This window comes from Carya illinoinensis, chromosome 8, assembly GCF_018687715.1.
Source record: "Carya illinoinensis cultivar Pawnee chromosome 8, C.illinoinensisPawnee_v1, whole genome shotgun sequence".
In the NCBI taxonomy this organism is placed as follows: Eukaryota; Viridiplantae; Streptophyta; class Magnoliopsida; order Fagales; family Juglandaceae; genus Carya; species Carya illinoinensis.
The window spans coordinates 34,266,702-34,338,790 of NC_056759.1; the positions used below are offsets into that span (position 1 = coordinate 34,266,702).

The 72,089-nt window shown below is 35.0% G+C and overlaps 2 protein-coding genes and 2 long non-coding RNA genes across 10 annotated transcripts; 3 read left to right on the forward strand and 1 right to left on the reverse strand.

Annotated features, from left to right (window-relative positions):
* The first annotated feature begins 3,238 nt into the window (after positions 1-3,238).
* LOC122317955 lies at positions 3,239-18,067 on the forward strand. 7 transcript variants are annotated; one of them, XR_006244687.1, is made up of 16 exons: positions 3,239-3,460; positions 4,034-4,412; positions 5,045-5,112; positions 5,626-5,700; positions 6,040-6,097; positions 13,957-14,148; positions 16,212-16,338; positions 16,414-16,486; positions 16,571-16,663; positions 16,740-16,829; positions 16,908-16,997; positions 17,077-17,166; positions 17,246-17,335; positions 17,461-17,559; positions 17,653-17,711; positions 17,798-18,067. It is a non-coding gene; the product is annotated as an uncharacterized LOC122317955 (long non-coding RNA). The 7 variants fall into 7 exon arrangements; XR_006244689.1 differs by having other exon boundaries at positions 14,111-14,148; XR_006244690.1 differs by lacking the exon at positions 13,957-14,148 and having other exon boundaries at positions 16,172-16,338.
* A 538-nt stretch (positions 18,068-18,605) lies between these two features.
* On the reverse strand, positions 18,606-21,963 carry LOC122274194. The gene is made up of 3 exons (XR_006228240.1): positions 20,917-21,963; positions 20,231-20,354; positions 18,606-19,143 (listed from the first exon to the last, which is right to left on the reverse strand). It is a non-coding gene; the product is annotated as an uncharacterized LOC122274194 (long non-coding RNA).
* A 14,010-nt stretch (positions 21,964-35,973) lies between these two features.
* On the forward strand, positions 35,974-38,636 carry LOC122274748 (bidirectional sugar transporter SWEET16-like). The gene is made up of 6 exons (XM_043083767.1): positions 35,974-36,106; positions 36,204-36,240; positions 36,614-36,824; positions 37,256-37,417; positions 37,693-37,812; positions 38,137-38,636. Exons 1-6 carry the CDS (start codon positions 36,073-36,075, stop codon positions 38,488-38,490), a joined length of 918 nt encoding a protein of 305 aa, XP_042939701.1. The 5' UTR covers positions 35,974-36,072; the 3' UTR covers positions 38,491-38,636.
* Positions 38,637-65,625: 26,989 nt separating this feature from the next.
* Positions 65,626-66,477, forward strand: LOC122317854 (uncharacterized protein At5g01610-like). Its single transcript, XM_043134896.1, has one exon. It carries the CDS (start codon positions 65,696-65,698, stop codon positions 66,224-66,226), a length of 531 nt encoding a protein of 176 aa, XP_042990830.1. The 5' UTR covers positions 65,626-65,695; the 3' UTR covers positions 66,227-66,477.
* Positions 66,478-72,089: the final 5,612 nt, after the last annotated feature.

A 72,089-nucleotide genomic window follows, 5' to 3' on the forward strand; every position in this document is an offset into this window, starting at 1 on the left:
TTTCGTTTGATTTTTTTTCCTTCTCATCTCCAATAGTCAAGAGATCAACCATAAACTACATTCCATAAATGGGGCTCACTTTAAATGAAACAATGTGTTTCATGGGTGTGCGCAAGAAGTCCCTGTTCGCGGATTGCAAGAAGAATTATTCTTGATATAATGGATATAGCCCATGTACACAATATGGTATACGTCGCCGAAATTATTGACCATGCAAATAAGTTGCGGCGAATACAGAAATCGTTGGAAATGGACATTGCCGGCGAAAATTCACCTATTGAGGCCATGGCTGAGTAAATCCATGACGACTGAAAGTAAACATAAAAAGCGAACAACTCATTTGATTCAAAACATTATAGGAGATAGTCCTTGTGTCTGCGCTAGTTTACCTTATAAGTTGGCCCTGTTCTGAAATCTTAATACCCTGATATTGCAGAGCCGTGGTGCGATGGTTGTAATGTGATACTGGTTCTGCTAAGTAGATGGTTATCATTGACCTCAAAAGTATTTAGCTTTCTTTTCTAACTTTTTTCTTTTTCCTGGATAAAGAGCAGAACATCATTATTTTTGATACTGCAGATATATACCGTAAAAGGAGGGGTTATAGGAGAAAAACAATTATTTGAGTCACAGACAATACAGTAAAATGAGAGGTTGCATGCATTCTTTTTTTTTTGGGGGGGGGTTCTCTGACCTCTTTTGTTCTTTTCATACTTACAACTTAAAAATGGTTCAGAATTCAGTGAGATGCTATATAATATATATATATATATATATATATTACAATATATCAGTTTTACTTGTAATGTCACCAGCAAACTTTCATGCAAGCTGCCATTTCGTTTAGGCTCCACAAATATTCCATACAGCTCTTACCAAGTTAGCATTCTTGTCTAAGAATCTTCAAAAACCCACAAATTAATCAATAAAATATATATGTCAAAGACTGTCCTAACATTAGAGTGAGCATCATGGCTGACAATCCAAAGTATGCAATGATAGCCAAGAGAACATCGTAAAACCAAAAGGAAGACATCTTAATATGAAAAAAAAAAAAAAAACCAAGACAAAATAATTGTACCTTGAGAAAAGGGTTCCACAGTCACATATATATTCTCTTGTCCCACAGGTTTTAGAATGAGCCTTTCAATCTGATTGAACTGCATAGATCTTTGACCATTTCTCACATTTCCACTTCTTCATTCCCATTTTTCCTGCAATGGTGTTTCTTAATTCCTGTAAGATCACCCAGAGCCCCTGATGGATGATGGTGACCACAAGAAGGCTCAGGGCAAACATAAATGCCAAAGTCATATATGCATGCATTTAGACTTTTTGATATTGCAGGCCCCTAAAAGATTACAGAAGGATCTCTATTTTGCCTTGTTCTACTCAGTAATGTCAAATGAAACTTTTAGCCGATGGACAACCTCATGAAAAAGCTTCTTTTTTTTCACTAAACCTTACCTCATGGAGTTTCTTTGATTAATTTACATAGTCTGATTAATTGGTTTCACAAATTTTAATAATCATGTCGATGTTCACAACATTTCCTTGCAAAAGTTGTCCAGGACCCCTGATTTACAGATGCCCAATTTTAGCCTAAAAATACATACCCTATTTCAGGTTACAACCTAATTTCTGAAGCCTAGCTTTCAAGCACTGTATCTCACCCATGGACCCAAACATTAAACATTTCTTCTCCGCAGAAATAAACTTACTACATTGATGAAGGATGCTGAATGCATTTTAGATTTTTTGAGGTAACCCTTTGCAAATAACACTTGCAGAAAGTTAATTCTAGTACATGCATGAAAAGGTATGTGAATAAAGCTATTCTAAGAGAATTGCATGCCAAATTGGCTGCTTATGAAACCAGAATATAGCTAGGCTCAATCAGCTCCTAATTAAATTGTGGGAAGTCAAGGGCTGATCCCTTAAGTTATCAATATAACAATCCAGAATTTGTGAGCAGATGGAAGTTGGAAATTCCTGTTATTCATGGCAAGTGCAAGCATCCGAAAGAACTAATATCACTTTATGTAATATAAATAAGCTAAAGAAACACAGAATACACACCTCTGGAATTTTGTGTAGAGCAATGGCCCAGGCCAAGTTGACGCCAGCACGAAGACCCTACCAAGAAGCATGGCCATGTTCATAAAAACTAGATTCTGTGAAACTTTGCAGTGTTAATTCTATGAAATTAAGGAGCACACCTCAAAGTCTTTTTAGCATACTCGCAGATCGGGTTATATATGCATCCAATCAATTCAAACTATTTTACGAACCACAAATGACCATAGTCTCTATAGTTTCCCGAATCCAACTGAAGTATCAAAAGATTGAAAATCAGGAACAAATGGAAAGATCACAGAAGATTTGATTAGTTTCATTTTTTAGTTGGAGGCTTATTGGCTTAAAGAAAGGTGGGGGTGTCTAAAGATGTAAAGCAAGGATGTCAAAAAATAAAATAAAATCTTACCGCAACCAACTTGATGGTTGTTCTTAAATCAACCACCTGCCTGCTTGGTCATGCAGAATAAAACACGACACAATACTTTCATGTACAGCCGCGTCAAAATAAGTAATTCCATTTGTAATCGACTTAGTTATTTTTCCTTCAATTTGTTAACATGAGGGATGAAATAGTCCTTTTAGTTGCAAAATATTAGTAACAAATATCCGTTTTTCTTGCAGTAGACCTCTGCATCTATGCTGCCGTGCATGTACAATAGCATAGAGGGAAAATGGGATTCATATACTTCAACATGCAAATGCATAAGCACAATGATGAGTGATTGAACATTCCTTCCCAAAAATAATTTACATGGAACTTCTGATAAGTAAAAATCCACACAAAACAAAGTAAAAAATAAATGTTATAAAACAAAAATACTTGGACTGATTTTTTTTATAAGTAAAAATCCAATACTAATTCTTCTCAGTCTTCACATCAGTATTGTAGCATGTAATTATACTACAATGCATTATGGAACACATCAACACAACCATTATTGTACCTTTCCTCTTAAGGAACCTAGAATAAATATAGGAAGAAAGAGTTAACAGGTACTTGAATCAATGAGGCAGAAAATTATGCTTGAAACAAGAAACCTACACTGAGACGCACAACCATAATAACCCCCTATTTATGGACAAGGAAAATGCCAGCGTACCGAGAGTTTGGACCGAACGTGTAATTCTTTAACTGGCACATATAAAATATTTAAAATAGAAAATTCAGATTCTTTTTCCCTCCCTCTCTGCTGAAACTACAGGTAATTCTTGTCTTCGCACGCGTCCCTCCCGCTCGGCTGAAAATGCACAACTGAACTTGTGAAGAGCTCCACTTCCATTTTTGGAAAAAACTAGTCGGCAGAGTTCCATTTCCGGCGTGGACATAAACTAGTCAGCAGAGTTCCATTTCCGGCGTGGACATAAAGTTTCTAGGAATATGGTATGCTTCTCTCTTACTCTGTATTTGTTTCTCTCTCTAAGTCTCACTTCTCTATTTGGTCTGAAGTGTCTGGAAATTTTTTTTTTTCATTTCCGTGACCGCTGGTTTCGTTTGTGAATCTGTCGGATGTTACCATCACGAGGTTGGTTGATTTGAACATTTCCTTTTTCATTTCATTGGTTTTGCTTTATTTATTTATTTATTTTATTTTGGTGGGGGGTTAGGGGGTTCGATTAGGGATTCCTGTTTTGTGTTCTTGGTTGGTTTTATTCTTGGAAGGTGGAAAAGGGGTTTTCGATTGTTAAGTCACTGCATTTCTTTGTTGAATTTATTTTTGATATTAAGCTATATCTTTATAAGTAAAGTCACTGCAATTCTTTGTTGAATTGATTATTTATTTTATTGAGTTTTGCTTCCAATGGTAGTGCAGATTCAGACAATCCCATATTCGGAATGATAACTTTGTTCCTTGATTGTTGCTTCTGCTGTGCAATACCATAGCCCAGATTCTGTGAATAGAGTTTTGCAAAAATAAGGTGCTAATATGAAGTCTTTCTCGTTGAAATATTCCAGGAAGAGGAAGTCGCGTACGGAACGAGATGGATGTTTATCCGGGCTGATACCCTCGCCAAGTGGAAAGAACAGACCTTCCAGCTTGATTCTTGCAACGATAAACCCGCAAAGCTCTGGCCATTGGGTCGAAGAAGGGATGTATGAAAGGAAAGGGAGGGCCTGAGAACTCGAGATGTGATTACAGAGGGGGGAAGGCTGGAAACGAAGATCTTCGCCGGAAAAAGATCTCCACCGCGCAAGGGGGAAAAAACCATATATGAGAGGGGAAGCAAGAGCAGCCAAAGCCGTACAATATGCGAAGCAAGGGGTCTTTGCTGCTCTCGTAATCCCTCGTCCACTTTCTCCCACTCCCATCTCTCTCTATCGCTCTCGTTCTCAGGTAAGCCAAGCTCTCTACTTTTCGATTTGTTTGTTTGATTTATTTCACTTTGAACTTAAGATCCGCTTGGTTGCGGAGAAATTGCTCAGGGAAAAAAAGTAAAGCTTTGAACTTTGAATTTGGAATCCATAAGTGGCCGTGTTTGATTTTCCTTCTGTGAGATTCAGAGGTCTTTCTTTCTCTTTTCACGGGATTTCTTTGCGACCATATTGGGTTTTGACCAGCAGACACTCTCTTTTAGTTGTCCAGCTTCTTGCTTATTATTTATCTCTCGTTGTTTAAAGGCAGAATTCTTTTAGTTTATGTGGGTATTGCTATATTACTTGGATTTTAGGACGTCAGTTCCATGTATTCTAGATTAATTTCAATATTTACTTCCAAAAAATTTGGGTTTTTGAAGGCACTTGAACACTGGTTTTAAGTGTGTTTTGCACTTGGCGCTGTTATTGAATTCCACAAAGTACATTTGTATACGTGGTCGCTGAGTCAAATAATTATATATATATACACAATACACACACATATATATTTATATATATATATTTCATTTTGAAATAGAAGAATGTTGGGTGTGATGGTGCACCTAAATTATAATAAATGGTTTAGTAACGTTGTTTGAGTTTTTGTTACAGGCTGGTTCACAATGACAGAACCTTCTAAGGTCATTCACGTTCGCAATGTGGGGCATGAGATATCTGAAGTATGTTCTCAGTCTATTCTTCTGGTTATCTTCTTTGATATTAGAAATAAGTTGATAATTTTACTTATCAAAAAAAAAATATTAGAAATAAGTTGAATTTCTCAAGTTAATTCTGAGAAAGTGTTAGGATCTACTTTCGATCTTTGGATTTGAAAGGATTTTAAAATTTTGTTTTTTGCATGATATGCTTGTGATCCGATGGTTTTTGTGGTTTTTATGATCTGATGGTTTTTTGGGTTTTTGTGATATTGCTTGCAATTAGTAGAAATTGGAAATTAAATTTAGAAACTGGGTCGAAGATTGCATTAGCAGTTAAATTATCGGCCAAAAATCCCTCCATTGCTGGGGGGATGCAGGACCCCACCTTTGGGAAAAAAGAATAGCCACGATGCTTATTTCTGTGTGTACCAGAATTGTGGATTTGTAAGAGAATTTTTGCAGATCGGGTGCTTGATGATTTTTTTTTTTTTTTCCTGTGGGACATATATTTTCCATCCTTATTCACTTGTGCAGATTGTCAAAGAACATGGTGTTATCATGAGATTTATTCAAGTTTCTTGCTTAGGGGCATCTCCATCATCTACATCTGTAAGTGACTGAGTTATCAAACATGAAAAGTTTGTACTGAGCATCTTGACGTGTCATGATGTACAAGTAACCCTTCTTTTATGCTATTTGCCAATCAGCCATGATTAAGGTTACCATGTGTTTTATATGCTAACTTTCTTAATTACTTGATGAGCATAAATATTTTTTTCATGCCCTTGCAAGAGTTTTCATATAATTAAATTCTACATCTCCTTCATAAACAGAATGTACGTTAGACTTTAGCAGTAATTTTTCTTAACTCTTTTGCTTAAAATAAGAAAATGAAAAATTATGTGAAAAGTGCTTCCTTTGTATTGCTGAAGAGTTGCATTATTGCAGCACTGAGGAACATCCACTGTACCATGATTTGAATGCTTACAGAGTTCTCTTTCATGAGGTATGTAATTATTTTTTTTTGCTTTTATTGCATGTACTAATGCTATTTAGCTATTCAATATTGTTTGGCATTTCTAATGATGATCAATGGAGGCTGGATAATTGAGAAACTAAAGACATAAAGCTTTAATTGAATAAGAAATCAAGGAAAATTGGTTGAAAACTTGAAGAACCCGAGAGAGAAAATAACGAGCTGGTAAAGTTTAAACCTTATGTGAATACTGAATATGATAATTTGGGGTGGCTTTCACAGTTTTATGGTGAACAAAAGAAAAAACAGATAATAAGAAGTGATCTATTGTTGTGGTTTTGTGGAGCCATGATTGTAATTTCTAAAACTTTGTGATTGTGTTGTGTAGATGTATAAATGATATGGACAGATTTTATGTATTGAATATTTAGGTTTCAATAAACTATAAAGAATTGATATAGTGATTGGAAACTTGTCATCAAGAGGGTGTGTTTTTGGGGGATTGTGATTTTGGAATGAGTATGTATTACCAAGAGGCTTATAGATTGAATAGAATGTTCATAACTGTTTATACCTATCAAAAATATCTTGGATGTGCTATGCATGAACAATGGCTGTGTGATGGATTTGGGTTGAGCTCAAGTGATATATGGATTGGGTATGAGTATGTGTATCGATTTCAAGAGCATTTTCAGATTTTGTGATATGTGAATTTGGTTTATGATTATACGTTTGTGTTATTTATTGTGTTGAACTCAAGTGTGAGATGGATAAAATGTCTACAATTGTATTGGATTGGATTACATGGGCAGCAAGCATGTTGATATGCCTTACAATTTGAGTTATGTATATCGGAGTGTGAAGTGGAATGATGTGAATTGGTACTAAATATTGAAGTGATATGTTGGTTGGGATTGTTCTTGGTGTGTATGAAGCTTGAAAGAGCATTTGTAGGTTGATATTAACAAATGGTTAGACTATGTTGAAAGTGGTTTTATTGCATTTCATGGTTGTGTTGATTGTTGTGTATTGAATTTTAATGGATGGTGGACTTAAATTTATGTGTACAATTGGACATGTTATGTGTATACCTTGTTCAAGTGGTGGAAGCAGTAGGGAATGAAAGCAAAGGAGGGGAGAGGATGTGGTCCATCCCCTCAAGGTTTCTTTCTTTTTTCCCAACTAGAAAAACGTGCCTTGCACGTTGCACTATAACTAGTATATATATATTTATATATATTGCCCAGTTGTCATATTGACTAATAATAGAGCACCCAAAATAGTCAAAACATATGACCCCCTTATGTATCAGGGGAACCGTTACACAGAGTCTATCGAAGAGAGTCAGTGAATGACAGGAAATCCCAAAAGAAAGTCTGAAGCATCCTGTCGGTCTAAATCTGATGCTCCCTAAGAGCTCTCATCTCTCCCCTCATTTCATTGAGCTGACTCTTGTAGTGTTCAGCATCTTTCTTATGCCTTTCAACCTCGGTCAGGTAATGTTTCTCTCTATCTCGATCACGTTATCGTGTTGGCTCGAGAATGACCATCTCTTCTAGTCCTCGGGCATATCCTAGTCTATGGCCAAGGACCTCCCTAAAGACAGCCGTTGCTGCCTCATCGGTATATCACTTCGGTTCTAGGCCATCCAGCTTACATTTCATCTCCTTCTGCTAGGCCTGCAACCCGGTCTTCCAATACCGGGTTATCGTCCGACCTGACCCGACCCGATCACACACATGATAAGCTGGCAACCAGGTCCGATCCGACCCATTAAAACAAAGGCGGGTTGAACCCGTATGACCCGATGAAAAAATGAAAAGAAAAAAAAAACATGCAGTCTTTCTTCTTTAGCGTAGAGGGACTGTGTACCAACCCATACCCTTCCTCGCAACAGGTCGTTTCTAGGAGATGGAGTCTTCTAGATGTGTCATTTGAACGGTGAAGATTGATCGGACATTTACACTCATCCATGTATCTTCTTCTTTGGGGATTTGGTTTCGTTTGGTCACCCATCCATCCTTCTATCCATCATTAAAAAAAAAAATTACAGAAAGAAAGAGAGCGAGTACTAGAGAGCTTGAGAGAGGAGTTGGTGGGAGAAGCCGGAAGCGAAGGTCTTCTGATGGATGTCACTCTGCGCCATCCTATAACCGCAAGAGAGAGAGAGAGAGAGCAGGAGGGACCGTGGACCTAGTTGCAGGGCCACTGTTGCTCGACCGTGGTCCGGACGATTCGACAAGCCGCAGATTAGATCAAATCAAAATGCTTTTTTGCACAACTGAGTCGACCCACACTCCCACTCTCTCCCCGTCTCGACCATCTGGTCTTTCGCTTCTTTGCTGTCCTCATTCTCTCAGCTGTTATGGTGGTTACGGTTTCGACCGATAAATGTCGGGTTGGAAGATGTTGAACCTGTAGTTAAGTCGAACCCGACTTTATTCGGGTTGGGCATATCAGGTCTTACGGACGGACGGGCTACAGGCTTATTTTGCACAGCCCTACCTTCTGCACATTGAAAAAACATTGGTTATTACAAATTTTGGCATGTGCTATTTATGCATTTATCATATTCGAAAAGAAACATAAATCCTAGGGATTATAAGTGTACTACTCACATAAGTATCTTCTATAGCGGCTGTCACAAATTTATTATTTTTTTTCGATAAGCACGTCTCCTTGTAGAAGTCAACCAAATTCGTCTTTTCAACGCGCTACATGTGTGAGCAATGTGTATAAGAATATATTTTCGTATCAAAAAACTTTATTGTGGTGGACATGTGCATTTTAAGCCCAAAAACTAGAGTAATCAAGCATAATAATAATGTAATACGAACACAAAAACAAACATATTCACTTCACTCGAAAACAATATTTAAAACAACACTAAAATGCATATTCCTAACATAATAAGGGCAGGTTTGGCAAGTGGGATGAGACACAAAATTCTCATTTCATCTCATTATTACAATTTTTTTAAATTTTCACACAAAATATAAAACAATTCAACTTTTTCAAATCTCAATTCACCTTTATCAAATTCCAAAATAATAATAATATTAAAAAATATATATTTTAAACTTTCATCTAAAATAAAAAATTATCATCTCACTATCCAAACCTACCCTAACATACTATGAAATACCTATATATCTTTGCTACCTCATGCATTTTCAAACTTGTATCTCCTTCCCCCACCCCACATTCCTAACAAGAAGTATATTTTGAAATTATTTCGAGCATTTGATTGGGAACTACCAACATAAAGATGAACTAAAAGTATTGGAGACCCTTATAAAAATATCCTAATCAAAGTAGCCATATATATAAAATAAATCAGCGTATGGATATTATCAAAGAGCACTTCTTAAGATTTAATAGTTGATGAGTCAGTATGTTGCCTATTGTTGGGATATGAGTTTAGATTTGGGACAAGTGTATTGATGTGAGAAAAAATTATTTGAAACCTTAAACCTTCTGTTTAGGGATCCGGACAAATGATTTATGGCCTGATGTGTGATTAATCGTGAGCTTCTTCTGATTCTCCCAATTTTGAGTTGAGATTTTCTACCATGCAAACCCAATGTTAGCTATGATAAACAAACGGATTTACCATAATAATATTTAGACATATTAAATGGGTAGATATGTGGTTTAATTTAAGAAACAAATATATACCTTAAAGGCGTCGCTGCCCCACCTCCCACACAACTTTACCCATACAAGGGAGTCGACCAAGCTAGTCCCATTAGCTAGTGCTTCTTCGTGGCTTCCATACGATAGATATATTTTGTGCAAGTCGTGGTGGAATGCGTTGAAGTGCTTACGAAGTTGCTCGGTCACTCAATCGGTGGTTTTCGCATTCACAATCAAACACAAAGTCACCTTACAATTATGTGTCATCACGTTATTTTGGCGACGATTATACTACGACCACTTTCAAACAATCGATATTAACAAACAAATGACTTACACGAACACAGTTGATGAGCTCCTCCTTCTAAGCTTGTGGGACATCAGGGCATCGTGCATAACTCATATCGTAGTTATGTTTAATAATCCATGTCACCTGTGTCGTGAGCATGGAAGCGTTCTCACAACATGGGGCAGTTTTGCTATCGTTTATCTTCAAAAGCACTTTCCCGTACTTCCTCAGTTTCTCAAACTCGGTGCATTTCGCGGGCCCACAAGTACGTTTCCTTTGTTCCTGGTTTACTATAGGCATCGTGGGGGCGTCTACAACTATAGTCCTTGTGTATGGCAGGCACTTTCTTCACCTCTTCTTATCATTAACACAAAACTTTAGTCAACATGTCAAATCATATCTAACATCACATGATTCTACATATTCTGAAGACACTATTCGTGCCCTCCAAGATTGTCAACTTTTAGCTGACCTGAACGTGGATTTCCTATCAAAAGCTTTTCAAACTGTTAATTCTATAGATAATCTAAACAACTTGCTAGCATACGACTTGCAAACGTTGTCTAGTGCCACCTTAACCAACGAAAAAATATGTTTTGATGGCCTTCAGGAGGAAGCATCAAACTCCAACGTCAAACAATAACTCTTAGATCCCATGTCTAATAAGACGAAGCTCTATAGTATTTCCCTCGATCTTTTTAATCATGGTTGGGTTGCTCAGACAAAGAGTGGAAGAATGTTAACAGAAAGAAAGTTCATGTTTTTCAAGATATTAGAAAATGTTGGAAAGAAACTTTCTCCTGCTTTAGCAATGTCATCAAGCAGCAAACAAGAAAGTTCTGAGTCTGCAATTGCGAGGAAGTTGCTTCAGACAATGGTGAGTCAAACGATAGTAGTAAACTCAGATGGAAGTGGAAACTTCAAAACTATCAATGATGCTATGGCTGCTGCTCCAACCAATACCGAAACTAGTAATTGCTACTTTGTGATTCACGTGGTAGTCGGGATCTATGCAGTGTGTTTCCGTTGCCAAGAACAAGCAAAACTTGATGATGATCAGAGACGGTATCAACCAAGCTGTGATCACAGGCAATAACAGTTTCGTATTTATAGCATTGAATTGTTTTGCCTTGTGTAGTGATGACATTGAACTGTCCTTGTAGTGGAAGTCTTGGGTAAATGTTGTAGTCTTGAAAAACAATAGCAACATTTCCAAATATGAAATCAACCATGCCATAGATATCGCATTCTCTGTAAAATTGCCTCATTGAATGTGCATATATAATGTGTATTGGTAGCCTTTAAAACTACATCTGTAAAATGTGGAGAGGTTAGCTCCGTTTTGGACTGCCACGACTTGGTGTTTGATTACTCCAGTAGTGTTGTGAAAGGCAATATTTGTTGCTACAAAGCCCTAACTGACCACAGGTTCAATATGAATTAAAATCGTAACACAAGCGTTAAAAAGACAGTGATATATTATTTTTGTATAATCACTTTGTGGGTAGAGTATTTCCCATATTATAATGAAGAGTTTGAAGTTGCAATTTAGCTTACCAAATGTCGAGTAACTAAATGTAGCCCAACCATCCGCGAAACTATTATTGCTTGTGATCACAGTTTGGTTTATACTATCTCCGATCATCAAGTTTTGCTTGTTCTTAGCAATGGAAATATATTCTGCATAGATCCCGGCTACAGATATTGCCTTTCACAACACTGCTGGAGTAATCAAACACCAAGTCGTGGCAGTCCAAAACGGAGCTAACCTCTCCACATTTTACAGATGTAGTTTTAAAGGCTACCAATACACATTATATATGCACATTCAATGAGGCAATTTTACAGAGAATGCGATATCTATGGCATGGTTGATTTCATATTTGGAAATGTTGCTATTGTTTTTCAAGACTGCAACATTTACCCAAGACTTCCACTACAAGGACAGTTCAATGTCATCACTACACAAGGCAAAACAATTCAATGCTATAAATACGAAACTATTATTGCTTGTGATCACAGTTTGGTTTATACTATCTCCGATCATCAAGTTTTGCTTGTTCTTAGCAATGGAAATATATTCTGCATAGATCCCGGCTACCACGTGAATCACAAAGTAGCCATTATTAGTTTTGGTATTGATTGGAGCTGCAGCCACAACATCATTGATAGTTCTAAAGTTTCCACTTCCATCCGGGTTCACAATCACCCTTGGCTCACCATTGTCTAAAGCATCTTCCTCGCAATTGCAGACTCGAAATTTTATTGTTTACTGCTCAATGACATTGCTAAAATTGGGGAAAGTTTCTTTCCAACATTTTCTAATATCTTGGAAAACATGAACTTTCTTTCTGTTAACATTCTTCCACTTTTTGTCTGAGCAACCCAACCATGATTAAAAAGATCAAGAGAAATGCTATAGAGTTTAGTCTCATTAAATATGGGATCTAAGAGTTCTTGTTTGATGTTGGAGTTTGATTCTTCCTCTTGAAGGCCATTTGAACATGTTTCTTCATTGATTAAGATGGCACTGGACAACATCTTCTAGCAAGCTATTTAGATTGTCTATAGAATTAACCGTTTAAAAATTTTTCAATAGGAAATCTATGTTCTGGTCAACTAAAAGTTGACAGTCTTGGAGGGCACGAATAGTAGCTTTGGAATGCGATGAATCATGTGATGTTAGATATGATTTGACAAGCTAACTAAAGTTTTGTGCTGATGATAAGAAAATGTGAAGAAAGTGCCTACCATACACGAGGAATACAGTTACGGATGCCCCCACAGTGCCTGTAGTAAACCAGAAATAGAGGAAACGTACTCGTGGGCCCGCAAAATGCACTAAGTTTAAGAAGCTAAGAAAGTGCTTTTGAAGATAAATGATGGCGAAATTGCCCCATTTTATGAGAATGCTTACATGCTCACGACACGGGTAACATAGATCATTAAATATCACTACGACATGAGTTACGCACAATGGTCTGATGTACCACAAGCCCAGAAGGAGGAGCTCATCGACCGTGTTCGGGTAAGTCATTTGTTTGTTAATATCAACTAATAGCCAAAATAACGTTATAGCACATAATTGTAAGGTGACTTTGTGTTCGATTGGGAATGCGAAAACCACCGATTGACAATGACCAATCAACTGCGTAAGCGCTTCAACGCATTCCATCACGACTTGCACAAGATATATCTATCATATAGAAGCCAAGAAGAAGCGTTGGCTAATGGGACTAGCTTGGTCGACCCCCTCATATGGATTAAGTTATATGGGAGGTGGGGCAGCAACGCCTTTAAGATATATATTTTTTTCTCAAATTAAACCATATATCTACCCATTTAATGTGTCTAAATATTGTTGTGGTAAATGTGTTTGTTTATCATAGCTAACATTAGATTTGCATGGTAGAAAATCTTAATTCAAAATCGGGAGAATCAGAAGCTCACGATTAATCACACATTAGGCTATAAATCATTTGTCCGGATCCTTGAGCAAAAGTATAAGGTTTCAAATAATTTCTTCTCATATCAATACACTTGTCCCAAATCTGAATTCATATCCCAACAATAGGCAACATAATGACTCATCACCTATTAAATCTTAAGAAGTGCTCTTTGATAGTATTCATACATTGGTTTATTTTATGTACATGGCTAATTTGATTAGGATGTTTTTGTAAGGGTCTATAATATGAGGTATGGTTTTTTAATTCATTTCTATGTTGAGAGTTCTCAAAGGGCCGAAAAGGTTTCAGTATATACTTCTTGTAAGGAATGTAGGGTGAGGGAGGGAGATATAACTTTGAAAATGCATGAGATAGCAAAGATAGATGGGTATTTCATAAGAGTTCTTCTATAGGGCATCCTACACCACACACGTTATGTGGCTTTTTTGTTTTTTTTTTTTTTCAAATACTAAAACGTGCGTTTTATTCCAACCCCCATTCGAAATTTTCTACAGCTCCTCTCCCAATTCGAAATTTTCCCCAGCTCCGGCGCGCGTCAAGTACATGTTCGTGTGTGTTCAGTCGTGCCGGCGTCCTCCCCCGTATTCTCTCTGAACCACCAACCAAAGCTTCATCGCTGACGAGTTGTTCTTTATTCACTTTTTACAGATCGACAATGTATCCGTAGCCCAGCTTTCTCTCGCAAGGTATTGTCCAAAATCTGCTTTTGTTAGCTTTTGCTTCAAAATCTTTTTTTTTTTTTTTCCTTTCTTTCGTAAGATGCCTTGGCTCTCTGAATGGAAATGTTTCAGATTTTTCTTTTTTTGTTTTTAAAGAAAACTCATTGTTATGTTAGCCAGTTGCCACAAGCCAATGGGATCTTCCAGTTAAATGATTTACATGAAAAAACCCAGTAAAATTTCCTAACTTGAATTTTGATATGACTTTTGGTTGCATTTTACCGCATGGAACCATGCTATTTTGCCTCTGTACTTTGTTATTAACTATGCTGCGAATTTGTTCCTATAGCTATATTACAGTTTCTAGCAGTGCATAAAGAAAAGCCTCTAAGATTTGTAATGTGAACTGAAAAAATTGCAACGTTATGATTCACTGCCATGTTATTACAGTTTGGTCTCCAATGTTTAACTGCAATAAACATTGCAGTAAAGCCTGAGTATGGATTCACTTGTTAGTTAACATTGCAGTTAAAAATTGCATAAAGAGAAGCCTCTAAGGTAGAAGATGATTGCCATCATTGTTAGAAATCATGATCGGAAACATCTCAAGGTAGAAGATGACTGTTGTTTGGTTATAGCATTGGATTATCTGGAATGAGGTTATCCCCGCTCTATTCCAAGACTAGTTTATAAACATACTCAGGCCCATTTGCAAGTTGTACAAATCTATCTAGTCAATATTTTCTGATATCTACAATATCAGCAATTTGTTTTTTTTCCTATTTAGAGAATTTTCTTTCTTGATGCCACTACAATGTGTCTGGCTAGCTAGCCTTGTGACACATGCATGACAGCTATAACTCTTTCAGTGTATGGACTTTGACCAGATTGCTTGTACCTGGGAATGTCAGAATTCACTCTTTTTTCTCCCCTCTTAAATGCCTGATTTCCCTCCAAGTAATATGGTCCTTTACTTTCCTGGTGCAAGTTATCGTACTTGCCAATTTGCCTGCATCAAGTTCCTGGATCTAGATGTTTTCAAAGGCATGCTCCAAAGTCCCAAAATTGGGTCTAAGATAGGTGGTCAGCATGTGTTATCACGTGCATGTAATCCAAGATTCGAGACTTTCATTTATTAAAAGAGAGAGAGAGAGATCCACAGGGTCATAAATACCATTGATGGAAGATACATGAGGAATAAGTGGTTATTCATGGATGATTATCTTTTACTTTCAGGGGTTTGCAGAAAAAAAGCTTTTGCTTTTGGTCATGGGTTGCTGTGCTTACTCGTTAGTCATTTCTTTTAAAATTGGCATGGGAAAAAGATCTTTTAACGAATTCCTTTGTATATAGAGAATATTTGTGGTGCTTGTGCTCCAGTTCAAATATATTTATAATATATATATATATATATACCACACAGCTGAATAGAGGTTCCCCCACTACTGCAGCATGAATTAATATATTACATAAACCTAAGCTAGGCTAGGAGAATGCATGCTTGGGGCATTCTTGAGACACGATTCTGATTATTATTATGCATACATCTATCTAATTACTTTTACAATAATTGGTTGGCTTTGCAGACATGCAAATTTGGTAAATCTTCCCTACTCTTCCTTTCCAAACTTTCTTCTTTAGATCAAATGAAGGATTTTTTTATCAAAATGGGTTCTTCACTTGTCTTAATCCATGATGCATTTGCCTAACAGTCCAGCAGGAGCATTAGTTCAGACCCTGCCTTTGATAAAAAATAAATAAATAAAGAGATCATGAAATGCCCATGATAATAAACAGAGCAGTAGCTATAGCTAACAGGCTTGTGAGGAGAGAGCTAACATGATGATCTCAACTCTCAAGAAAGGAAATATATTAAGCAAGTATCTATGACTAATTTTGACCACTGATGATGCTATAATACTAGACTCACTACTCCACATTTTTTATGGGTTGACTTTTGAGAAGAAGCAGTACGTACTACGCAAACACATTACACATCTTTTTTACGCGGTTATTGCTAAAATAGCTTGTTTTTGTTTTTTGTTTTTAGATGAGTGGTGTTGCTAAAATGGTTTTTGGCATCGTTCTAGGTATTGATAAACAATCCTACTAGTATGGAAACAAATTCTCTCTCTCATTCAAAATCTTGAGTAGCTTACCTCATATGGGAGTGCCCTAGTGTGCACAGCCGCAACAGTACACTACCTTTTCTTTCGGGTAAGAAATCCTCACCTTATCTCACCTTCTTATTACAATTGAGAGATCTTGAATTTCTGTATGTGTCATTCTTAGTTGTAAAAGCCTGATGGGTGAAGAGGAAGATGATAGGCCATCGAAGCCTTCTACATCGATTTCACCGACCCAAGTATGATACGCATTGGTCATTTCGATATCTCAGAGTGTCTGATATTTTCATTTAGTTAATATATTTTTTATTGTTGTATTATAGGGCTATCATGGTCCCGTAAATCCATACTACCCGACAATTATGATGACACCAAATACAAATTCAAATCCATATCTGTACCATTGGAGTAGCCAGGTAGATGCCATCTTTTATATTTTTTTAAAAAAAATTGTATTTGCATTCAAGGCTTTTTAACACGACCTAATTGCAGCATCCATCGATGCCACCTATTGGACAGACTATGCCATACCCTCCGTTGAGTAATCCGGAGGAATTAAGAAGATTTCAAGAGATTGGCCAAGTAGATGTCCTTTTTAATATTTTTTTAAAATTTTGCATATGTGCATTTGAGTCATTCTAACCCTGTGCATAAATGCAGCATCCATATATGCCACATGTTGGAACAATTATGCCATACCATCTGTTGAGTAATCCGAAGGAGTTGAGAAGATTTCAAGAGACTGGCTAGGTAGATGTCCTTTTTATTTTTATCGTTTATTTATTAAGTTTTTTGTATGTGCATTTGAGGCTCTCTAACAATGTGTCAGCATCCCTCGATGCCACCTGTTGGATCGATTATGCCAAACCCTCCATTGAGTAATCCGGAGGAGTTGAGACGATTTCAAGAGACTAACCAGGTAGATGTCCTTTTTATTTTTATTTTTAATTTTTTAATTTTTTTGTATGCGCATTTGAGGCTCTCTAACAATGTGTCAGCATCTCTCGATGCCACCTGTTGGACCGATTATGCCAAACCCTCCATTGAGTAATCCGAAGGAGTTGAGACGATTTCAAGAGACTAGCCAGGTAGATGTCCTCTTTATTTTTATTTTTTAAATTTTCCTTATGTGCATTTGAGGCTCTCTAACAATTTTGGTTTTTATTGTATATATTCCTTTCTAATATATGTCTCTTTTTCTGTGAGAATTTAGACTTGCAAAAAAATATTAGATGATGAATCACAATTGCACAACCATCCAGAATCTCAATTTAACACTAGCACACAACCAATGCCATCGGGCAATGAGGAGGTGTGAGGTTTCGCTTATTGGTTTAATTGTTTCTACCTTCATTTTCGAAAGTTATTATGCACGTGGTATTGAATATTATTTGTGTTGTTTCAGGTGTGTGACGACACCAGTGCGATGTAATTCCATAGAGATAGGTGCTTATATCAGACGATGTATGAAAATCTTAATTATATTACTATGTTGGTCAAGTATTAGTGTGATATGTTATTGACTGGACCATGCCCATGTTTCTTGGCAGCATTGTGTGACTAGACAGGCGACAGCTAATTTTTTGGCAGCATCATGCGATTGGACTTGTGTAGAATTTTTTGTAGATATAAATATTGGCAACTTCTGTAGATAAACTTGGCCAGTTGATTTTTTGGCACCGGACCTGTACAGAATTTGTTGTGAATATAAATATTAGCAGCTTGTGTAGATAAACTTGGCTAGCTGATTTTTTGGCAGCATCATGTGACTGGACTTGAATTTTTTGCGGATATAAATATTGACAGTTTGTGTAGATAAACTTGGCTAGATTGTTTATAATGTTTTTGTGGATGAGGGTTATATCTACACCAACTCTTTTCCTTGGATAATTTATCTCCTTGTATTGTAAAGTTGCTTTAAATGGATCATTTTGTGGCTGGAGTCCAAACATTTATTTCTTAAAGTTTTGAGAGGTCAAAAAGTAATCATATTGAAGATTAGTTTGACATTATGTTCATATCTAGAAAAGAAGATGAAAAGGTCTATCCAATATCATTGGATGGATGAGCCTGCAATAGTAATTTTCAGCTATCAGGGACTTAAGATTTCAGAATAACAGACTTGAGTAAGAGTAATCTTTGATGCAAAATTTACGGCTGTAGATCCGATATAGAGGTGTGATTGCTAATGTTTGCTTTCTTTTATGAACTCTACTTGCAGTATCATTCATGATCTGCAGTCTACTTAGAGGCACAAAGCTTAAAACTTTCTTTTATGAACTCTACTTGCAGTATCATTCATGATCTGCAGTCTACTTAGAGGCACAAAGCTTAAAACTTGTTCAACTACTTCAATCATTTGATCATCGTAAGCAAGTCCCTTATTATTACAATACAAGCAGAAATGTTTGTACGTTCTTCAATCCCTTGGTTATTACAATACAAGCACTTGTCCCATTCCCGTGTTATGCACAGAAAATTAAGAAGAATTGTTACAAATTACAAATTAAGATAGTGAGGAAGAAGACAGATGGTTATATAAGAAGAATTGTTACAAATTACAATAGGGGCTGAAAGATATCCTTTATGGGCTACCAACTTGCGATTAAAGGCATCAACTTGCGATAGACTTAAGAGTCCTTTTGGGATCATTCTTGTAAAACCTCAAAATAAAAATGGAACAGTTTAGCTAACATAAATACAAGTTCGAATCTCCCCATACGCTCTTGCTTATACTGAGGGTAAAGGGACCCACCCTCATTTTCTCAGAAAAAGGGGGAGTAAAGAACCCCTCTTGACATCCTCCTTCAAGCTCTTGCATTTTTCTGATGATTGGATAGCTGACTTGGGTGATCATAAAACTTCATATGAGCAGCGTCTGCACTCAAGACCGGTACTGAGCCCGACCAAAGGAACAAATTACAAATTGGTTGTAAGGTTAAGATCCATAAAATATAAACAGTTCACAACAGTTTCTATGGTATAGCATAAAAATGTAGCCCGTAAAATGCTTCACACTTCTAGATGAGAAGACGGATTATACAAAACAATCAATATGCATAAGCACATTCTAATAGCCATTAGAAAGTTTCTGAGTTGGTCATGCAGTGGTGACAGTAAAAAAGAATTCGCACTTCATCATCATTGCATGTATCATCAGCTTCATTTTATAAGCTACTAATTGGAACAGTTGCTTATGACAGATAATAGTGGGTGGACTCTCAGTAACTTGTTCCCAAGGCAAAGAATGCTGATTTGATGATGGTTCCATAGTTCAAGATTTATAGAAATAGCACAACTAGGTACCTGTATATTTGGTTGAAACAATTTTATTCAGTAGTATAATGAACTGACTTGAGAAATACTATTCATAGATGCTTTAAATCAGCCTTCTGTTTGAGGATGAAAGACCACAAAGTAACTTGCTGGTGTTGAGGGACCTGATATCTATATGACGACCATAATCTACCACACAGAGGTCAAACTCCAAGGTGATTGTCATGGGTAACCCAAAGGTGCTCCAAATTCAGTTCACTTGATTTAGAATCCAATCTTGTAAGGCTTTCTAAAAGGTAAAGACTATGCAGAAATAAATTAACACGTTTGTCCACTTTCTTGCTAGCTTATACATGGGATCATCCATGCTCCCGTGAGTTCTCCAATAAGGCCCTCGGCTTACATATATCCACGATCTTCTTCCATCCAATAACTTCCAACACCACTTGTGTGCACAGATTCAGACAAAAAGATAAACATTGCTAAATATCGAAAATGAATTATGAAAAATAATGTCATTGTTTCCTAGCTTGAACACCTCCCACCACAGAAATTGACGTGTTAAATAAAGCTCACAAGTTGACTACAAGGAAGTAGGTTATATGTTCTATATTCAGTCAATTTTGTAGTGTTTGGTCACACATTACAGACACTCGCATATGCAACTTTTCAGCTGTCCAGAAGAAGAGGAAATGGTATTCACTTACCGGTGGCTTAAGTAGTTCTTGTTACCAACCTCTCCCGTTCATCAAGTTTTTTAACCTTTATAATGCCAAATAGAACTTGAAAGCCAAAAAATGCACAGAAGACATATGCTATAGTTGCAGGCACCTGAAAAGAAACAATTTAAGCAAAGCACTGAATAAAAAAGAAGGAATAAAAAAAAACAATTTAAACAATTTAGCAGGACATGTTTGTTAATTGATATTACCCAAGCTTGAAGAAACATGTCAGCAATCTTGAATGGTGTTCCTAGTCAATAATCCTTGATTTTTTTATTTTATTTTTATTTATTTATTTTAAACTCCAGTATTGGGATGACAACATAGACCTGATCTGCCACTACAACATCAAAGGATGGCCAAAAAATAAATAAGAAAGCAGCAGACGAAGAGCAACAAGGGCACTAGACAAGAATCTTTACAAGCTGGAGAAAAATCCTCTCACTCCTGTTGACCAATGGCACCGCCTGCCAATTCTTTAGACCCAATTGAATAAAAGCATACTCCTTACTCTTCAAACCGGCAACAACATCTAATTATTTTTTCCCAAGGCATACCCATTTTCCCATACACATTCAAAAACACAAGATAACCCTTAGTGGAAATATATCAAGCAGTTGAGGTGCAATTAGACATCCTGCAATCGTTAGTGAGAAAATAAACCAATATACCTTACAGATCTCATGGGAAGCCCATTTGTTGATTTTCTTTATAGATTGAGATGAAATGTATCCACCCATGCTGGCTCGAGAAGCTGCAACTACCATAATCATTTCTTTAAAATTAAAAGCAAGCGTAGCCTTCTTTTGGAATCCATCGAAGTTGACCATGCCTAGGAGCTTATACAATAGGGATGTGGAAAGCTCGTTCCCAGCGTTGAAAAATGTAGAAGATGATTCGAGACCTCTTGTATCAAGCTTCAATGCTATTTCTTTAACTACATAAGTAAATGTAGATGAGGTTTGGCCGGTCAATAGTAACTGTTTTTGTTCGCATCGCATCTTTCGGAAGATTAGCTCTACTATAATCCTTAAAAACAACCCATAAGATTTTTGGATTAATCTCAAGACAACGAGACTCTCTTATTTCTATAAGAAAAACCCATAATGTAGCAAACCGCTTACTACTTCCAAGGATATCAACCAATGATAAGAAAATCCCTTCAGGCATTTCGTCAAACAACTTGGGCCCTATCTTTCCCTCCCCGTCCGATAAAAACAAACATTCAAGTGACTATAGCCATACCCTCCTATTTCCAATGACAACTCGATTCCTGTTCTCCCAAGATGAATTTCATAAATCTTACCACCGTATTCCTTCAACTGCCCAACGGCATACTCATCAATTGCATCAACCATAAACAGCACCTCGTAGCCCTTCTTCTTAAGCCTCTCCAAGATAAACGTGTCCACTCTCGAGATATTTACCCCGTCACTGTACTGGGGAACCAAAAACCAGGTTTTGGTCAAAAACTTACCGTGGCATGGCCGCAGATCTGGATGCAGGGACAGTCTTCTCTTCGACGTCGACTGGAGTTTGCAAGGGAAGACTTTGCCCTAGAATAACAGAGAGGAGCGCAATAGAGAGGAGTACAGAGAGAGAGAGAGAGGAGCACGGGACAAAAGAACACGAGAGAGAGTGAGCACGAGAGAGGAAGGCTTCAGTGGAGGAAATCGAATTACAGAACCGTGATGTGGCGCCCAGACCAGGTTTGCCACGTCACGTGTACAGTGTAAAAAATTTAAGCAGGTAGCTGAGTAGAATTTCTGATTTCTTAATATCATTATGTTAGGAATAAGTTTTTTAGTGTGTTTTAAATATTATTTTCAAGTGAAGTGAATTTGTTTATTTTTGTGTTCGTATTACATTATTGTTGTGGTTATTCTAGCTTTTGGGCTTAAAATGCGCGTGTCTACCACAATAAAGTTTTTATACAAAAATATATTTTTATACACATTGCTCACATATGTTGCACGCTGGAAAGGCGAATTTAGTTGATTTTTACAAGGAGATGCGCTAGTCAAAGAAGAATAATAAATTTATGACAGTCACTACAGAAGATACTTATATGAGTAGTACACTTATAGTCCCTAAGATCTATGTTTCTTTCTGAATGTGATAAAACACATAAATAGCACATGCCAAGAATTTTAATAACTAGTGTTTTGTCAATGTGCAGAAGGAGATGAAAGGTAAGCTGGATGGCCTAGAACCGGAGCGATGTACTGATGAGGCAGCAGCGACTATCTTTAGGGAGGTCATTCGCCATAGGCCAGGATATGCACGAGAACTCGGAGAGATGGTCATCGCCCTGGCCGTCCGTGCTGCCTTGCAGGACAACCTCTTGACTTCCCTATGGGCAACATCTACCTCTTCGTCCAGACTAGCATCCATTTCCTTATCGCGCCTGCCAGCATTTACCTAGCGGGTAGAAGCCTCCTTTTTGTCCAAAAGTGGGTTTACCTCCCCAACAACAGTCTCTTCGACAGCAAAGTCAAAACTGAGAACTAAAAAACGGGGCGCCTGGTGAGAAATTTCAAACTCAAATGTTGCAGCCAAGTCGGAGAGTGCTCGATTTGCTAAACCCTCAAGTATCACCAAGGCTTTGGGAAGTTGTACAGGCGAGCGATGTGCTAAACGTAGAAGATGGAGTACCGAACAAAGGAGTAGCCTGGAGAGGGCCTTTGATTCTTTTCAATGTAGAGGACGACACCACGGTCTTGGTCAAGAATAGACGACCTTTGACGTGGGAACGGTCAAGGGTCGTCAAGAAGTAGTCTATGTTATCATGGGTCAGTAGGTATTCAGTCCAAAGATTGTTTGGGTGGCCCTCTGCTTAGATGCGAACCATTTAAATTAGGGCCAGCTCCTGTTCGGATAGGGGTTTTAGGGCTGCCAACAAGCCTTTCTCCTTAGAAATTTTTTCCCAATTGTCCCTAATGGAAAATTCCCATTGAGGAGTCTCCGAACTTGGGAAATCCCAACCCTTACTAGAAATAAAGAAAAACTTTTTTGTCCAATTCTTAGCGCTCGAGTGGCGAGTCTCAAATCGAGCTAGTGTTTGTCCTTTATCTTTCTTTCGGAAGCTCAGAATGTTGCCCTTAGTAAACGGTTGTAGATGGTGAAAGGCCAAGAACTCCCTAGCAGTTAGATCGTGATATTCTTCTCCAATGGGCTCAAGGGCCATGTGAAAGACAACACACGTGCACAGAATGGCCCTTCACGCATAAGAATGAAGTTGGGCAGTAGCAATACGAAGAAGGTCAAGAAGGTCACGTACGGGGCGACAAAACAATAGCCTCAACCCATGTGTAAGAGCACAAATAGTTAGGGCAACCTTGTCATTGAATCCTTCTTCGTCTACGCAATCGTGATCAAGAATCTCCAGGTGAGCCATGTCCGGGATGCCAAAATCTTCCCCGACTGAATAAGAAGTCACAAGAAATTGCAAGAAATTGCAAGAAATGAGAAGCTAGAGAGGAAAAGCAAAGTGCGAAAGGGAAAGTATCGTACAAACTGAATGGGGAATATGAGGGGTCGACCAGTCTAGCATTATGACTTGACAACATGATGCAACAAAAGTGGAACGACTTTACGTTACCTAGTAATCGTTGCCACGTCATGGACAATCAAAATCCCATTTCTTAATGAGCTAGCAGGGTGACCCATCAAGTTTAGTAAAAAGCCTAGCGGGATAGTTAAGAGGCCCAGAATCCAATCCGAGTTGCTCACAGCCTGAAAAGTAAATTAACAGCTTTGGGATAAATCATCATAGTCATAAAGATGGATTAAGCTAAAAATGAATTTCTCACGCCTACGAGCGAAGAGAATTAGCGGGGTAACTGGAGGGTCTAATACTGGCCCAACTCCAAACACAAGTGCAAACAATGGACATGGCCCTGATACTCTTCTGGTTAGCAAGATGGATAAGCTATAGTGTGACATACAGATAACTCATATTTATTAGAGATAAAATTCACGCCTATTTAACTGTGAAGTTAATCAAGTCTCAGTGATAATCCTATATGTGCCTGTGCCTATATATATATATATATATATAGGTACCAGGTAACTCCCGAGAGACTTCTAAATAGATACTTGAGTTATTATACATCACTCTTTACTGACTTAGGCATTAGAAAGGTCGCAAGCATCCAGTGCCATCAACCCTTGACTTGCAGGTTGACGATACCATTTAGACAATTTCTCATCTAGTGCTCAGTGGTGGGACACGTCCTTTAAACATGCAGAATACCATTTAGACAATTTCTCATCCAAAATTTACTACTTGTTTCTTCTTTCTATTGGTTCCAGTCTTCTTAACCATTGGGACCTTTCTTCTCATTGACGGTCTCCTTTTCCCTCAAATAACGTGGAGGCTTAATATTTCTTTCTCTTATCGGTCACCATGTTCTCTTTTACTTTCGTTGAACCAGACTCAAGCTATAATTATGCAAACTTATGCTCAAAGTCATCCAAAACGCATTGGAATGCATTAACATGGTCATCACTTGGGGATACACACGTTGTTAATCTCAGACATCTTTTAACCACAAGGTCATACCGTCCTACATCTGCATTGACTCGCAAGTCATCATAGTTACTCCTGACTAATGTGTATCTCCTCTTTAAGTCTTTCCTCCATCAATATAAGACATATTTCTCTAGCACCTTCTAAATATTCTTTATCTAACAAATTTTAAATGCATACCTATAGATAATCCCCTAATCTCAAACAGGGCACACTTGCATTTAACTTATACATGATCATCTAAGGTGGATATTTCTTTAAAAACATCGAAGGTGGTAATGCAAACTTGCTTGCTGACAAGTGCACAATAATTCCCCAAATCGCTTTAAACTTTGCATTTATGTACAACGTTTGAAACTGCCTCCCAATGCGCTATGACGATGTGCATGGTATCGTTTGGTTGGAAGAATTGAAATCAGTCATTGTCTCCACTCCACCTTCTTCCTTAGGGCATTATCAAATTAATTGACAAATTCCTTTAATATCGTATCGGAATACACAAACCAATCGAAGAAAGCGTTTATACTTTTAGACTGTTGTGTATTGCTCATACCAACCTAAAATGGCTTCTTGTTGTACACTGATACCCAAAATGACTTGTCGTTGTACAACCCATGCAACCATACATTATCAGCAAGGTCATACTTATGAAGTATCTACCCCCACTTTTTCTCAAATTCTTTGCAACTCTATGTATCATAGACTGCACTTTGAATGAAAATTTTCAACCTTGTGTTGAATTCCAAGTGGGATCCCAATTTCTCGGGTTGTTTCCTTATATGCCATAGACAGTATCTATGACAAATGTTTAGGAATACAATGGCGATATCATTTTTCATTGTCTAGTCTTGATTTGTTATGATGGATTTAGGTGCCTTTTCATTCATGCACTTCAACTATGCTTGAAACAACTACACAAAAGGCATCACGTACCTATTTGTTAGCTATGTTGTATCAAATGTGATAACATTTTTGAAATACTCATATGCTGCTCGACTTCCTGCCCTAGCCCACAACACATTCCTGACTCTGCACTCTTCGTCCACATCTATGACAAAATAAAATTCATCATTCCTCTCCATCATCCTCTTAAAGTAGTCATTTAATGCTTCACCAACTCATTTACTAAGCCTCATGTGTCTATTTTTGTCAATAAAATTTTGACAATTTTTCTCTTGGGAATCTAAATTCTCAAACATCCTCTGCGTCAATAACTAGTGCACCAAAATTCTCATTCATTCGAATACCCGCTTTGTCATTCAAATCAAGCATCATTTGATTGTATTCATCTATACATTTGTGAGATTTAAAAAATCTATACTTCTGTGGACTAACAGTACTATGATTGTGAGTAAGATCAATAATGGTCAAAACCCATACACCATTTACCAAGTGAGCATTTACCTTTGCCTTACAGTCCGTTTTAATTCTTGGTCGTGGCCTTGATAAATTATTGTGGCTAGGATAGTACCTACCACCACGTGCACAACCAATTGTCACATACATCGCATTCTTATCTACCTCTCTCTTCGTCCTTTTTGTGATAACCCCTTTTGCTTGACATATCATTTGTAATAGAATGGAACCTCTTTGTTAGTGACCAAAACCACACTAGATTTTAGAGGCTCAACTTGTTCATCATCAGAGCATACTTCATTCGTCCCCTCTGCATCAGGCTTTATATTTATCTTAGATAAAGTTTCTGACAATAATATTTATGTTGGGATTAACATTTCTATTATATACACTGGATGTTAACTCATCGAGCTAAAAGTGTACCTGTTAGTAATATGACAAAGTTTGATCAGTCGTGTGTGACGTACCTGCAACATTTTTTTCACTTTCAGTACTAAATGGGCATAGTTGGTCAGCAGGGTGTCATCATCGAATCTGCAATTACACACTGTGTTAGAACTACACATAATGAGAATAGTTGGTGTAACAGCCCGCTAGAAATTCAATTGTAAAATTTCTATTAACTTTAGGAATCTCGTGAAAACCCCATAAGTTTTCACAAATCCATTAATCGTATAGGTTTTTGTCTAACTACATAGTTAGTGTTATTATTTATTATGGTATCAGAAATGTGTTTTTGATTATTGGAGATAGTTAGAAATGTCAAAATGTATTATGGTTTGTGCCATTAGACTCGGAGGGCTATTTAAAGTCTTATGGCGCAATAACATTTTTTCATATTTTCGGACAAAACGTCTGTTCAAAACTGTAGATATTATTGGATAAAAAGAAATATCTTGAGGTAATTTTCATGAATATTATTGGGTAAAAATATTTTGAGTTGATTTTTATAGATATTATTAGATAAAAATATCTTAAGTTGATTTTTTGTAGATACTATTGGATAGAATATTATGAGATAATCTTTTATAGATATTTTGGGTAGGAGAAAACTACACTCAACTCTCAACTCCAGCCTCATCTCTTCCATATCTCATCCATAATTATCTCCAGCCACCTCTCCCCACGAAATTATCTTCATTTACACTTTCCATTGAAAGAATATCAAACACTCTCTCTCGGACAGCTTTTAGGAGGTATTTTGCACGCCAATTTCGAAGCTGTTGTAAGTGTTTTATCATAAAGTCTCCTTCATATAAGTTGTTCCTTTCTGAGTCTAGTTTACATGAATATCTTATTTGCCCCATTTGAAGATCATTTGGTTAGTCAAATATTATATAAACTATAGAAAGGTCATTCTGGGAGGTAAACTGGAGAATATGTTATAGTTTGGAGTTTTTGACCAAGCTAATGGATAGATATTGGTCCGAAATTTTTATGGAGTATTGTTAACATGTATATATGACTATTGGTTGAGGATTTTTGCATGATTAAAGGTTTTGATGAAAGATTTTCTTAAATTTAGAAACTTAGAAATTGGAAGAGGAAAAACAGTTTCTGTTTTGAGAAAGTTTAACTCTTTGGTGGTCTAAACCTATTCTAATGACTTTGATAATTTTATTGGAGGATCCTAAACATCTTATATACATGTTATATTATTATTTTGAAAATATTTGATGTTAGTTTCAAAGATATGAAATTTTATGCAAAGAGATATTTAGATAAGCCAAAGTGTGGATATTCTTGGCTAAATTTATATTTTGATTAATTTCTAACCATGTGATCTTGAATTAGAAGCTTGTATATGTTTTAGGACATCTTTTTAAACCATGTAATGGTTTGGTTTGAAGATCATATATTTATAAGTCATAGATCAAGAGATTTATCAAAACTAGTTGAGGAAAAAGTTTCTGTTTTTGGACTAAGTGTAAAACCAAAAACTCCAAATTTTATTTTGTGATTTTGGCGACTTTAGTTTGATGATTTAAAGCATGGTTGATGTTAGGATGATATTATGAATATGTTAGAAGTAAGATTTGATTTTTGAAATTCTTGGAGATGTTTTGATTTAAGGTCAAAACTTGTGATTCAAGTGCTTGGATCTTTTTACAAAAAAGTTTGGTGTTGATTATTAGCTTTTTCTAAATGGATGTTTTAAGTATGGTTTTGAACTTAGGATTGGAAGATGTTTGTTGCAAAATTTTGGTTTAAGCATGAGTTTTGAAGTTGGAAGGAATTGCAACAAAAATCAAGGGAAATGGCCTATGGATGTTTCGGCCATAGTGTATTCTTCATAGTTGTGTTTTGTTTTAAATTTTTCTGAGTTGATATTTAAGTTTAGGACAAAATTTACATGAGGAATATAAATTTTGGAAACTTTTGGAGTTAGTATGCAAAATCCTTAAGTTATGGGTAAAACGGTCATTTTCCCACATGTAGAGAGTAAAATGAAAATTTTACTCTTTAAGTTAGTATTTTCCATATTTCAAATTATTAGTGATTTAGTTCTAACTTTTAGAATCACTAATTACAGTTCCTCGTGATCGCACTTGAAGTTTTATAATAAACGCGGAGATCGAGGTAAGTTAGCTTTTAACTTACTAGCAGTCTACTATGTATGTGTGCTAAGTAAAGGAACTACAATGTATGTATGTATGTTATCATATATGTCATGCCATGCCAAGTTATCACGTAATTGTCTATTATACAGAATTTATTCTGTTACATAATATATTCTGTCATGTATTACTGTACATTACAAGTATGTCATGTTAAATATGTTGTCTATTATATGTTATGCCATGTTACGAAATGTTTCTATCTCAAGTTGGTCATGTATTTCAAGTTATGTTCAAATCACGTTATGTTACGTCAGGGCTCCAGTCCTTTCGTTTTCCAGTCACGTTTCATCTTGAGTACATTCAGTATGTGCAGAATACATGAGGCCATAACAACTGTGGAGTATGTATTTACACGTAGAATACATGGGGCCACAACAACTGTGGAGTATGTATTTTTCATGTTAAGTCAAGTTTGTGTAGAATACATGGGGTCACAACAACTGTGGAGTATGTATTTACACGTAGAATACATGGGGCCACAACAATTGTGGAGTATGTATTTTTCATGTTAAGTCAAGTTTGTGTAGAATACATGGGGCCACAACAACTGTGGAGTATGTATTTTTCATGTTAAGTCAAGTTTCAGATCAAGTTCATGTCAAGTCAAGTTTAGTTCATGTTTCAATTTAAGTTATGTCAATTATGCTATGTTGTACGCCATGCTATGTTGTACGCCAAGTTATGCTTTAATTACTTATAAATTTGATTATGTATTTATGCTTTTACTGTCATGCATGCATCATTAGCTTGTGTGGAAGTTTTTTGTTAACTTACTGAGATTTGTAATCAAATCTCACTTTGGTAGTCCCAACTACCATTCCCCCCGAATGGTAGATCTTGTTACAGGACCTGAAGGAGAATCAGGAGCTGATCAACTAGACACAGTTGACTAAGCGATGGTGCGACGTCAATGTTAATATAGTAGTTAACGTAAATTACTACTTGTACAATAGAGTTGCATCTTTAGTATTTTTTGGATCATAACCATTTTGGACTAGTGTTGTGATCTACTCAATGGGTCTTTATGTATGAAGTATGTTTTAAGTATTTGGGATATTTTCAATTTGTTGCATAGTATTGCTAAAGAAAAAAATTATCCGCTGCGAATATTGCATAATGTTAGATGCATGTTAGGAACATTGCATCTTATATGTCATGAACAGGGGCAGGTAACCTTGTGTTGCATGTCTCGACGCTTCAAATGTCCGTCCGATCCCAAACGGAATTTGGGGGCGTCACAGTTGGTCCACATAGTGGCATTGTCGGATGCTGTAATTGCCCACTGTGTTAGGAAAACATTTTTAAAACATAAATGTGAATGCATGCACGTATAGGAAAATATTTTTAAAATATAATAACATACTACCTGGATCGTATCTTGAACTCGTCTCAACTCCTTCGAATTGCTCAACAAATGATAGAGCATAATTGGTCAAAATGGTGGCATCAATGGATGTTGAAATTACACACTTTGTTAGAAAAACTTGAATGCACACACACACAAAATAATAATAATAATAATAATAAAATAAACATGCATCTACCTCGCTACCCCAAGTATATAGATATGGATTTCGATATGTGTTTGGGGTAGGGGTGACAATATGTGATATGACATGTTAACCCAATATGAATATGACACAGTAAAAGCGAGTTAGGGCTTAGTTTTAATGGGTTCAGGTTAAAACGGGTTGACCCGTTAAGACACGATTACTTAACGGGTCAACCTATTATAACCCTTTAAGAAAATGAGATTTTCCTTTATACTCTTATACCTAAAACTAAAAAAACCCTTAACACTTATGACCCACTTCCTTCTTCAAATTTTAAATTTGTTTAGATATGTGTTTTTATCATATTTGGGATTGTAACATTAATATGTTTAAATGTGTGTTTTGTTTATTATATTTGGAATGTAATTTTAATATTATTACAATGTGTGGATTATATTTGTGAGTGGATCATATTTGGTACTGTTATGATTTTAATTTTGGTATTTTTATTGTTTGGATTGTAATTTTAGACTTGTAATTGGTTTTTTTTTATAGATATTATTTATATTTTAATATTTATATAAAATCAATCAGGTCAAACAGGTCACTAATGGGTCTGTTCAACCCATTAACATAAATGAGTGAAACGGGTCGTATTGTGAAGTGTCGTATCGTGTCAATTTATTTTGTATTCACTAATAGGTCATGTTGTGTCAACCCGTTATCTTAATGAGTTATGTTACGGTTTAAGATCTTGACATGAAATCCTTAACGGGTCGTGTTCGTGTTGACCCATTAAGTATAATGTACATGCTTTGACACGACACGAACATTACCCATCAACACGACTTGTCACCCCTAATTTGGAGACATCATATATTGCGGGTAGTATGGATTTAGCATACCAATATCCCTATAATATAGAAATAAACAATGCATTAACTAAATAACTAAAATATCCAACAATACGACAATATCAAATAACCAATGTGTATCATACTTGAATCAGTAAAATTGATGTAGAAGGCTTGGGTGGCCTTCTATCTTCTTCCTCGCCCATCATAGTCTTTCAACTACATTTGAGAACAATAATTAATATCAATAACCAAACCAACTGACATGTGCAGTAGCACACAATGTCGCATTCAACATAAGGCTGAAATTAGATCTCAATCACATAGTGTCTAAAAAAATATATGAAAAAAGAATCGGCAACTAGTCCAACTAATGATTTGGAAATAACTAGAATATCATTAAGCTTCTTTGGAGTTGAAAACTTCACTTCAACTACACTCTTCTCAAACACTCTAAAGATAATTTCACTTGAACTACACTTTCTTTAGTTTTCTTTCCGTTTTGATAAGGACAGGGTTCCTTTTAAAAATTCAGTTCTTCTATATATAGTTGCATCGTACAGTCTGTTGTGCAATCGGCACGCCACGTCAGCTACTATTAAAAAAATGAAAACAAAATAGCAAAACCCATTTCACTTTTAATTTCCTGCTTCTGAGGGTGCTACATAGTGATTTTCAAGCTGAAGCTTGTCGATTCTTCATTTATCACTAGGGTGGGCTTCGTTTAATGGGGGTTGCATGGTACCAGAGCAATTGTAGTATACCAATTGATAGGAGCATCTCTAGGGGACCTAACTGAAAAGCTTTAATCTTTTTAATTCTTCCATTTTTGCAAATTTATGGTATGTGTTCAACAATCCGCACATCAAACCTCAATGTCTCGATAAAATGTTCAACATCGTAGATACCATAGAAGCTGCTCTCATCATGCCAAAAGGAGTTTGCATCAAACTTGGGTAGAACTACTGTAGCATTCATGATTCATGCAACAAGAACTGCATTACAAATCGCAATACGTTGCTAGTTCAGACCACCTTTACAGTGAACACACGAAATGCCATTACTCCCACTTGGAGCGGGAGGAGGGGGCCAGTTAGATCGTGGAGCATAGGATGGCCTCCAACCACCAGCATCAACACTTCTCCAAAGTTCTACCTTGATCTCCGAGCGATAGCCAGATCAACTAGTTCCACTACTAGAAGAAGAAAACATTAGCTAAACTGTGTAGATCAGGAGCACCAACACTGTGATCTATAACCTCCCCACCATTCCCTTCATCCCTCCTTGCTTCGTGTGCGGCCAATGATGCCCTTACCTTCTCATTATTACGAAGAATTTAGAAAGAGTTTTATTCAGGATTTAGCTTCTTCGGTCTCTAAACTACCACTACTTCTGAGACTATTATCGCCAGAGACTGAAGTGATTTGAGTGAAAGGGTCTTGTGGCATGTAGGCATGAGGGACAAAACGCAGCATTGCGTTTTTTGCCAACTCAGCAGCCATTTATGCGGCGAGATGACTGTCTTAAACATTTTCGTTAGCAATTTATGTATGATAAATTCTTTTATAAAATTTTTTATGACATGGAACATCACCAAAGTATGACCCTTTGGATCCATCCTTTATGAGTAAATCACGGATACACAATCCCACTCATCAGAACCATGTATCAAGTAATCCAGGGGAACGCTTGGTGCACAATCAAACCCAAGATGTAAGTATGACTCGCGTAATTATCAAAAGATGTAACCATTATCACTGAACTATCGGCTCATGGCGCACTATAACTCGAGTAATTGTTAAAAGCTGCGGCTGCCACTCATCCTAGACCAATTATTTTAGGCATGGGCTTCTCCGTTTGCATTCTAGTATTTTTCATTTTTTTTTGTTTTCTTTAGCAAATAAGAAGTTATAGATTTATAAAAAGACTTTATTAAAGTAAAACTCACAAACTGATATGATTATATATTATATATTAGATATGTTTTATAGAAAAATAAACTTTATAATATGATATATCATAACAAACTATATCAATTTATAAATTTTACTTCTGTGAGATGTCTTTATGAATGAAATATTTTTCTTGGAGAATTATTTCTCCAATTATGCATTTTTTGATTCAGTGCGTAGATATTGTCATTAAATTTGAAAAAGAAACATGGCTTAGACTAGTGCTACATATAAACTAAAGATAAATGATATTTGCAGTTCTAAAATATGCAATCCTCACGTATTTCCCATAAAAAAATGGGTAAAACTGAGATACACCTACACCTACTTTACAACTAATTTACAATTTAATTTAAATCAACCAATATAATTGTGATACTTTAATAAAATATAATTTCAATTTTACTTAACCACCTTCATTTTTAGTAGAGTAGTAAATTAGTTGTAGGCTAATTGTGAATTAATCATTTTCCAAAACAGAGACCAATATGAAAAAAATATTTTTTTAATTGTATTTTCTATTTTTTTTTTTTAAATAAAGTACGTAGAAAGTGCACTATATGGTGGTATATAACATTACCCTAGACTGAAAAAAAAAAAAAAAAAAAAAAAAAAAAAAAACAAAAACAGATTCAAAATTGAGATAGTCAGATAAATTTGTGGTTGAAGTGACACAGGTCCAAAATTGATAATATATACGAACGAAGTGGATGCTTCATTCAGAAGCCAGAGGCCACAAAGTCCATATAAATCATATTGCCTTTTGAGTAAAGGCAGTTTGCGGGTGAAATGTCAAGAATCAAGGTCACTTTGATTTAACTTTTGTTTGAACAGGAACCAAAATTTTGTCCATGGAAGGAAGATCAATCAATTCTACAAAAGAGAAAGTCCCAATGACTTTATTAGAAAGAAAAAGGAGACACACAAGCAACTGAAAATAAAGAAAGGAAAAGAAAAATGATTTACGGGGAAAAGGATCTCATGGCATAAAAAGAAAAGATAAAGTCTGACCATCTTTGCCAGAAACAAAGTAAAATTAAAATTTATAAATTGTTGTGATGTGATTTGATTAGGTATTATATTTATTATATAATAAAATTAAGGAGAGTGTTACTCGAACTAGAGTTGGTACAGAATTGAGTACCAATCAGTGCATTGTAATTTTTTAGATTTTGTGTGTATTTTAAAAAATACAAAAAAGAAATAAAAAAATACAAATATTAAAAAAAAATACAATTCGATAAAAGAAAATTGATATACTCTCTCGGCGAGTCTATCATTTTTTTTAAAAATAATAAAAATAATTTTATAAATCAATTAAAATATTTCTTAAAAAAATAATAGTTACATTAAGTAAGGGATATTTAAATGAGGAAAAATGCATCGGGTATAAAAATGTGAGAAATGCTTGGTTCCGAATTCGGGATCTCAAAAGTCTATCGAATGTATTTTTTTTAATTATTTTGACTTAATAATTAAGTAAATTTTTTTAAGTGATGCTGTATATTTTTTTTAGAAAAAAATTATTTAAGAATATAAAAAAAGAGCGGTACTACTCTGCCGTTCAGAGTGTACCTCTCATTTTGACCGCACGGTCACTTTTTTTTTTTTTTTTAGATTTTTTTAATATATTTAAATATTTTTAAAAAAATATAAAAAAATTAATATACTTAAAATTATTTTCTTAACCATTAAGTTAAAAAAATAAAAATAAAAATTTGTGACCACTGGTCACTTTAAAGGAATACGGATTACGGGAAGAGGACATCACAGTATTTTCTTAAAAAAAATTAATTGAAAAAAAAAAAACACTGTATTCGGTGGTAGTCTTCGGTGACTCTAACACTACTGAAAAATGCTTGGATCCCGAATTCATGGTGGGAAACGATAAGAACAAAGCTGATGACCGCACGAAACGGAGTTCATGCTGGGTGGTGGAGGGACTGCATGCAGAAGACCACTGAAGAAAGGCTGCGACCATTGAATCTACCAAGATAAGCTTGAATATTCCATTAAATAAATATCCCGATCGTTGTTGTTCCTTGCAACAAAAAACAAAAAACCAAAAGCAGAAAAAGAGGGAGGGGGGAGTGGGAGATTGCATCACGTCAGGGATGACAGATGTTGCAGCAGTTTGGGCCCGAGGGTGAGGGGAAAAGGCAAGCCATCCATCGCTATTAGGTCTATGAAAAGATGTATTAATAAGATATTTGTCTTAGACACTGAAAAAGATTGCTTCTTCTTCTTGTCTCGTTGGATCAATATTACCATACGGTCAAAAGCCAGTAGACCATCGTCCTCTATTTTCCTTTCGCATCCACTTTAATTTATATCCAAAACTTACCAGATAATATGATATATTCTCGTTGCCGACCTACCGTCTTATCTCGATTTGAAAGTTTTTCAGTTGATTTCAATCATGCGTGTATTATTTGGTAATGGTAAATATGACCATATTTACGAAGGGTGGTGCTAGGGTGCCGGTGCCATCCAGCGGTCATGTGTCTAATAGTATTTTATGATTATTTTTACTATTATTCATAAATTATGGTAAAATATAATTTTTTTTTTTTTATATTTTGCTGAATCTGAATTGTGAACTATCAAGCATTTTGGATCTTTAAGATGTTCATCTGCCTAAACAAAATCAGATGCTCTGCATGATTTAAAAAAACAAAAATCAATGCCGTTGTAAATAGAACCAATCAAAGACCCCAAGAAAAATCCAAAAATTTGTAATGTAGAGATTGACATGTGAATGAAAAAAGAGTACGCTTGTACAGAGAGAGGGTGGTCCACATGCCATTATGTATTTGAGCATAGTTGTCCAGATAAATAAGGGTGAACGTGGCAAACTCATACACGTCGGATCTACTGAGAGGATTACTGAAAAAGTTCACATTTTTTTATCTGCCATCCTCTACATATACCCCCACCACGTTTTTTCTCATCCTTCACATGCAAACCTCCTCTGATCCTCTTCATTCCTCTGGCAGCTCCTGTTCTCCTTAATTTACTCCATGGTTACCTCCAGCTTCATCGTTGGCATTATTGGTCAGTCTATCTAATTTCCCATCAACCTTTCTCCAGCTTCCTTATTTTCTTTAAATCTTTTAACGCTATTTTTCATTTGTTTGTTAATCATTTGCAGGCAATGTAATTTCAATACTGGTTTTTGCTTGTCCAATGTAAGTCATGAGACCCATCAGGCAAACGATTTTCTTTCTTTTATTTTCAAAAATATCTTGATTTGTTCATTTAGATAGAGCTAGCATATATGCTGGAGAAAGCAGATGGAGTGGTTTATATATGCTGGATTAAAAATCAAATGCCTATTTTCCTATCAGCGGAAAAGATTTTTTGAAAGAAATAATGGCCGGAAACCTGTTGCTGAGTTAAATTAATACCGACTAGAGCTCTGGTCTTTGACCTTTGTTCTATATATAGCAGTCGAACTTGTATTATTTATCCTATCATCTCAGAACTCTTTGACACAGATTATGGTTCTGGTTATTCTTCTTCTTACTTTTTTTTTTTTTAAACAAAAAAATCTTTTTGCAGAAAGACGTTTACGCAGGTGGTGAAGAGGAAATCAACGGAGAATTTCAAAGGAATTCCATACTTAACTACGCTACTGAGCACAAGTTTATGGACCTTTTATGGGCTTCTCAAACCAGACGGTCTACTTGTCACTACTGTCAATGGTGCCGGTGCCGTCTTTCAATCCATTTATGTCATTCTCTTTCTAATCTATGCCCCCATGGATAAGAAGGTCTGACATCTCTCTCTCTTTCTCTCTCATTTAGTGCAATTCCCACCGCCCATTCCTTCATCTCATCTGCTTTTAATAGTTAGTTGATTAATGTATTAATTAAGCAGCTCATTTGGAAAGTTTAGATATATGATACACATTATTATGGGCTTCTTTTTTGTTAATTAGAGAATTTATTTTAAATGAAATTATTCGGCTCCATTCCATTTTAGGCATTTTAATTTTAAAAATGTTTTTGCATATATCTTGAATAGTACTGTTCTCTGTTTGCTACTTAAATATTAATAAGTTTATTTGTTCGTGAGTCAAAAAATAAAAAAAAAAAGAAAGCAAGAATATTATGCAAATGAAGTTCAATTCCTAGTCATTAACTTACTTGTTCATTAAAGACGAAGTTGGCAATTGATTAAGTAATGGTATTCATGATTCAGGTGCTAACAGGAAAGCTGGTGGCCATATTGAATGTGGGTTTTCTTGGGTTAGTAATTGCGGTGACTCTGCTAGCAATGCATGGAAGTTTGAGGCTCACCTTTGTTGGAATTCTATGTGCTGCCTTAACCATAGGCATGTATGCAGCACCTCTTTCAGCCATGGTAAACTCCCAAGATCATAAAAAGTGAATCCGACATTATTTATTCTTGTGTGAATAAACTGTGGGATCTCTCTATTTCTTTCTGATTTTAGACCTTAAAGCTCGAACAGAAACTCTAGAAAACCTTGGTCCCTCTACTCCTGTATGAGTGAAGTAATACAAAGCATAAGGAAAGTCATGCATGTAGCAATTTACAAAATGGTTTTTTCCCCATATTTGAAGTAATATTAACATCCTACTTACTATAGATGATGTTACTTAAACTTTATATGACAGAGAACAGTGATAAAGACAAAGAGCGTGGAGTACATGCCATTTTTCCTCTCATTTTTTCTATTCCTGAATGCTGGCATTTGGACTACTTATGCCGTGCTTGTCAAAGACTACTTTATTGGAGTAAGTTCTCTTTTTCTATCTCTTTATGATTGTACCCAGTTTCATTAAACTCTTAAAATTGATGTTTCATGAATGACGTGCCATTGCCTAGCTATTGAGCCCAATATATGTGGTCCAAATCCATAACAAAATGCCACATGCCTAACCCCTAAAGTACCATAACTTCCACAATTTGGTTGGTTTCTATTTTAAGGTGCAAGTGTTGTTTTTCATCTTGAATTTTATTTTGATGATTTGTCATGGACGTTAATCCACGGCAAAGAATGTTGCTGCAAGAGGGCATTTTTGTTGCGGTATACCGACTAAATATGTCACCGTTCTCAGGTACCAAACGCCACTGGATTTGTGTTGGGGTCAGTACAATTAATTTTGTATGCAATCTACAATAACAAGTCAATTTCAGAAAAAACAATAGAGAAAATGGTAGGGGAAGGCTCTGCCCACCTTGTCAAAGCAGGAGTAGTAATCGAGATGGGAGGATTGAAGGATGAAGACGAAGAGTCCAATTCCACGAAAAATCGAAGCCTCAACAAGGGAAGAAGCCTCCCAAAGCCATCTGTAGTCAGGCAATACAGCATCCCAAAGATCTTGAAGACGCTTTCTTGGAATCCCTATGAAATTCACTCTCATTGGCCCCGCCAAGATGGTCTTGAAAATGCTGAACAGAGTCACACTTGATCAGGAGGAAACGAAATCAACAGTGTTGATTCCTAAGTGCTTTTTCATTTCTTTTTTGTTGGAAATTATCAGTAGTAACTCAAGTCATGTATGAAAGCTCACAATTGTGGAAATTTATTAAGTTCTACCGATCACATTTTGTGAAATTTCTGTTTAAATTTTAGGATTTGATGTGGGAAAAAGATAAGCATGTAAAGTGAGTCAGAATCATGGGATGATACTAATGGTTGGATCTTTAACATAACATCCATCAAACTTAGATTATCTACCAATTATATACTAACCCATGATTTATGAAATGAGCACTTTTTCTTTATCAAAAACTTAAGAAATGAGAAAAATTGAGAATATTTTAGTACTTATCTTCGGACGTCACAATCGTTGAATTTACAAAAATCTTAAGACTTGTTTGAATATTAAAAATAATTTAAAATATGTATGAAAAATGATAAATAATAATCAATAGTCTATAAATAATAATAAAGTAATTTAATAATATCTTAAAATAATTATATTTCCAAACAGCCTACCATAAATTATACGAGCCTAACCTAAATAGAGAGAGCTTTGGGTCGTGAGGCATCATGCGGGCGGGTTTGTCAGTGGAAGAGAGTTCCATACACACACACAGCCCAGAGGTAGGGAGATGGCGGCTGAGTTCCCCTAACCGAATTAGAAACTGAAAAAATCGCTGCTTTTTATACCTACATATCATACTTATATTTATTTTTATTTATTTTTCTTAAATTAATTAAATTATTCTACTAATTATATATATATATATATATATATCACACATTTGATAAGAAAAAATATATAATATGTAGTATATAGAAATGATTAATAGATCTAACATTAATAAGGACTACTATAACCACAAAAAAAATTACACAAAAATAATCTACAAACTAATGTGATTTTATGTGGTCCATGAGATTTACTTTATAATAAATATGTTACACAAAAATAAATTCACAAACTTATATAACTTGATATGGTACGCTAAATTATAAAATTACTATTATTACAAAATAGATCTAACGAATTTTAAAAAGTTACATTATTTTATAAATTTATTTTAAATAATCTTTTAGTGTCTATAATAATTCTCATATATATATATATATATATATATATATATATTCTCCCTCTCAAACTCTATGAAATTCTCCAAACTCGCATGCCTCCGCTTCCGCCTCCTCCTCCTCGTCCTCATTTCTCTTTCCTCATCTCATTTCCTCATTTCTCTTCCTTTCTCCCTCTCATTCCCTGCCCACTCTTCTCTCATTCCCTACTTTCTCCCTCTCATTTTCTCATTTCTTTTATTTTCTTAATTTATTTTACTTCTTTCAAAGTTAAAAAGACATATCTTCAATTTCTTAATACCTCTTTGAGATACAAGCAATACAAGATACTTCTTAGCCCAATCGTTAGAAAGATAATAGCAAATCACCAATTGTTTAGATCTAACTTTTAGTTGATTTCAAAGTCTACTAGAATAGATCTAAATTATAATCTGTTATTTTTACATTTATCTTATTGCTTTCATTGTTATTTCCTCTTGTTTAGTTGAAAAAAAAAAAAATCTTCTCTTAGACTTTTTGTCGGTAGAGATTAAGTCCTCTCCTCATAGAGGGTCGAGTATGAGTTTTTGTTTTAGGCAGAGTACTATCTCTTTGACGGTTTGTTTATTAAAAAAACTATAATAGTAGTTAAGACTACATTAATCACAAAGAAATTTATGTTTTGGTAGAAGTCTAAGTGCAATAATTAACTTGTGATCTAAAAATCGTTTTTAGGAAAATAATATAATTACAAAAAAATTATATAAAAATAAATTTACAAATTAATGTAGTATAATGTGATACGTCAGATTATAAATTTATTTTTATAATAAAGTATATCTAATAGATTTTATAAAATTATATTAATTTGTAAGTTTATTTTGTGTAATTTATTTATATATGTAGTACTTTTTTTTATCTGTATTTAATCATAAATATAATTTTTTTTAATTAAATCAAATTAATTTTTTTTTAAAAAAGAAAAAAATGAATAGCTCAATTATGTCGGCCAAAGTGATTACAAAGTAACACGTCTAATAAAGCATGAGGGGTTACAGTCCACGTCCTATCATTTACGTACCTGATCACAAATATCTCACCAAATATCTCTTTAAATATCTCACCAAATATCTCTTCTGGTCAATCCATCTATGAGTAATATATTCTGTAGATGTAATGGTAGAACGTGTAAATAGTATATAATCATAATTTTAAAAATGAACAGAATTTATTATTAAAATATTATTATTTTTATATAAATTTCGTATTATTAAAATTTAGCCAGTTTAGATGAACTCATCTCATCTAGAACTGTACAGTATATATATTTTGTCTATTCAAAAGATTTATTTTATTTCTAAATTTTAAAAATATTCAATTAAATAAATAATAAATAGACAGTAAGAACTGACATTAAACAGTAAAAAATTGATATAAATAAACTGTGAACAGAAAATAAACAGTACTAAACTGACGTTAAATAATAAATAAACACTAAAACTGACGTTAAACAGTATAAAACTGACATTAATTAATTGTGAACCAAAAAGAAAGACGTCAACAGTATAAAATATCAAGAATTTGGATACTCTATTAATAATTTAATAGCATGGGACTTACTCCTTTTTAAAATTTTAAAAAATAAAAATTATTTAATCTCATATTATTACCCAAATATATATATTTTTTATAAATTATTTCATCTAATTTTATTTCAAAAATGTTATTATTATTTAAAATATCTCATTTCGTAATCAAACGAGACCTTAATATCATACATGATCATTTCTGAGACATGATTTAATTTAAAAGATAAATTTTAAAATTTGAATCTTATAATTAAATTATGCTATATAAATAATGTGTGATGTAAAAATATTTCAAATAGCACTACCCATTCTTAAAATTCTTTTTACTATATTTTATACAATCATATTTTAAAATAAAGATATTTTTATAAAATGATATTACCTTTATAAATTATTTTGTCAAAACATCTCTTATTTAAAACATAATTATATAAATAGTTATAAAAAAATTGTGTATTTATCGTTTTCCTTTTAAGACACCCTCAAGTTTTCTTTGTTTTATGATGGTGATAGACAAAGTGATTATAGCCACAGTTGTGAAAAGGGTTCTACCTATTTGTTGAGCCCGAGATGATAAATTTTGAGTGGAGATGATCAGGATCTTATTCTGAAGTTATTCTGGTCTTGCACGTTATCATGAGATACGTACGTACCACCTTTGAAATGCCATTAACATGCCGATCATATATATCGATAGTGATAGACATGAAAGTAATCAGTCTTAATTGAACAGTGGTGAAAATGGTTCTACCTAGTTGTTGATTGAGCCTGAGAATGGGTGGAGATCAGGATCTCATTCTGAAAGTTATTCTGATCTTGCACGTTATCATCTTGAGATAACTCAGATAAGTACGTACCACCTTTAAATTTCCAATTAACATGCCGGCCATCTATCACTTCAAATCAGCATTCAAATTTCACCTGAAGCCTTCGCAATGCTGCCTGACTCATAGCTGAAACGGTTTGCATGCATACAATTTGTTATGCAACGTCTAACAGCTAGAGAGGTGTCTACAGCAATGGCCTATCTATTGCGAAGTTTAAAATTTAGCTAAAATTTCACATTTTGACTATAATATTAACTTTTAACTAGATAAGTTTATATTAGACTAATTATTTTAAATGTAAAATACACTACAAGAAATTTGACTTTTTGCAGCGATTTTAATTTTGTTGGAAATAAAATCGCTGCAATTGATTAGCAATTCCAGCATTTTTGGCACACGCTGCAGACTTTTAGAACAAAACTATTTTTTTTAAAGAGTTGCAGCGATTTTTACTTATTGCAACGAAAAAATTCGCTGCAAAATAAATACATGCGATTTTAACTTAAATTGCAGCGGACAAAATTGCTGTAAAAAGAAAAAAATCTTGTAACAACGAAAAATTTCGCTGCAATTACATTTGATATTGAAAGGGCGCCAAAACGCCCTAAAATCACATTTTCCCCCCCTCCCCGTCACTTTGCGTACACTCCTAAATCCCGAACGTTCTTCCCCAACTTCTTCTTCTCCATTAATTTTCTCTCTACCTGCACATGAAGCAAAACCCACTTAGAATGCCACAAGCTACGCGGTTGTCTCTTCCACCGAAATCCATCACCATCAGCGGAGCTACTCCATCGATGTGGCGACCGCGGGATCAAAATCCACTCATCCTCGTGCATGACTCGCTCTTCTGCTAGTTCCAGTTCAAAAAGTGGTATTCCCAAATCTGCCGTTCGACATCAAGAAAACCCTTTTCTTGTAGTAGTGGGTTATCCAACTCGCTTCCATCCCATCGTCCCCTCCACTCAGTAAGATACTCTGTTTTTTAGATAGAATATTTTCTTAATGAAACCGTTTAGGTCAAGTAGAATCAGGGGTGGTTTGCTCTTTCAATTTATGCATAAATTGCCTATGTGTTTGTGTATGTATAATGTAACTGTGGAATTGCTTATAATGTATTTTAAAATCAATACAAACATTCTTTTGTTAGATTGACTAATAAACAAATGGTTATGATTTTGGAACCGAAAGCATGGGGGAATTCAAAGCTGGATCCCAAACAGAATAGTGGTGGCTTTTAACGAGTTGACCTACTATTACTATTAGTTGTCTGGTTCAGGCGAATGGCCTCAATTGGGGAAGAAAAACGGGGTAATTAATTTGAAAACCGAGTGTCTTGCTTTATGCCATGACAGGGTAATTAAAGAATGAGAAAGTCTAGAGATTCTCAGTCTTTATAAGCTATGATATGAATGATATGTAGTATCTTTTCCAAACGGGAAGGGGGTCACAAGAATATTCATTGAGTGATATACCAATTTCCCTTTCTCCAGCCAGTCTGAAAAGCAATGCTGCCTAATACAAGAAGTAATCATTAATGGATTGATAATCAAACAAATCTAATTAAAACACCAATTTCCCTTTTCTTCTTTTATTGCAAACAATACCACTGTGAGATCATGGATGCTACTGTGAGCTCATGGAGATTGAGATTAGATGGGATTCTTCCTATCAAACTCTCAAGCCTGGCTTTCGGATTTAAGTTAGTCATCTTTCTTCATCACTATTTGTTTTAACTGTTTAAGAGATTAGTTGGCTTTGTTTTAAGATGCAGGGGCATACATTTATCACATAATGTTATTTCCTTTTCTAACCTCTAGCTTTGCTGTCTTATTATTACAATAATTATACCTTGCAGTACTAAGTCAATTTTGCAATTATTACAATAACCTCTAGCTTTTGCATGATCTTTTCATAGAAATATTCACTGTTAGATGGAGTTAAGCATTGTTACAAGTTGGCTGCCTTTTAAGGATATGGTGACCTTCTAATTGAAATTCATGATCTTTTTGCATCTAGGATTCCAATGTATCTATTCCCTCTACTTGCCACTGAGAACAAGGAAAGGCCTTATGAACATCTAAGGCTTACTAGCTTAGGTGCTATCGATTCCTTAGTGAAGGTAATCTTTCTTTCCACCTCTTCAATAGTCTTTAAGCACTTTGTTTTCCCATGTTCCTTGATATATATTTCTCACCCAATTTGATTGTTGAGAGTTAAAGTTTGTTTAAAAAATTGCACAAAAAATGTATGTTCCAATCAGAACCAGTGATGTTTTGGTTATGCAGAATGGATGTAATGATGCAATTGGCCAAAGGGGTTGGAGAGAATTAGCTGTTTTGGGCAATAAGATAAACAAGTTTACTGGCATGATACAAGGGTTGATTTGGTCTCCAAGGAGCAGTGATAGCAATGAACAGGTCGAGTTGTTACCTTCATTTTGAGGAGGTAGGATGAAAACCATTTAGTTTGTTGAAGATCTTGTCCTTATATACTGTCAACAGTGATATTTTTGTTCCATTTTTGTTTCCATGTTAAGTCAAAGGGTCATTCAATAAGTGAGTGGAACCTGATGATGTAAGGTTCAGGGAAACATCAGTTGGGCATGAATGTCTTTTCTAACTTGTATTGAGTCGTTGCAGCAGAATGTGCTGCCTAAATAGTTTGGGATTTATCTCGTGAGGTTTTGTGCATTATGTTCTGTATTTCCTTAGATTTTTCTTTCATATTTTTCTTTCATGCCAAGTTGATGATTGTGCCTTTATTGTTGGGTTAGTTTCACTTAGTTTCTGCTCCTGTCATTGAGTGAGTTCCTGTGTTTTATTAATTTCTTTTATCTCCCATAGGATATAAATCTGAAACTATTTATATAATTTATTGGCTTGGAAACTCAATCAATACTTCAATACAAAGCCTTTACAGTATACACTACTAATGCTTTTGCATGGGCTTGAATTTCTTAGGGATAATTGGTTATAAGGTCTAACTTGCAGATTACAATGTGATTAATGTTTGCTAATTCACTGGAATTGTAAACAATTCTAGATTTTTCTATCCTTTTCAGTGAGCTGAACCCAGAACCATCTCCTTGTAGTGATCATTAGTGTAGTCTCCTTTCTATATACATATACTAAGCTCTCACCTCTCTGCCTTTCATATAAAGTTACTGCATTCTAGTGCTAGTCCAAAACTGGAGACTCCCAAAGCTTGAGGTAAGCCCACCCTCAATGCTAGGGAGGTGATGTCCTACCATTTGGTGATGTCCTAGGGAAAAATTCTAAACCAGCATTCTTAATACCCCTTTTAGCTTAATTGAAGAATTAATGCAGTAGCCGCTGCATCAATTTGTAGCTCAGTGGCTTTGGAAGGCGGATCCTGCCCATCCTTCTTAGACTTTGCAATTAGTGGCATAAACTTCTCTTTCTTGTCATAATTATATGGTATATCAAGACTAGCAGATCCTCCATAGAGAGTATCACCTTCTTTTGAAGAAGCAGTTTTCTTGTCCACCCCATGCCCCACTGAATCATGCTTCTTAGAAACAGAGGCCTTGCCGGGTAGCTTAGACTGAAAATAAAGGACCGAAAAAAGATATTAGTGAGCAAAGAAGATCAGACGAATGTACTTGAGTGTTTCTGACTTGATATCTTTTTATTTTCTTGAATTTCAAAAAGACATTAATACAATAGCAATGTTCAAAGAGAACCCCACAGACTATGGTCAGTGCTCATACGTGCCCATTACTCAATATATTGTAACGAGTGCAATAAAACTCAACAAGATTGGCAACAGCAGCATTACAACAAACCTCAAAACTTACTTACAAACCAAACTTTGGCACTAAATAGAGGAAGTAACATATTTATTAGCCACCTGTTGTAACACATCATGCTTGGACTGTTCCTTTTCTATGGTGTTGCAAAAGGACAATCCACAAACTTATACTTAGCAATATAAATCTCATGTTAACAGCCTAAACCCATTACAGCCCAAGGAATAGAGAAACGCACCTCTTTAGCTTTCTTAAGGACTTCTAAATAGTAAGCATGATATTGATTAGATGGCAGAAGGAATGGAAATCTGAATAGCTTTTGACAACCATATGGAAATTGTATGGGTAAGTTACTATATTAAAAACTTGAAAAACACCCAATAATGTTGCAAATCTTCTGTATCACACAAGAAAATCTAATAACTATCTGGTTTGATTCTTTGAATCTTGAGATTTCAGATGCCCTCATTACTCATTAGAGAGAAAAATACTAGAGAAAATAAAAGGAATCCTTGATATGCCAGAGGATAGTCTATTTTGGAAAACCTTAATCCTTCCTTTGTAAAAGCAAGAGTCTAGTTGCTATTCTGCTAATCACTGCACTTAAACTCAATTGCAGTATGTGCTTTCTATTTGAAAGAACCTGCATATCATTTTCATGATAGATGGGGTGTGCTTTTATATTCAATACCTATTGCATCTACTTTGAAAATCTACATGAGATTGCATCAGTCAACTCTTTTATTCTTCCAAAGATGTTGACCTGCTAGATGTTTAATTGATGACTAATTATGTGCAGGGGGTATGTTAATTTCCAGTCACTGCTATAAGCTACTAACATCTCCTTGTACATGCCAACATGTGAAGTTCCAAGAAGCCATTACTCTAGCTGATGGTAGCATGAAACTTGTTGAATCCATGGAGGGAATTGTGAAGAGCAGTCAACAGGTACACTATAATTCAAAGCCTTTGAAGATACAAGGTTTTAGTGAGAATGTTGTTACACTTGACAGACACTAGAATTCCATAGATGCATACCATGACTGATAAAAATAGGTGGCAAAGATAAAAAGTGCAGTGAGTTTCTTTGTATTTATACATGTTTTGGGTTAGATACTCCATTTAAAAGTATCACAGAATTATATACCACAAGTGCTATCTCCAGGCTTTTGTTTTTCCTCCTAAAGCCAATTAGGAATCTTTAACATCTTAAGAGCAGAACCATCTAAATTTCATTAAGAATACCATCCCCATTCTGAAAATTTTCCAGTTTTGATGTCAAAAGACATGTTGGGCCATGTGACTAACCTGGAAAAGAAATTTATTATAACAATCTCAACAACTGTGTTCAATACACCAATGGATTATGAATTAAATATGCAATCTTTTTAGGACTACTTATCATCGCAGTAGTTAGACATTATTTTAATTATGTTTATTTATTCTATCTATAATGTGAGATGATTGTAAACAATTTTATTTAATGGTTAGTCCTGCTTCTAGTTTCGCTATTTTTTGGGTATCTTGGTTCTAGTTTTGCATTTTGCTTTTGTGTACCACATATTTCCAGTGAGCCTCGCATCTAAATATGTGTTAGCGTCAAGACAAATTGCTAAGTCAATAAGTATCTGCAATCATATGACTGGAAATTTTATTAATTCCTGCCAGGTTGGAGTTGGAGGTGGCTTTGCTGGAACATCTTATTCATTTTTGCAAAGAATAGGTGCAATAAGGATTGGATGATTAGAGAAATTTTAGCAGTACTTTAAAATGTATCAAGCTACCCCTCCGTCTATATAAATTATAATGTAAATGAATTTATAATTTGACTTGGGTAAGGATCCTTGAGTACTTTGTTGTTATTTTCTATGTACCCTTTGTATTATTAAGTAAAGGGAATTAAATCCTAACTGATCTACTAATTTTGCTTCTAAAAGTTTCAGTGAAAAAAATTACTGAAACTGTATGTTTCAGTAGTATTTTTTTTTTTATTTTGTAATTAAGTATTTGCAGCGATTTTTAGTCGATGCAAATAGGCCAAAAGTCGTTGCAAATCATCAGTTTCAGCGATTTTAGTCCTTGAAAAAAATGCAAAATGCAACAAAGGAAGCAAGCGTTGCTTTTGACTATTTGCAGCGTTTTTTGAATTTTTGCAGCGATTTTAGTCCTTGCAAAAAATGTTAAATGCAACAAAAAAGCAAGCGTTGCTTTTGACATGGCACATTTACAGCGTTTTTATGGAAATTTGCAGCGATTTTAATCCTTGCAAAAAGTATCAAAAGCAGCGCTAGAATGGTATGTTGCTTTTGACGTACACAAATTGCAGCGCTTATAAATCAATTGCAGCGATTTTAAGTGTTGCAAAAAATGGCAAAAGCAACGAACCAAATGTAGCGCTGCTGTTGGTGGGAGGCTATTGCAGCGAAATTTAATGATATAGCAAGGATAAATTTCACTGCAATTGATCAAATGCAGTGCCATGGCAGTCACATGGGGTGGCCTTTTGCAACGTGAAATTAGTGAGTTTGCAGCGGTTTAAAAACACTGCAAATGAAGTCTTTTGCAGCGTTTTTTTAATAACGTTGCTAATGATCAAAAATATCACTTTTATACTGTCGAACATGCAAGGAGGGTAATAACGCTGCAATTGATCAATTACAGCGTTTTTTTAATGTATTTGCAACGATTTTAAACGCTGCAAAAGCGCTAATTTCTTGTAGTGATAATGATATAATATTACATATTTTAATATTGTTTGATTAATTTTTTTTAATATTTTACAAATTTAGTTTATATATTAATTAATAATTTTATTAGAAAATAAAATGTGGTAATTTATTTTAATGTAATACTTATATGATTTTATTTTAATGTGGTAATATATTTTAATATGGTAATAAATCTCTTTGCTTCCTCACTTACTAAAGCTAAAGCTATAAGCTCAGCGTCTATGGTTGAATTAACAATAATCGTCTGTTTTTTAGACTTCCAACATACAACACCCCCACCCAATAAAAATATAACCAATAGTTGAAAGGGAATCACCTGACAAGGTATTCCAATCAGCATCACTAAAGCCTTCAAGTATAGTAAGATACCTTTTATAAAATAGGTCATAATTTTTTGTACCAGATAAATATTTCATTATCCGATTTATTGCATACCAATAGTCTCTTCCAGGCTTAATAGTTAATCTACTAAATACTCATACTGCATAACCAATGTCAGGTCTAGTACAATCAGTTACATACTGTAAATCATGCTAGCATATTCCTCTTGATTAATCACATCATTATCATTTTCAATAGAAAATAAATTAACACTAGAATCAAAAGGAGTAACAACATGCTTGCATCCAAGAAAGACACAAGTGGTAGTTCTAATACTCAATTTGGGCCTTTTAGGATATGCTAGCCTTATAAAAGCCAAACAGCCCCAAATTTTAAAATATTCCAAATTTGGCTTATACCCTTTCCATAATTCAAAATGTGTAATTTTTAAATTTTTATGAGGCACCCTATTTAAAATATGACAAACAGTCAAAATTGTTTCACCTCAAAAACTTGAGGAAGCACCTTTATCATAGCAGATATGCCTATTAGCATCGGAATCTGCCCACCATCCTTCAACAAATTGAAACGGTTTATTGAGATGTCCACCGCTTTCCGTGCATTTTTTAATTGTAGACTTCATCTAAATTCTCTTTAAAATTGTTAGTGAAATACACAATAATATAATAAAAATTACAAGAAAATTAATATTCGAAATTAGTTTGAATTGAGGTACAGAAATATTGCTCTTCTTAAGAAGATTTAAGTCTTTTGTGGTGTACAAAGTCTTAAATTAACCGATGCAGCAGAACTTCTATTGACTTGACTCCTCCAGGATACAACAGCCCAACTAATCATCGTATAATCCGAACCAACCACTACAAGAAATTTAATTTTTAGGGACGAAATTTCTTAGGGACGAAATTAATTTCGTCCCTAAAAGTACTTTTCTGAGACGAAATTTTAATTTCGTCTCAAAACATGGAAAACCTTATAAATCCGTTCGAACTAAAAAAAATTAGTTCGAACTTGAGATTCTGAGACGAATTAGGTCGTCTCCAAAAATCTATGCCGTTCGAACTAATTAAATTTAATTCGAACAGAAAATTAATTAATTCGAATGCAATATTATTTGTTCGAATTAGTATTAACGTGTTCGAACGGTATTATTTAATTGAAAAGATATATTGTTAAAATTGTAAGAATACATATTTTTTCTATTAATTTTTTATCATTTCCAAAGTAAATAAAAAGTTCTATATATTATATATTATGATTTACAATGAATTAAAATATTTACAAATTCATAAATAATTAATTTTATGTAATTAATTTAAAAATATTTTAGTTAACTAAATATTAATTTAAAGATAGTGTCATTTTTTCAATTATCGTGAACACTAAGTATAATGAGAAGAAATGTGTTATTAACAATAAAGAGGCTAGCAAACACTAAAAATAAAAACTATACTGCATTAATTACATTCCAAAATGAGTTAGACGTTCTATACAATATAAAAAAGTAAAAAAATTACTAACAATATTTATTTATTATATAAATCAAAATCCTCCTGTAAAGTTTGCAACCGTCCTTCTAGGTCCTTAAGCTTCTCCATCATGGGCTGAATGAAGTCCCTCAATAAAATGTCGCGGTGGTCCGCCAATATAGCTCGTACCTCATCTGGAGTAGCCCCAGCAGGGTGTCTCTCAATAGGGGCAGCAGCAGTAGAAGCTGGATCAGTAGGCGGAGGCTGATCCTGTAGGACTGGACGAGTCTTCGACAAGTGACCCTTGCTCTTACTGAATGTGATCTTGTTAACGGGCCCCATCTGTGGCGACCTCCGCTCAGTCAAAGTCACTGCAACCCCTGAATGGAGTAAGAGGTTAGATATCAAAAGCGCAAATGGTAGACTACCTCCACCCGAATAGCGTGACTCTGTGCGAATGCGGAGGAAGAAATATAATGCCAGATCAATCGGCTCCCCCTGTGCTAACCGTAACAAAAATCTGGCCCGCTCGATCCCGAAATCAGTCTTGTGTTTTTTCGGATCAATGTTATACCCAACAATCAAATTAAGCATTCTGAAAAATGCTATACAGTCGGCCTGTCGGATCACTTTACCGCCATCATATGGAGGAGCCTCAGGGTCTCGCACTAGGTCACGAACCTGATCGTCTGTGAGACCATCATCAGGTACCTCATCACCGCTCTCGCTATCATCCGAGCTAGCATCCAGCTCTGCGGTCTGTCTATCCGGCACTGGCGATGAGGATGCGACTGTAGTGTCCTCTCCAGATGGTGCAGTCGCTGATCTCGCTGCTGCTGCTGCAGGATAGGCACCAGGCTCTCGCCGCAAATCTAGGAACTCAGCAATAACGCGAGGAGAGAATATAATACTCACTCCCCGGACTACTAAGTTATAGCATAGAGCATCACCAGGCTGCTCACCCATGGCACGGTAAAACTCACCGACCATCTCAGGATATGCTGTGCCCCTCTGTTGACAGATCGGGGTCCATCCACGATCGGTGATGATGTCATGTATGCTCCGCCCCTCCCAAGTGAGGTCACGGAAGTCACCTAAAATGATCTCCCGCTCAACTAGTATAGGCCTGACGGCCGGCTGAGAAGGAGATGCGGAGGTACTTTCTACTGTCTGGGGTCTGGAACGTTTTCTTCCGCTGCTGCTTGCCATTAGTATACTGTTGATGTATAAAAGATATATGTGATCTAATTAAAGTGAATTAGAGGAATGATGATATTGTGCTATCATGGTTGACAACTGCTTATTCGAATGGCCTTTAATTCCATTCGAATTAAATTATATTCATTCGAATGAAATTTAAATTCATTCGAATGAACATAATTTTCATTCGAATGACCTCAGATATGTCCATTCGAATTAGCCTAAAATCCATTCGAATAAAATTATATTCCATTCGAATTAACATAAATTTAATTCGAATGGACTTGACTTCAATTCGAATGAAATTTGTATTCATTCGAATGGACCTGAGCCAAACAGACATGGCTGAGTCGACTCAGAACCGAACCGACACATTCATTTTTATGAAGGAATCCAATATTTTAATCGGTAGAAATGATTTAGGAGTAAATCCCTATCATTTCTACCGATTATAGTTGTGTCATTTGCCCCCAAAACAACAAAATGGGGCCGGATTGATTCAAAATCCGACCCCCCCAAAACTAACTAAAAAAATTATAAAAATAATTAACATTTAACCCATACCTCTTGTTCTAGGAGATTTGAGGAGTTGGTCGGAGTTGGTGGCGGCGTTGTGGCTGCTAACGGCGGAGGAAATCGAAAAGTTCGAATGAGAGGAGGCACGAAATCTCCTGGGGAAGAAACTGGTTCGCGGCTTAAATAACGTGATTTCGTTCGAACGGAAGTATAATTAGTTCGAACTAAAAGGGTATAAGTTCGAACTAGAAGGGTATAAGTTCGAATGAATTATATAATACTTCATAAAAATATATATATATATAAGTACAAGAGGTAAAACAATTGAGAAGTATTAGTAATAATAGTATATAATACAGAGTATACTAGTACTAATGGCCAAATTTCTCACTAGTATATATAATAATATATATTAGATAACTATATATCGATAGTATAGAGTTTTATACTAGTTACTTATATATATTGTAAGTATCTAGTATATATATATGTAATAGTATATATATTATGGATTAGATGAGTATAAAATAGTATTGTCTAAAGTATTGCATTATAAAGTAAATATAGTAAGTATATAGTAAAACATTGCATTAATTATACTAGTATAAAAAACATATTTCTAATATGTTTAGTTTGTATATTAATAATAAACCAAGTACTTGGACTATATTATAAAATATTACAGTATTATTAGTTTTCATATTTTGATGGTATCTATACTTTAATATCACTTAGTATTATACTATTAGTGATACTTAGTATTATACTTATAGTGATACTAACTTATAAGTATAACACTATTAGTGATTGTAAATAAAATATTATACTATTTTAAATACTTAATATTATAGATTGATAAGAAACTTAGTATTATGATATTAGTGACACTTAGTATTATATAGTCTATATAATTTTTACATATACACATAATAATATTGGGTGTATTATGTGTATAGTTATATATTTATCTAATTATCTGTTCGAACTAATATAATGTTAGTTCGAATAGAGATAATTCATGTTCGAACGAATTTTTTTTGTTTGGAGGGAAAATTCGCGCCAAGTTATCAGTATATGCTGGAGAATATTCCTTTTTCTGTTCGAACTGGAAAAATATTAATTCGAACGCGAAAAAATTGTGGGAAAAATTAGCGGTATTTGGACTTTCGCGTTCGAACTGATTAAAATTTAGTTCGAACTGAAATGCACATATTATTAATCCGATCCTTTTACTTCATTTTTCACTCGGATTGAAGATTGAGAAAAGGAGAGAGAGCGTGGCAGAGGCTGTGAGAGAGTGTTGTGGAGAGAGAGAGCTTGAAAGCGTTGAGAGAGAAGAGATTCTTGAGAGAGAAAGGAGAAGGACAAGAGGTAAGTTGTGTTTTTTTGTATTTTTCATTCCGATTTTCGTTTACAAATATCTATAGAGTTTTTGCATTTATTTGTTGGGATAGAACAACAGTTTAATGTGTTTTATGTATATATAGGTATTGTGGATTGACTAAAGTTTGAATTGCTAGTACAAGAGGTAAGTTTTATTAGTTTTCTAAGTTTTTTAATAATCATATTTAGAGATATTCATGATGTTTTGAGTTTGTTGTATTGAAATATGGCATCATGAATGCAGAAATTGTGTTTTGTTTATCAGTTTTGTGCTCTGTTTCGTGACTGGTTTCTGGGTTGGTTTAATTCGAACGCTCTGAATACTGTTCGAATTAATTTTTATTTGTTCGAACAGAATATAACTTCACCAGCGTTCCATTCGAACTTATAGAGTGTTTGTTCGAACAGTATCACAGAATTAAATACTTATTATTTGCAGTGATAATTAAATAGCTTAATACTCCAAATATAATAATAAGATATTTAATTAAAAAATTATAATTACATATTTAAACATAAGTAAGTACTCAAGTAATAAGATGATTAATACTTAATGTATAATTAATTATATCTAAGTACACTAATTAAATAGCTTAATACTCCAAATATAATAATAAGATATTTAATTAAAAAATTATAATTACATATTTGAACATAAGTAAGTACTCAAGTAATAAGATGATTAATACTTAATGTATAATTAATTATATCTAAGTACACTAATTAAATAGCTTAATACTCCAAATATAATAATAAGATATTTAATTAAAAAATTATAATTACATATTTGAACATAAGTAAGTACTCAAGTAATAAGATGATTAATACTTAATGTATAATTAATTATATCTAAGTACACTAATTAAATAGCTTAATACTCCAAATATAATAATAAGATATTTAATTAAAAAATTATAATTACATATTTGAACATAAGTAAGTACTCAAGTAATAAGATGATTAATACTTAATGTATAATTAATTATATCTAAGTACACTAATTAAATAGCTTAATACTCCAAATATAATAATAAGATATTTAATTAAAAAATTATAATTAAATATGTGAAGATATTTGAGTACTCAAGTATTAAATATTTCAAGGCCCATCATGTATACTTGTAATGTAATCTTCCCATGTATTTGTGACATATGCTTGTTATGTTTATTACTGAGTGTTTGGATTTTGTAGTTATTTTACATGCAGTTAAACCTTAGACCCGTTCGAGAGTTGTGGCCAAATATTCTCTTAAAGAATATTTGGGTATAACTCTTGAATTGTCCAAAGTGGACAGTTTGGGATTCTATCATCTATATGGCATATATACTTAGTTATAACTCCTGTGTTAGTCAATTTAAATTTTGGTTTAACATTTTTCTACATTCTTCGAGTATGTAGTTCATAAGTTTCTCGGCTCATGAATAGGGTCGACGACTTATCGTGACTAGCATACTTGGAGAATTGTAGGGAAATGCTGCCGAAATTTAAACTAACATACGAGTTTTAGACTGAGTATATATGTGATATAGATGATAGTCTCTCGAATGGGATAGGACCAACTACCTTAAAAGTACATGGTAATTAAACACATGTATTGTAATAGTTGAATGATAGTGTTTATCCCATGATTGTGGTTTTCCTTTATAGATGGATAAAAGTTGGATGTTGTTGGGAGATAGACTTGGTCAAGACTATATACAATATGCACAAGGGGTGAAGTCTTTCTTAGAATTTGCTTGTGGGAGTGTTGATAGTCGAGGATTTATAAGATGCCCATGCAAGAAGTGCAAAAACCTTAGTTCTTATAATATGACGGTTGTGGAGGATCATTTATTCGTAAATGGAATTGATGGTAAATATTCAGATTGGGTTTTACATGGAGAACCATTTCCCCAAGGAGTTAGATTTGGCAGTCACACCAACCAGATGGGTGAATGTAACGAGATCGACACGGAGGACATAAATGTTGATATTTCTGATGATGGTTATGATAATGGAGAAGATATGACTGAAATGTTAGGAGATCTTGGCGCTGGCATATTTGGTGCCAGGGTTGGAGAAGGAACATCTACCCAGTCATTTGGGGGAAATGAAGACTTTGGATCATTGTGGGAGGATGCACAACGAGAATTGTACGAAGGGTGTACCCGTCATAGCAAGTTGTCATTCACTGTCAGGTTGCTCCATATAAAGTCTATTTGTCGTATTTCTGCAAAGGCTATCGATATGCTGCTTGAATTATTTAAAGAGGCTCTGCCAAAGGATAACGTAGTACCTCGGAATTTTTATGAATCGAAGAAATTGAAGCGAGGGTTAGGATTTGATTATAATATCATCCATGCATGTAAGAATGATTGTGTTCTCTTCTGGAAGCAATATGCAGAATGTGAATCATGTCCGGTGTGTCTTGAGTCAAGATGGACATCAGATAAGCGTAATGTACCCCAGAAAGTGCTAAGACATTTTCCGCTTATTCCTCGACTTCAAAGATTATTTACTTTCCGGATGACTGCGAAAGATATGACTTGGCATCACACAGAAAGAGTTCAAAATGATCAATTTCTCACTCATCCTGCAGATTCCTTACAATGGAAGAAATTTGATGACGAGTATCCATGGTTTGCTGAAGAACCTCGCAATGTACGTCTTGGTTTAGCAACTGATGGGTTTAATCCATTTGGCAACATGAGCACTTCTCATAGCACTTGGCCTGTCATAGTAATGCCTTATAATTTGCCACCATGGAAGTGTATGAAGGATCCTTATTTTATGATGACTCTATTGATTCCAGGGCCAAGGTCACCAGGAAATGAAATAGATGTATATTTGCAGCCAATGATGGAAGAGTTGAAAGAGTTGTGGGAACAGGGTGTCAATACATATGATGTGGCCGCTTCGCGTGAATTCAAAATGCATGCTGCAATACTTTGGACAATTAATGATTTTCCGGCATACGGGAACTTGTCTGGGTGGAGCACAAAGGGAAAAATGGTTTGTCCTGTTTGTAACAAAGATACACAGTCTCAGTGGTTAGCGAATGGCCGGAAATTATGTTTCATGGGACACCGTCGATATCTACCTCATGATCATAGATGGCGAAACAATAGGGTAATGTTTGATGGAACGGTTGATCGTAGGTCATCACCACCAGAGTATTCTGGCAGTGATATTCTCACTCAATTGGCAGATGTCCCAGACAACAGATTTGGAAAGAATGCAACATGCCGAAAGAGGAAAAGACAAGCAGTGGAATTGAATTGGACCAAAAAAAGTATTTTTTTTGAGTTGCCATACTGGTCTACCTTAACACTGCGTCACAATCTAGACGTAATGCACATTGAAAAAAATATATGTGAGAATATTTTGGGTACCCTGATGTCAATACAAGGAAAAACAAAAGATACAGTCAACTCTCGTAAAGATTTGAAAGAGTTGGGAATCAGATCAGAGTTGCATTTGCAAGATACTGGGTCATCAGCTTATATGCCCATTGGATGGTATACACTTTCAAGTGATGAGAGAAAGAAATTCTGTGATTGGTTTATGACAATCAAATTACCCGATGGTTATGCTTCGAACATGTCAAGATGTGTCTGACCTCATGATTGGAAGATAACTGGTCTAAAAAGTCACGACTGCCATATATTTTTACAGCGATTGTTGCCAGTTGGTGTGCGGGGAAAGCTTACTCCAGATGTTCGTACAGCTATCACAGAATTAGGGCGATTTTTCAGAAATATTTGCAGTAGAACGTTGAAAGTTGATGCCTTATTAAAAATGGAAGCTGACATTGCATTGATATTGTGTAAATTGGAGAGTTTGTACCCGCCTTCATTCTTTGATGTAATGGTTCATTTGGCTGTGCATCTCCCTCGTGAGGCTTTAGTTGCTGGCCCCGTTCAGTATAGATGGATGTATCCTATTGAACGGTTTTTGGGAAAACTTAAGCGATCTGTGGGGAATAAGGCTCGTCCGGAAGGATCGATCGCAGAGTCATATATTCATAATGAGTGGCATACATTTTGTTCAATGTATTTTCGTGGGGTTGATACTAGATTTACGAGACCGGATCGAAATTATGAAGGTGGACAAATGGGAGTTTCGTCAGCATTTACCGTGTTTTCCCAGAAAGTACGTCCTATAGGTGCACAAGGGGGCTATGACCTATGTGGGCGAGAGTTTGAAAGAGCTCGATGGTATGTCTTAAATAATTGTGAAGAGATTGAACAGTATTTGAGGTTCGTGATGATCATCTAATTTGGTAGTAGTATTAAGTGCATTTCTAATAATATAGTATATATTGATACAAATTAATAATTCACATTAACATATGCAGCGAACATATACAACTATTTCGCACGAATGGTGTGACTGACGTAGAAAATACGCATGAAGAAGAATTTGCCTCATGGTTTGAACATACGGTATTGATAGTATAAAAAATTATGCTTGAAAGTATTTTAAACTTTATTTAATTTGTAGGTGTCATCATATTTATATATGATATTGATATAAGTAGAATAAAATTTATTTATGTAGGTTGCATCGAAATATAATGAACATTCAGGTGAAATCTCACCAGAAGTATATGCTTTGGCATGTGGTCCGTCTAAGCGGGCTATCCAATATTCAGGATGTTTGGTGCGTGGATATAGATTTCACACAGCAGACAGAGAACGATATAGGAAAACTCAAAATTGTGGGGTTGTTGTCGAAGGAAGCCATGGGGATGAAAATATTGATTTTTACGGAATTGTGGAGAATATCATAGCATTAAAGTATGTGGGGGGATATATGGTCTGGTTATTTAAATGTAACTGGTGGGATGTCTCGAATCCTAGATTGGGAGTGCGTAAGGATGAATATTTTGTAAGTGTCAATACATCTCGCAAATGGTATGAGGACGACCCATTTGTTCTCGCATGCCAAGCAAATCAAGTTTTTTATTTAGATGATCCGGAGTTCGGAAATCCATGGAGAATAGTCGAGAAATTTGCGCCGAGAAATGTGTATGATTATATTCCAGAGGTAGACAAACCACATGAAGAAGTTGATAGTCCAGACCATGAAGAAGCATATCAAGAAAATGAATCAGGCATCAATCTATTTGTTAATCTCAGCCATTATGACATGGTCCCATTGCGCAGAGAAGATGTTCAACCCGAAGTAATTGAAGGTGACATGTCGGAAGAACATGAATCAACTGAAATGTCTACTGAGGATGAGAGCGATTGGTCCAGCAATACTGATACCGAATGATTTTCAAACAGATATTTGTGTAGGTAAAATTCTTATAAAAATATTTCATGTATTTTGTTCGAATAATAATATATTGTGTAATTTCAAACAGATATGCCTCCTAAACGCAAAAGAACACGTGAGCCATCCCCACCACTTAGCGAATCCCCCTGTGCTTCACCTGCCAACAATGGTGGGCCACCGTCAACAGAACCAGAACAAGGTATTTTTTCAATGTATATCTTTCAAATAAGATTAATTTAATTAAAATATATTCTAAGCCATTTGTATATATAGCTGTTGTAAACCAGCGCCGAGTTAGAGGCATTACGAGGGGTGTCTGCATAGAAAAAGTAAGGAAAGTGGGTAAAATTAAAGTTGATATATCTGATGATCACACCGGTGGCTCTGGGGATTCGGCAGCTTGGCTTGCTTCTTATGTTGGTACACTTACTCGCACGTATGCACCGATGGCTACATCATCCTGGGCTAAAGTTCCCCAAGATGTGAAAGACCACATCAAAAATCGTTGTCTGGTAATAAGTTACTTTGTATAACATTTTTACTTAAATGCGAATGTTTGAAATTATACTAATTGTTTATAATTCTTTGAAGGACGAGTTTGAACTAAATTTTGGTCGGCGGGAGGATCGACTAACGATTGAAGAACTCATGTCGAATGCATTTCGGAGGTACAAAGGTCGATGCCATGCACACTACCAGAAGTTCAGTACTACGATAGAGGCGCGTCAAAATCCATTCCAAGCAATGCCACCAAACGAATGAGAGAAAGTTTGTGATCTGTTTGAAGATCCTGCTTATCAGGTAATTTCGCTACCATCTTTTTTTTAATAATATATAATAGATGTATTAAATAAAAATTATAATTCTTTTTTTTAGAAACGGAGTACAGTGAACAAAACAAATAGATCAAATTTAACGATACACCATCACGCGGGTTCTCGATCTTTTCATCGCTTGGCAAAAAAAATGGTTAGTTCTTATTGTCTCCAATAAATCTTAATATATACACTTTTTTCGTATAAATTATGATATTAATTTTCATTTTGCAGCAAGAAGAAAATCCTACTGATTATGATCTGACCCAATTGTATGCTAAAGCACATAAAAATCGTGATGGTGTTTGGAGCAATCCTGAAGCAGAGGCAAATTATGTAAGTTTAAGTTTATTTAATTTCATTGTCTAAATATATTTTTGTTACATATACTAATTTTAATGTTTTTCTTTTTCCAGGACAAGATGAAATCTCTTAAAGACACTGTTGCGGATCCATCTGATGAATCATCTGTCAACGATGCTCAAATCTTTTCTCAAGTTCTTGGATCACGTTCTGGATATTTGAGGGGCTTAGGACGTTGCGTGAAGCCATCCTCAACATCTTCATCATCTTCTAAAGCCAGATCGAATGACGACAACACTAAAAAATTAGAGGAAGCTGCACTTGAGATAGAACGATTGAGATCGAAGGAAAAAGAGTTGTTGACCCGATTAGATCAAGCAGCAGATTTAGAAGCAAGATTAGAAGAGAGGCTACAATTAAATAACCAAAAAATGTTTGAACAATTTCAATTAATGATGTCCCAAAACCCTATACCACCACCACCACCACAATCATAATTCATTTGTTTTTTTTTTAATAGCCTTTTATATTTACGATGTTTGTAAACATTTGAACAATTGATGTATATAGATTACAATTTGTATTAGTATCAATTTCATTTTGTTTGATCAATGCCGTTTGAATGGTAAATTACCATTTATGCATACATTCGAACAAAAACATATCCATTCGAACTAATAAATTCTCATTCGAACAAAAATATACCCATTCGAACTTACCGGGAAATACAATCCATGCGTTCGTTCGAACAACTAAATACTCGTTCGAATAAATTCATTTCTAAAAGTCCGTTCGAACAGAAGATTTCTGTAAATAGATTATTTGTTCGAACAGTTAATATTTTTCTTCGAACAAACTTGGTCAGATATGGTTATTGGTTCGAATTAACATTTCATGTTGTTCGAACAAAAATATTTCCGTTCGAACTAGATTCTGAGACGACATTCTTTTGTCTCAGAAAAAATTTCCCGTTCGAACGGTTTCGACCGGTTCCACCCAATTTCGTCCCTAAAAATACTTTTCGGAGACGAAAATCAATTTTCGTCTCCGAAAACTTTCTGAGACAGCCTTTTTGAGACAAAATAGAGACGAAATTTTTTCGTCTCCCAAAACTTTTAGGGACGAAATTTCCATTTTTTGAGACAAAATTTTTTGTCTCAAAAAATCATATCTCTTGTAGTGAACTCTGCACAAGTAGTTGAATTCAAAACTCTACCAAAAGAACATATTTCTTTTATCTGAAAATACTCTCAAAAAATATTTACGTATAACCCTCTTTTTTATTTTATTGTATATCAAGATATATAACACTACTCTCAAAAACCAGAGACACTAGACGGATGCCCCTTTTTATCAAAAAAGTTCACCAAACAAGTAAAGAATTACTAGCCGTTTTCACCATATAGCAAGCATCTGGGCATTCAATGAAAAAGAATTAACAAGAAAAGAGACGTTGGCCATCAATGATGATACTTATAAGGACGTGGCCAATTAACTAATTAAACAATAAAATATTACGCTATTAACACAGACCAACGGTAAGTAAAAGCAACGGTTAAAATATTAATTAAAAAAAAATACCAACATGATATATAAATGATGAGAAAACGTATTGGTTACAATATATATATATATATATATATATAAATAGATCAACACATGAGCTTGATTAACCTACGTACCCGATGCTCAATCTATTTAAATATTAGGCCTTAATTATTATATTTTATTTCTAAATATTTGTCTGAATTCAGCTCGAGAATTAATATTATTATATTCCGGAGAAAGTTCCATAATATATATAATATAAATATATATGCTTTAATTACCAATTAAAACACAAAATTAAACATGATGCAGACAACAAAATCAACCGATCGATTGATGATCTTTATTTTGGGTTAAGTAATAATTAGAAATAATTTGTTAAAACAATATTGAGTTAATGGAAGTTTCATCTACTGCAACATATATGCTAGCTATCTCCCTGTTATTTCTAATAACAACTATTCAACTAATATTACTGCATGGTTCTGATCGCCCTTTAGAGGACGTAGTACGTACGTACTTCATGAAAAGCTAGGGTTCCAGATCATGATGATCAATATCTGTGTGTGTTGTTCAGATTTGCCTGCTCTGCGATGGCCGAATACCATGACAGCTAGCATTGCTGCAGCATCAGGCGTGTACGTGCATATACGGTCTCTTATATTATGTATGAGTTCTTCTAAGTACAAGCACGTTGCGCACCATTTTGGACATCATTTGCTGACGTAATATGTAAAATTATTAAAAAGAAGAAAAAATGCAGAAGAAGAGGGAAACGAAATCAGAACATGCTTAAGCTATTTTCATTTCTGTGACCACCTCATCTATGGATGTCTTCCACCATTTTCATTTCTTCTCGCCAACTCCTTTTTCAGTTAAGCTATTTTTATCTCTCAATTTCTCTATTTTCATCTCACGTTGAATCAGAAATCACTTCCACGCATCAACCGAGCACATAATCGAGCACCAAATCTATGGCCAAAAGCCACCATGAACCGCAAGATCACCACCCTCTCCTCTCACATCAGCCTTGCAAACCACCCAACCACTACCGTAACCACCTTATCCAACCCATGTGAACCACGGATCAAGCACCCAAAAGTTCCCTATTTCAGAAACCCACAAAACCGACAACCATTCCTCACACACAAAGCCACCATGAGCAGCTCCTAGCGTCGCCATCATCAGCTTCTAGTCCCACCGAGCACCGCCACGAAGTTGCCTTGGCTAACCTCTTCCTCCTCCCCTTGAATCGAAGTCCATAGCTCATCCATAAATCCACATATACGCACGAAAATGCACGAGCTGAACTCTATTTTCTCAACCGAAATAGAGCATGGTTGTGCTCTCAACTGTTGCACGGCGGAGGCCTAGCGTCGTCGCCACCCCCATCGCCATCGTCAGCCCGATTAATGTGGTTTGGTACTGTTGGCTGGAGAAATGAAGACTAAAAGGATAAAGGTTTCGATGGAGGAGGAGGAGGAGGAAGAGATTGGACTAGGAGGGTTTAGGGTTAGTGGTTTCAGTTTTCATAGGGAAGGAGGATAAAGTCTGGAGGAGGAGATCGGACTGATTTGCACTTGAGAATCTGAGATGTCGATGGTCTACTGCTGGAATGAGATTTTGGTGGGAAGGAGATGAACTTAATATCGCATTTAATGAAGACCAAGTCACTTTCCGCTCTAGAGTCTCAGACGATGTTGTGCAACTCTATCAATGAAACGCACCATTTCATTTAACAGGTCAGCAATGGTGCGCTAGGTGGTACGCAGTGCGCCTGTAACAAGACTTTTCCATTATATATATAGATCAAACGCCTTTGTTTTAATTTCAAGATCGAGATCAATTAATCATCAGGCGTACGTACTGTTGCTGTATATTACAGAACTTGTAATAAGACGCTGGATCATGTAGATTGTTGAGCTAGCTGAAGATATTGAGCTTTGTAGTACGTATTTTGAATGGAAGGTTGGATTATAACCAGAATATATGGAAGGTGGCCCCATGCAACTAACTAATTATATCTTATATATATATATATAATATATATATATATATATATAACTCCTAAAAACGGCCAAGTTGGTGTTTTATATCATTGAAGAAATTACTATTGCACGGTTTGGACCATGGAGGCCTCCACCTTCCTTCTTCCAATCCGTCCGGCGAGTACAAGTAAATTTAAAGGAAAATGACATTAATTACCACTGATCTCTTAAACTGGCCGGTGCCCGGCCGCACCAACCAGTAGGTGGAGCCGAATCCTCCCTGATCTCACACATGACGATAGCCTTGTTCATTTTCATCATAAAACTTCTCATCTTATTTCATTTAATGACCATTATAATTTTTTTAAATTTTCACATAAAATAAAATAAATAATTTAACTTTTTTTATCATAAAATAAAAAAAAAATATTAAAAAGATATATTTTAAAAATATTTTATTTAATTTTTAATTTTTATTTAATTCAACTCATTTTATCTTATCTTATCTAAAAAAAAATAAACGAGGACGAGACTTTCCAATCCATTATATATGTTATATTTTGGATTCTGACCCTAGACTACTTGATCGTCTCCAAGTCTCCAAGTGCATGCACCAAAACAAACTGTCGTAGTTGCCTTAATTTCTACCGGTGGCAGCTAGCTAGCTTCCAACCGTGACAATTTGAACTACCTATATTAAATGATCACTGTATAATGAATATAAAAATTTTATATATAGTGACTTTTATGTATTTTTTTAAATATTTTATTGATGTGATTAATTATGTATTAAAAAAAATTGATATAATCAATCACATAAGTAGAGTATGCAGAAAGTTGCTTTATTATCATTTGATGATAGAGAAATATGTAATAAATAATCATTTAATATATAGTGATAAATATACTACATCTTATTTAGTGAAATGAAAGTAGAGCAATAGTATAGTTTATAAAATTTTCCATATTCTAAACATGGACCCGAATCTTTGCTGGTTGCTTCATGAGCATTTTCTTTTAACATTATTGCTTTAGTCACTGTAATATGGCTTCATCATATATATGAGGTAGCCCACCTCCTCAGCTTCGAATTATAAATGTAATTTACTTTTAATGTACGTATATAGATGATTATCACCAAAAGAAAATATATATAATTTTAAGAAAATTTTATACACCGTATTATCATCTCATTTATATCCTATTAAGTAAAATATGACATATTTATTATTATTAATTAATTATTTAATACATATTTTTTTATCATTAAATAATAATAAATATATCATATCATATATTATAGAATATAAACAAGATAGTGAGGTGGAATATAATATTACTCATAATTTTATATTAACAGCAGGTACTGCAATAATTAAACGTCTCCTGCGGGCCAATGCGGCCATAACTCATGACATTAATGAAATTGGGTACCAGCTGGACAGTGACACAAGAGTCTTTTGGACGTTGTAGTAATAAGTACGTTAGATTGCCATAGCAATATTTGCACAGGACTCTTAGAGAATTAGTTCATAGGGCCAAACTTGTAAGAATCATACTTAAAGTCGAAATGTTCTTTTGTACTGGACTGCCCATCCCCCCCTCCCCCCCAAGCTCCCTCTCTCCTTTTTCCGACGAAGTACGTACGTAGATGATGCATATATGTAGAATAAATCAGTACTAAATAAACTGCACGTGGAAGTATCCACAATTTATTTGTACAAAGTCATGGCTCATCAGCAGCTTGTGTGTGACATTTTGTGTTAAATCAACAGTGTATTTACATACAGAAACAAACGTGTTTCCCTTAGATTTGCTTCATTTCTTTTTTTCCTTTTTTATGCTAAGTGTAAAGTATGATGAGATTAAGAGTGGTATGTATGTAACATATATTACCCCATTATAGTAATATATTTGTGTATTGGATTGCACAATTATCATAATTTTTAAAAAACTACTATTAAGTTATCTGAAACTTAGCTTAACATTCAAATGACCCTCTTAACGTGACACTATCATTGCCACATGGTGAAATCATCCCTTTAAGTATATAAAGCAAAAAATTAAATCACACATAAATATTTAACATCAATTTTATTTTATTTTATTTTTCAATTTAAGTCTTTTGGTAAAAATATAATGACTTCAAGTTTTAAATCGGACGGCCGACCCGTTAACTCATTACCCGATTGCTTATTTCTGGTCGATAAAGGACTCGGGTTGTCCAAACAAATTTACTCAAGTCAGCCCAGCCCGATTAAGTCCTTTTCCGGAAAGTATTAACTGTAGACAAAGCGAGTCCATATATAGCTCAACTACCATTCAACTTCAATTTTCATAAATATAGAAAGACAGCGACGGACAGAGAGGGAAAGCGAGGAAGAAGAGCAAGAAAGAGCGATGGGTTTCTTCTTCACGCAAACTTTCATACTTTCACCGGCATTTCTGTGCCTCATTCTGTTCATTTCACCGTCGTTAGCTTCAGAAACCAACCCGAAGATCACACCCACTAAGCCTTCAGCCTACGAAGTTCTCAGGGACTACAACTTCCCCATTGGCATTCTTCCCAAAGGTGTGCAAGGCTACGATCTTGATCCCGCCTCCGGAAAATTTTCTGCCGAATTGGGCGGTAGCTGCAGTTTCTCTCTCGAAGGGTCATACCAGTTAAAGTACAAGTCCACCATCAGAGGGAACATATCGGAAGGCAAGCTCTCGAGCTTGGAGGGCGTTAGTGTAAAGCTCTTCTTATTCTGGGTCGATATTGTTGAGGTACAAAGGAAAGGGGATAGTCTCGGATTCTCGGTCGGGATAGCAGGTGCGGACTTTCCTATTGATAATTTTGAGGAAAGCCCTCAATGTGGATGTGGATTGAATTGCAACGATGGGCAGCCTAAGGAGGTTAGAACTAACCCGATTGCTTCTTCTTATTGAGGGAAAGATATTGTAATTATGCTTTTGAATTACGGGTATTTGTATGATTGATCTTAACTGAAATGGGTTCTGCTTAATAGGGGAAATTGTTGTTGTTCTTCCATTGATCTGTTTGATGGGTCTATCTGTATATCAATCGATCTCGGTTTTGCTTGTTTCCCGATGTTGATGGATGAAGTACGTTTGTATATTGTCAACCTAGAGATGAAATAACCATGGCAATAATGGATTTGGAGACATTTGTAACTGCAGTTTGACTGTGTCTGTAACTGCACAATTGTGCAGTTTTCTCTTTTCATTGCTCACGCGGGTCACTTATAACTGTTGAGCAAAATGTAACATGATTAGATCGATGGTTATTCAGAAACATAATTTTCATATGTAACCAAAACGTTTACTCATTCTTTTATGAATCCAACCCTTCGGCCTTGCTTAGGAGGTGAGATTGAATTGCAATAATGGGTAAGTAAAGAAATTTCAAAACAAATGCACTTACTTTTCTTTATTATTTTTTTTACTTGGCACCGGGTGTCCACGAACAGCTTTCTGGCTGCACAGGCCCTCGGCAAGGAGTTTTCCGCAAGTGTACCTCAGGTAATTCAATGGAAAAATCCCCCAGTCTGATGGCTTTTAAAGATTGTTTGCACCCAAAGGGACTTGAACTTTAGACCAGGGGGGAGCATACCCCCAAGCCTAAGGCCTTTGCCACTTGAGCCAACCCCTAGGGGTTTACTTTTATTTATTAGGAGAAATGTAAGCAAGAATCGTGTGCTTATCTTTTTTTTTATAAGTAATCTGTGTGCTTAGATTAGCAATCTTTGATCTTGACAGCTTGATATAGAAAAATTCTATTTATAAGCCAGTGTGTAAAGCACACTTTCCATGCCATTGACATGGCAAGACTTGATTTGCAAGAGAAATTTAAATTTTAAATCTCTTACAAATCAAGTCTTGCCATGTCAATGGCATAGAGGGTGTGCTTTACACACTGACTTACAGGTAGAAGAATTCCTTGATATTATGCATGCTTATTCTGAATTTTAGGCTTTAAATATAGTCAATGACCGTTGGTTGGCTTCAGTAGCTTTGTATTGCGTACTGAAATGATTTTTCTCCTGATCACTAAAAAAATGAGGAAAAGGAAATAAGTTTCTTATTGTGAATGGTTCAAAGTTTTAAATGAAAGTTTGTTCTTTTCTTTCACTCAATTTTTTTGGGATTTGTTTGCAAATTTTGGGAACAAAAATTTGATGGTGTTAGGTTTTAATCTGTTCACTTCCATTATATTCCTGAATATGATTTCCTCCAGTGAGCTTGACATGTACTTTGTTTTCCATCATCTAGGAGACTTGGAGCACTGTTAGGATGTGGGTTAGCTTTATTATAATTTATCAAAATGAGGTTCACTGGCATGCTACATTTGAAGCACCGTTATGAGAAATGCATAGAAAACTAGCTTATTTCTTTATAGGTGGATTCCAAGCATAAACAGTGAGACTTCTTTTTAGTGTTCCAGCTGCTACAAAATCTGTCATCACTTGCTCTTCTTGTGTTGCCTAGATTTTGTGGAACTTCCTGCTGCAGTGTAGTTAGCTGTAAGAACTGTGATTGGTGTTATGGCAGCGGTTCATGTAGATAAATTACTTGAGAAAGAATGTAGAATATTGGATAAAATGTGCATGTTCCTCTTGTTACTCACAAACGAATTTCTAAGGTAAAGGCGTTTTTATGGCTTCGATAATTATCACTGATCACACTTGAACCTCGCATGTTATATTAAGGTATGAATTATGTGTTCAAGTATGAAACTGAGCTTAAACTAGGGTCGGCAACCCATGTTAACCATTCATTTTGGTTTTTCCCATTAGGCATCAATTTGGCATTGTAACATCTTGTATGTGCCTGTTTCAACAAACGTCTAAAATTTTGTGTTCTTTTCCCGTTAAAATTAAGTCTGTTTGCTCAAGACTTTATTTAGATTGTCTTCTATAAAATGTGAACTCAAAAGCCTATTTTAACCTGAAAATAAAATGAACAAAAGCTCAATAAACAGATTTTTCCCTTAATTTTGTAGCACATGAAGGTTTGTAGCTTGAGCTGTTGGAAAGCTTTTTCTGAATCAAATGATCGAAGGACAAAGAGCTAGACCATCTTGGGAATAGTCAAAAGAGTTTTTGGGGAGCAATCTATATGCCAAAAAATCAAATTTGTTTAGAGTAACTTTTGGGAGAATATTTTAGCAGAATGATTTTCCATGTTTCCTTTTGTTTGTGTTTTTCATTTTTTATTTCTTTGAAAGGATGATAAAGTTTTTCGGCCTTCTCCGTTGGGAGGAATCCACAAAGGCTGGTATCAGTTGAGCCATTGCTTCGATAGGGACTTATGAGTTTGCTGCTATAATGATGATAAGGGGGGTATCTGGCGCCTTGAAGTTTAGTGTAGTGGCATCTTCAACCTACCTTAAATGGAATAGCTTGAAACTATAAGTTAGGACATGTACATTGAATCATAAAGCATTGTTGTGTCATAAGAGATAGTTGCTTTCTGCGTGTTATTTTGACTTTTTGAAGTAATAAACTATAGCTGGCAGGCATTGTATTGACTAACAGACGAAGCACAGCTGGTGCAGTCAAATTATAATATGAAATTCTTTAGTTATAATTTCTTAGTGTATGAATCAGGATAATTCTTTTAAACCTGTCCAACCTTATTGTTGCGCTTCCTCATTTCCTTAGAGATCCCAACTGAGGAAAGCTGTTGTTGTTATTGTCTTACTTTATGCCTTTTGACTTTTGGGTCATTTGTTAGGTGCCAGATAAAATGACTGGTTCTTATTTATTTTTGTTAGTGCTGCTGTGTGCATGGAATCAACCCTGTTTGCAAGTTGAAAGGTCACTTCATTAAAAAAAAAAAAAATTTGAAATTGCCCTGTTAAATCCTGCTTGTCTGTGCACTAACCCCATTTTTTATCATTTCTGGCTGCCTTGTTTATCGCTAATCAGATTTCGTTGTGTAGATTCTTAGGCATTTTTGCCAAGAGCAGTAAAAATCTGCTTTTCACTTGCTCTGTGATTGAGAATACAAAACGTGAACAGCTTATACTTTCTCTTGCTTATTTTTTCGAAAATTTCTTCATTTTGTTTGGAACCACAAGTAGTCGGAACAAGAACATGTAAGATATTATAATTAGATTTTAGTCGTTATCTTTCATCATCCACATTGATCACAAGTTCAAATGTCCTGGCTAGCAGGCTAGATCTAGGGCATATACAGAGTGCAGTTTCTATGAGTGTCTCCGGTTAGGTTCATCCGTCTCAGATTTCATTGCACTACAAGCGGTATAGGCCTCCAACTTAGTATACAACGGCCTCATATCAATCTCCTACTCGATTTTATTTTTGAATTGAAGATATTAATTTAGGTTCCAAGTTCCAACTACCTTTTTCAAAAGTAGTTGCAGAAAGTGGGGGTGTTTCTTTAAAATGTTTGTATTCTATGGCTTTGTCCCAGTTCAACCCATTGAAACATTGGCACCAACCACCAAGTTGACTAGAGCAAACTTGAACTTTGACGGTACTGTTATTTTATTTTATTTTTGTTCTTTTATCTCATTTAAGATTGAAGCTTGAAAATTTTGCAGGTACCAGAAATTTGTGTTTTAGTCCTGTTTTTATATGGATTTATCTTTTCAGGACTTTCTCAATCAGGTTTTAAGGAACATCTTGTATGAAGAAGTTAGACCATCTTAAATTTGAGTAAATTAAAAGGACAAAATCCCTTTATTCATTCACCACAATCAATCTTCTACAGTCATTTGCTTAAGAAGACACGTCTAGTTATTTTCTTTTTATAAGCTTAACCAAGTCCTATACAAAACTTGATCATATACACATTTGGTTCAAATTTCTGATATTATAGTCACCCTTTTCAGCATGTTACAACTGAAATTTACGACTGAAAATATGGAGATAATAGTTGCAACACCTCATTTACTGACCAATTTTCTAGATTTTTCTCCATTTTGATGAGTTCTTCATTTTCCTAACTTCTGAAAATATAAGAATGCAGTTCTGTAGGAGTAAATGGAGTAATCATGATCGACCATGGTACTTTTTTAATTTCTTATGTAATTATTTTATTTTGTCATCAACAAGCAAACTAGCTCACGAAATTTCTCACTCATGTCTTCTCCACAAAAAATGCCAAGATGGAGTCTGTCATGGTATTAATGGGATTTGTCGTAATATTTAATCAGCCATGAAAGAAAACAAGTAAAAAAAAAAAATTGGTGCACAGCATTCCGTTGGTTTTGGGAAATGTTAAAACTATATAGTAATTATAGAATAACGTTAGTAATAGTTATAGATTAGGTAAATGTCGTGCATTTCTTTTAAAAAATAGTAAGCACATTATTTAAAAAATTAAATTTTTTATATAAATTTCATCTTTATTTATTTTTTATTAAAGAAATGCGTTGTACTTGCGCATTCTATGCCTTTAAATATCATTTATTTTATAAAGTAGATTCAACACATCACATAAAGTTACTCTAATTTATTAATTTAATTTTATAAAAAAATTTTGTAGTTATATTACTTCTAATCAATGTTTTGAATACCGTACTAGATGACGTACCGGTCAAGGCACTGTAATAAAATATTTCGGTACCGATACCGTTTCGTGTACCGTTTCGGAATAGTCGATATATGAATAAATTATATATATAAATATATATTAATTATATTTCAAAATAATAGTCTATATATGAATAAATTATACATAAATATATATATATATAAATTATAAATCACTTGGTATGAATTGAGGGTCAAAAAATAAACTTGTAGTTTGAAGAAATGAAAAAAAAAATGAAGGCTGAAATACAGGCCGGTACGTAAGCTAGTATAGGTCAAAATATATCGGCTAATATTTGAATTGGTATTAAACAGATGTAATTTTTATACCGGACCAATGGCCGATATGGCATGTACTGGCCGGTACGGTACGAAATTTGAAACAATGCTTCTAACTGGTTTTTGCATGACTATTTTTCAAATTGTTATGAAATCATTGAAAAGAGAGAGTCATAATGTGTTATAAAACTTTCAAAAGGAGAGAGAAAGAGATAGAGCTCAGAGAGGTTATGAAACTTATGAATTTCTTAAAAGATTCAACGATATATATTGGAGTACAAAGGGAACTATGTTTTTGACGACTAGCACTATGCATTTGACGGCTAGCTCACTATGCTAGCATTATGCACTATGCATTATGCATTTGACGACTAGCACTATACATTTGATGGCTAGCTAAATGTGGTTATACAATTCAAGATAGTTCATAATACTTCTCATTTGGATGACCATATTTAAAGAATATGCCTCGTTAAAACCTTACCAAGGAAAAACCCTGTGGGAAAAAAACCAATGGCGAAAGAAAAAGAGTACAGTATTCATGTGTATTGCCGAGTGCTTTAGGATTGCCTCATTAAAACCTTGCAAAGGAAAACCCAGTGGGATAAAACCTTAACGAAAGAAAAAGAGTATAATCAGCACAAGTTTTTAAGACATTATTTCTCCTGAAAAGTGTATGATAACAGGTCTTCAAACCTCCGCATTCCAATGTTCTGCATAATCTTCTTAAATGTTGCAGTTGGTAATGCTTTAGTGAATAAATCTGCCAGATTTTTACTTAACCGTACTTTCTTGATATCAATTTCAACTTTCTTCTCATGAATTGCAATGATTTTCTTGTGTGTATCTGAAAGATAACTCACATCTGTACATCCAACTAACTGTGGACTTGATCTATGTTGATAAAATAATCACAACTGGATCTTTCTGCTCATCACTACTCTTCTGGA

Excerpts from the sequence above, each read along its gene's own strand:
- LOC122317854 (XM_043134896.1), top strand. The coding sequence starts at position 65,696 with ATGGGTTTCTTCTTCACGCAAACTTTCATACTTTCACCGGCATTTCTG.
- LOC122274748 (XM_043083767.1), top strand. The coding sequence starts at position 36,073 with ATGGTTACCTCCAGCTTCATCGTTGGCATTATTG. Across the intron at positions 36,241-36,613 it reads CTGGTTTTTGCTTGTCCAAT|AAAGACGTTTACGCAGGTGG; the intron begins GTAAGTCATGAG and ends ATCTTTTTGCAG. Across the intron at positions 37,418-37,692 it reads CAGCACCTCTTTCAGCCATG|AGAACAGTGATAAAGACAAA; the intron begins GTAAACTCCCAA and ends TTTATATGACAG.